Source organism: Stegostoma tigrinum, chromosome 8, assembly GCF_030684315.1.
Source record: "Stegostoma tigrinum isolate sSteTig4 chromosome 8, sSteTig4.hap1, whole genome shotgun sequence".
Lineage (NCBI taxonomy): Eukaryota > Metazoa > Chordata > Chondrichthyes > Orectolobiformes > Stegostomatidae > Stegostoma > Stegostoma tigrinum.
The window spans coordinates 711,060-783,148 of record NC_081361.1 but is presented as its reverse complement, the minus strand read 5'-3'; the positions used below and the strand labels follow the sequence as shown (position 1 = coordinate 783,148).

Here is a 72,089-nt window from a genome sequence, read left to right as displayed (position 1 = left end):
GCAGCCCCTGCCCCGTTTGCTTGTCATGTTGCAGCATCAGTTACCTCACTCTGTTTCCATGTAAGTGACTGTAGGGGCTGAATGGCCTCCTCCTGTTCATATGTCAGTGACTCAAGGGAGTGTACAGCAGGGCCAAGTGCCAAATGGGGCTTCCCTGGGATCCTGTGTAACAGCTCGATGTGAGAACTTGTGTGACAATGCCGGAACTGTAAGAAATTGTTTTGTCCTGGTTTCTTTCAAGAGCGAGATTCAAAGAGATGCACAAAGCTGACTAATTAATAAAACTTGAGGAAACAGCTTGAGAGGCTTCAGTTTTTTTTGCAAAATCTGTTAACTATTTTACTAATGTAGCTCTGAATAAATGTAAACAGAAAGGCACCACAGATTTCTGGGGAAGAGAATTTCCGGTTGAAATGCCCTTTTCGAATTTCTTCTCATCCATCTTATAGAATCAGAAACTCACACAGCGCAGAAACAAACACTTTGGTCCAACCTGTCCACACTGACCAGATACGTAATCTGATCTATTCCCATTTTCCAGTATTTGGTCGATATCCATCTAAACCCTTCCTAAACATTTACCAACCCAGGTTCCCGTTAACTGTGTAAATGCACCCGTCCCCACCACTTCTGGCTGCACTTTCTGTACACACACCACCCTCTGCATGAAAATGTTGCCCCACGTTCCCTTCTATATCTTTCCCCTCTCAGCTTCAACATATGCACTTTACTTTTTGACTCCAGGGAAACAGATCCGGGCTATTCAGGCTATTCATGCTCCTCGTGATTTTATAAACCTCTGTAATGTCACCCCTCAATCTCCATCACTGCAGAGGAAAAAACTTCAACCTATTCAGCATCTCCCTCTTGCTCAAACCCTCCAATCCAGGAGCATGCTTGTCAATCGTTTCTGCTCCTCTCAAGGTTAACAACATCCTTCCTTTAGCAGAGCCAACCGAAATGTGTGCAGTATTATTAAAGTGCCCTCATCAATGTCCTGTACAGGAGCAATATGCCATCCCAGCCCCTATACCCAATGCTCTGACTGATTAGGGTAACCGTGACAAATGTATCCTTCCCTACACTGTCTCACATGCTACTCCACTTTCAAGGAACTATGTGTGTGCCCCCAATGTCTCTTTATTCAGCAACAGTCCCCAGGGCTGTGTAAGTCCTGCCCAGCTTCACCTTACCAAATGCAAAACCTCTCATTTATCTAAAATAAACTCCATCAGCCACAGCTTGGCCCATTGGCCCATCTGATCAATGTCCCTTTGCACTCTGAGATAATCTTCACCACTGTCCACTGCACCACTTTTTGATGTCATCTGGAAACTTACTAACCATGCCTCTGATATTCACATCCAAACCCTTTATATTAATGATGGAAAGCAGTGAACTCAGCACTGATACTTGCCGCACACCGCTGGTCACTGGTCTCCAGTCTGGAAAACAATCATCTGCCGTCAAGCCAGTTTTGAATTCAATTGGCTATCTCCCCTGGATCCCATGTGTCCCACCATTATTAACCTGTCAAACATTTGGAAAATTACCAAACATCATTTTAAAGTCCATATCGACAACGTCTGCCACACTGCCTTCATCAACTTTCTTTATCACCTCTTCAATATAATCGAGCCAGTGAGACATGTTTTCCACCACACAAAGCCATGTTTACTATCGCTAATAAATGCTTGCCTTTCCAATTGCATGTACATCCTATCCCTCAGAATCCCCTCCAACAACTTACCCAGCTCTCATGTCAGGCTCACTGGCCTATGGTTCCCTGACTTGGCTGGTCATTTTTTCCTTTTCCAGTCCCATTACTCCACTGGTCACAGCAAATTTTAAATGTATCCAGGTTGGTGATGTGGCCAATGGTATAGGTCGCAGACTGGGTCAGGGTTGGTGTTAGGAACAAGTCAGGCAGTTTTCTTTAATCTGCTAAAAAGCACGTTTATGACCAAAATAAAGTTACTCACGCTATGATGGAACGAAGAATGTAAAACAGTCTGGATCTGCAAGTAGGTATATCACACACACACATACACGCACACGCACACGCACACATTAACATACAAATGTTAATTTGATATAACTTTGTTCACATAATAGTTGAACTCATGATAAAAGGAAAAATGTGAGATTTCCCCAGATGTTATTCTGCTTCCAAATGTGTTCTGTTCGCACATGTTGTTGGTGACTTCCTGGAACAGTTAGATTTGGCTGAATTCCCTTTGCTTCACACAGTGGGAGATTCCAGTGAATCCGAGTCATGAATCCTCCACAAGCGGTAAAGATGACTGGCCGGTGTTTAGCTTTCACGTTGCTGTCATGAGGAGGAAGGAAAGAGAGTGGGAGCAATAGGCTGTTGCAAAACAGAGACACTGCAATATGTATCCCTCTCTGAGTTGAATCGCACAGTAATGTTATTCGACTCCTAAACTGGAACATGTGAGGTCTCCTTGAACTTTGACCGAACTTTTTGTTTCCGCCACATTCCTGCTCCATGTCGGTGCATCATTGCTGCTGCCGTACACAGAGCCATTTCCTCAGCAACAAGTGGGCCTACTTGATTTAAATATATGTTTATATGTGCCTGCGTAATTTTTAAAAAATGTTTAATGTCTTCAGAGTATCTTTGTTAAGATGAATGTGTCTTATTCCGAAATTAACACAGAAATTACTAGAAAAGCTCACCAGGCCGAGAGCAGTTATGAAGAGAAATTAGAGTTAATGTTTCAGGCCCAGTGAACCTTCCTCAGAACCTGTTTTTTCAAATTACTTCCTCAGTTTTATTCTCCCATACACGAGGAAATATTCATCAGGCATTCACCAGGTACACTCCCTTCAATGTCTTATAATGTCCAAGAAGAACATTTCTTGTTCTCAGGTCTGAGCTGTGAATCTTCCATAACATAATGCCTTCATCCCAGGGCAGTGTATAGGCAGCCTTCTTTGAAAATTTTCAAGCACAGTTTTTTGTTTTCCGTTTAGGGCATCATAACTACACACAGAGCATCAAATGTGCTCTCAGCAATACCCTGTACAGATGCAGGGAAACATGCCTGAGATCATACCCAGCACCCTTTGCAAGAAACATCATCATTCAATTCACTTTCCAAATCACTTGCAACATCTTCAGAATAATATTACATGATTTGTGTGCCAGGACACACAAATCACTCTGGAGCACCAACCTCTGTGTTCCTTCTCCGGTCGTAAAATTCATTGTTGTTTTATCCTTTCCCCAAAACACAAACTTCCCATAACCCACACTGTACTGTTTTATTTGCAATGCCGGAAGTTTGCTCATTCTCATCCCCTGTCTACAGCCCGTTGTAGATGCTCTGCCTTCACTTGACATCTTATTGGATCACTATACTGGCAAACTAGCAATTGGAGCTTCAATCCTATCAGCCCTTGCTCCAAACTGGTAATCTAGTTTGTAAACTGTTGATGACCTCACACTGATCCCTGAGGAATTCCATGAATTCCAGCTTTCCAAACTGAAAATAAATAAAAATCTCTACTCTGCATTTCGTGTTAGCTAACTAAGTCTCGCTGTGTAGCAGCCCAGAAAGGTTGCAGGGCCTCTCCTGTGGTGTGTCGCTGGTTGTACAGGTGTTTCTGAGCTCAGCAACATACCATTAGGGCTAGTTGTTGTCAGATCATCAGGTAGAGGTTGTACTGTCAATGATTCTGATCCTTGAGTGTTCAAAAAACAAGCACAGAATATAGACTGACATGTGGGTAGAATGCTGTACGGTCGAAAATGCTGTCTTTTAGATGCAGCAATAAATCTAGTCTGCCCTCTCAATCAGGTGCCCAATTTTTCCCGGACAAATATAGAGCAGCAGGGGAGATTTCCTTTCAGCCTAGTTAACATTTGTCCCTTTAACAACACCACGTGTACAGGTAATCTTAATGATTCATTTCATTGTTGGCAGTGGGTGCTGTGTGGAAAAATGCCACAATTGGTACACAATAAAATAAAATAAAATGTCTTTGACAATTGACCTTACAGACGTTTGCAAAGTCATAAGGGACACAGGAGCGTAAACAGCCAAGGTCTTTTCCGCGGGGTGGGAGAGTCCAAAACGAGAGGGCACAGCTTTAAGGGGAGAGGGGAAAGGTTTAAAAGGACTTAAGGGGCCACATTTTCATGCAGAGGGTGATGTGTTTATGGAATGAGCTGCCAGAGGAAGTGGTGGAGGCTGGTACAATTACAGCATTTAAAAGGCATCAGGATGGTATATGTTTCAGATGTGTTTAGAGAGGAATGGACCAAATGCTGGCAAATGGGCCTAGATTTATTTAGGATATCTGGGCGGCATGGACGAGATGAAATGAAGGGTCTGTTTGCATGCTGTATATCTCTGTGTCTCTTTGACTCTATGTCTGAGTACTTCATTCTCGTCCTGTGTGACTCCTGAGAGAGGAAGAATGATCTCCTATCTCAATGTAAAAACCACAGCTAGTTGAATGGTGATTTTGTTTCCCTCTGTAGTAGCTTTGAGGGTTGGAGTGAGAGAACAACACACAGGATACGAGCTGCAGTTGGCCATTCAGACCCTCGAGCCTGCTGCTTAATTTAGAAAGATCGTGGCTGATCGGTTTGTGGCTGAACACCCCTTTCCTGCTTATTCCCAATAATGGACTCTCCTATCCATTAAAGGTCAGTTGAGCCCTGCCTTGAATATCTTCACTGACCCAGTCTTCACTGTTCCCTGGGGATGAGAACACCACAGACAGCATAATATTAAAGAGAAAGAAATATTCTTATCTCAATCTTAATTGCGACACTCCTTAAAGTGTGTTAACCTCACAGCAAGTTACCTCCTCTTTAAAGAGCACAACAAATAGGAGCAGATGTAGGCCATTCAATCCCTCAAAACTATTCCATATTCCAATAGACTCTGTTCAGTAAAGTATCAGTCAATCTCTGTCATCACTGCCCTCTTGGAAATATATTCCTGACAACTTCAGACCAGACAGTTTAAGAAATTGGAGCAGAATTAACTATTTGGCCCATCAAGTCTGGTCTGCTGTTCGATGATGCTTGACATGTTTCTCAAAACAATTCTCTTGTCTTCTCACCGTAACCCGCCATCTGCTTATTAATCAAAACGTATCTATCTCTGTCTTAAAGACATGGCTATGCCTGTGTCTCTATATGCTTGTGTGTGTGTGTGCGTGTGTGTGCGTGTGTGTGCGTGTGTGTGCGTGTGTGTGCGTGTGTGTGCGTGTGTGTGCGTGTGTGTGCGTGTGTGTGCGTGTGTGTGCGTGTGTGTGTGTGTGTTGGAGGATTGTCCATCAGACTGGAAGTCTGTGACCAGTGGTGATCCACGGGGATCGGTGCTGGATTTACTTTTGTTTGTCATTTAATAAATGATTTAATGAAAATTATAGAAGGCATAGTTAGCAAGTTTACAGAGGACACAGATTATTTGAACATAGACAAGGAAACGTATCTTAGATTACAAAGTGATTTTGAACAATTGAATGAATGAATCATAAAGCTGTACAGTCTGGGAACAAAGCCTTTGGTGCATCATGTCCATGCTGACCAGGTATCCGAAATTAATCTCATCCCATTTACTAGCATTTGGCCTATATTCCTCTGGACCCTTCCAATTCATATACCCGTCCAGTTACCTTTAAAATGTTGTTTTCACAAGCTTCCAGCACTTCGTCTGGCAGTTCATTCCATATGATTCTTTTTAAATCTTTTCCCTCACACCTTAAACCTGTGCCGTCTAACCTTTGACTCCCCATACACTGGGAAAAAGACCCTGATTATTCACACTATCCATGCCCTTCATGATTTTATAAACATATACAAAGTGCAAATTTGACTCCAATCAACACAAATGGCTGTGTTTTCTGTTATCCCGGGCTGACATTCTGAAATTCAACACTAATACCGCTTCCTTCTCGATCAAGTCACAATTTTGGAAAAATTTCAACCAACTTGTTCAAACATATTATGAATTTGAATCTCTAGCTTCATGCCCAGAGGTAAGGATATGACCACTGCACTGCAATAGTCCCTGATTCTGCAACATTATTCTTCTGTAAATTTGCTCATCAACCTGTTCTGACAGACTGTGACACACCTCTGCGACTGGCAGGACTTGAATCCAGAACTTTTGGTCCAGAGCTAGTGACATTACCACAGTTTCAGCGATGGGAATGGAAATCCAGAGCTCTGGCACAGAGGCATTAGCGTTACCATTACACAAGACCCAAATCATGCCCAGATTCTGAGTCACATTTTGCGCTCCAGCTATCAACTGAGTTTGGATTTATCAAATTCTGGTTAAATTTACTGAATTACACAGGGAAGATTTTTCAGTGTTGAACAAATGCAAGGTACTTGCCTCAACTACAGGATGTTGAGGGAATGTGCTGTGCCATTGAGATAAACTATGAACATCTTTCATAGCTTGGCCATGATTTTCAGCTTAAATAACGATTATCTGTAGACTGCATCATTATGGAAATAAAACCTGCAGGCATACTCTGCACTATGAAAAGTCTCAAATAGATCTTATTACTGAACACCAGAGATGACAAAAGACCATAAGTTCAGGCACCGAAAGACCGTACTGAAGGTCACTATTTCCCAGCTCAAACGTGCAACTGCCCTCCTCCTAAAACAATTAAATGTTACAAAGCAACAAATCATATTCCAGCGTCTCCTCACCACTGGCTGGTCTGCAATCTACCCCCACCCCTCCTCCTGCCCACACAAGGCAAAACAAGCACGGGGCCTTTGGGAAAGTAAAGGCCAGAGTTTGTAGGCCTTCTGGGGATGGGAGGGTCTTTCAAAACATGTCAAGGTTGTGTGGGGGGTGGGAATATCACTCATTGGGCTGTGGTGGGGCAGATTTTGTTTAATTTGCATGAATGTGAAACACTGTTTTTGGAAAACCAAACAAAGCAGGACTTATACAATTTAAATTAGTAGTGTTGCAGAACAGAGACTAGACTGTCAGGTACAGTTCTGTGAAGTCTGTGTCACATATGGGCAGGGTGGTTTAGAAGGTGTTTAGTTCGCGGCCTTCATCGCTCGGACCTGTGAGTTCAGGAGTTGGGATGTCATTTTCAGATTGTACAGGACGTTGGTGAGGCATTTTCTGAAATACTGTGTCCAGTTCTGGTCGCACTGTTATAGGAAGGATAATATTAATCTTGAGAGTGTTTAGCAGAGATTTACCGGGATGTCGGTGGGAATGGATGGTTTGAGTTATAAGGAGAGACTGGATAAGCTGGGCCTTTCCCCACTTTGCGAAGGAGTTTGAGGGGTGACCTGATCGAGGCTTATTAATCATGAAGGGTACAGATAACTTGAATATTAGGTACATTTTTCCAAAGGGGGAGAATTTAAAGACAATGGGGATATTTCAAAATTTTAGGAGCATCTTTTAAATAAAAGAGGGGCAATTACTTTACAGAGAATTGATCGTGTACTCAATGAACTTCCGACAAAATGGTGAAAGTAAGTATAGTAACAAAGTTTAAAAGACATTTCAATTAGTACATGAAGAAGAAGTCAGTTTGGATGGTGTTGTGAGCTGTTGCCCTCCCAGGCCCTCTCTGAATAAATTCCCTGATGGTTCCCATCCTCTGCTGCTGCCTGTGCAGTGGCGTGTGGAGGCCAGCAGAGGGTGGCATTGCATCACATCAAACAGCACAGAGACTGTCAGACCTGCCCCACACAGAAACACACAGAAACACACACAAATACACCGATACTTACACAAATAAGGGGAGCCTATCAGAATTTCTCTGGCTCTGTGGTTTGTCAATATTTCATTCATTCCATCTGGTGTGTGTCAGGATTTCTGTTATTCCGTGGACAGCATTTCATTATTTGAGTCACTCCATGCGATTACATCAGTATTTGCTCACTCCAGTGAGTGTGACAGTATTTCAGTTGTTCCATGGGGACTGTGACTCTCTGAGATTTTCAATGCTTGATTATTGAAGATGTAAGGACAAGTTGGGAGACTAGTAAATATGACAGGCTAGCTTCAGTATCTGAGCTGTCTGAAGGAGGAGGTGTAGGAGGGAGACTCCGTGCTCACTTCCTGGGAGCTGGTGGAGACGATGTGTTGTGAGCCCACCCTCCTGCCCACCGAGACCGTGGGGATTCCATTTGTACCAGCTCGATATAAAAGGGAGATGGCATCAGGGGCACGGTTTCTAAGCTGTGCCAGGTGGAAATGGAACTGACAGTGGGGTTAAAGTGAGAATTACCCTTCACTGAACATTGATCCTTACTCGGTCGGTGGGACGTGTATATTTTGAAATCTCCACAGGTGTCGTCCTGGTTCTCTCCGGCTCATTCCAGGGCCCTCCCCATGTGGCGGAGGAAGGTGGGTGAGGGAACTGATGTGGGGAACACCACCGTCCTGCTTGGCCTTTTCTGTCCTATTCCAGGCTGTTTCTCTTGGAATAAGAAAATGGAAGGGAGGGAATGAATGTGAGGTGTCCAGATTGAATCAGTCGACAGTGTTGGATCCATGCAGTGTTTTCAGTGTCGGGGAGTGTGTGTGTGTGTCTGTGTGTGTGTGTGTGTGTGTGTGTGAGAGAGAGAGAGAGAGAGAGATGGAGCAGAGACAATACGGTGATACTTATCCTGGCAGAGTGGGGAAGGTTATTGTTGCTTGTCCTGTGTTGCTGGACATTTCTTCAGACTGCAGATACTGCACTGAGCTGGGTGGTGAGCTCAGACCATGTTCGGTGTGGCTTCCTCTGCTAAAAGAATGCTCCTCCTCTGTACTAGGCCGTCCATCAGGACCTCTGTGTCCCTTTCGACAAATCTTGGTGCAATTGCCCCTTATCTGTCAGGCTCGGTGTAAACCGGACAGGGTGGGCCGAACTGAGAAAGTTCAAATGTGTGCCCATTGGCTTTTTAAAGTTGGCACCTGCGCCAGGGGTCATGGGATACCTGGGCCATCCAGGCGATGGGAACTATTACCAGCCATGATGGTTGGGACAATCAGACTGGCATTGAATAGAAGGAATGGCATGTGCTGGGGTAGGTAGATAATGAGGGGAATTTGATGAGATAACATCAGAAAACTAGCTCAGCCTCCTGCAGACTATCCCTCTGGCACAATCAATTAAAATATCACTGAGACAAATTATTGTTAGATTCAGCCCAATGAGCCAAAGACTGTGCTCACCACACTCTCAGCCACAAATGCAGAACAAATGCTCATTCAAAACTCTCCATTATCTGAACTCACAGCAATATCCTATTCACACATCATTCCTGAAAAACTGACCCATGTTGCAAGATGCTATCAAAATGTCTACATGTCAGCATTCTATAACTTGTGAACACATCCTTCCATGGCACTGTCTCTCACCTTCCTCTCTCTGTCTATATAGCAAACCCCTCCCATTTTTCATATTTAAACTGATGCCCCACCATCTCTCTCTGGCAGTGATTCTCACACCCATGGCACCCCTTGTCATGGCACATTGGAGATATGGAGCTGTAAATGGATGGGAGCCGCACATCCTGTCACTTCCTGCGTGGGCTGCAAGTTTCCCCAGGCTGGGCAGCGATTTAACGCAGCGTTACCGGGCACTGCACTGGGGTGGTCTGTACAGATCTACACGCTGGGAGGGTAACTGCTCCAGGTTTACAGATCAGTTCAGTGGTGTTCACTTCACAGCACCCCGTGCTGGAGAGATACCTGGTCCGGGTTTATAGAACAATGAACTGGTGTGGTCTGCACAGCTCCCCGTGCTGGACTGATATCTATTTGGCTGGAGAGGCCTGCACAGTGTCCCACTCTGGACAGATTGCCGGGTTGTATTGAGCAGGACACTAGCCTGGTCTGCACAGTGCTCCATGCTGAACAGGTATTTCATCTGGGTTTGTGGTGTCTGAACTGGTTCTGTGAGGTGGATTGAGAATGTGAGATAACTGACCACTTCAGCTGATCTGGCAATGCCTTTAATTTGTGTTTGCCAGTTGTGTTGAGTTTGTGGAGAGATTTCCACCGCCAGGCTGAGTGGGCCTCACCAAAACCGATGGGCAGAAGGGCCTTTGTGATGTGAGTCTTTATGACACTATCACATTCTGTAACCGATATTCACTGGAACATTCTGTATCAGACATTATTTGTGAACGGTTGGATGCCAGTTAATTGAACAAAAGATTCGATCCCGAGGGAAAAGATCCCGTTCCAGTGAGATGGAGACTCTGTTTCAAAATCCCCTCAGGCAGTTAATGGAGTGAATACATTTTCCCTGCGTTCATGTTTCTACACAACCAAAAATTGACCACAATTTAGACGAAGAGACACAAAATTCCAAAATTTCTTCTTGAATCCTTCAGGAAGGCAACGTCTTCAACCTTTATATCAGGAACTATAAAGAAGTAACCTGTGCCTGCTCTCAAGTGATTGAGTCCGTGGGAATGTTCTAGAAACCATCTGTTCCCTGGATATTTATCTGTGTGTTTGGGAAGGGAGTGTGTCTTGTGTTTTACGTTACGTTTCTTGTAAAAAAAATGAGACATTACTGTTTGTTATTTCAACTTCATCTTTTTTTTCAATAAATCAGTGATACATTTGAAAATGTCACTGAGTCCTCAATCAAAATGGTAACTTTGCTTCCAGACTGATGTATAATTTATTAGTTTTCCTTCCTCACAGTTAACGTGGTGACGATCTACGTCCTGGTTTATAAAGATTGTGGATTGTCTCCATGTGTCAGACGTTACCTGGGGGCCATGGCAGTGGCGGATCTACTGGTCATTATCCTCGACCTGATATTGAGACACATTCCCATTGTTTATCAGAAACAGTTTTATTTCCTGTGGTACATACCCGTGTGTAATATCCATGCTGTCCTGCTTTATGCAGCCACTGACTGTTCTGTCTGGTTCACCGTCACTTTCACCTTTGATCGATTTGTGGCCATTTGTTGCCAGAAGCTGAAAAGTAAATATTGCAGCGAGAAAACGGCGGCTGTGGTTCTGGGAACAGTGACTGTGCTGAGCTGTTTAAAGAACATTTTCTGGTATTTTATGCTCACAGCTCACTATTGGCTGGTGAACACCCCCTGGTTTTGTGATGTAACAGACGATGTTCAATCATCTCGTGTCTGGGTCACAATCGAGTTCCTCCACCACATTCTAACCCCGACTCTCCCATTTCTCCTGATTCTGCTGCTCAATGTTTTCACCGTCAGACACATTTTAGTGACCAGCAGAGCCCGCAGGAGACTCCGGGCTCACACCAATGGGGACGGTCAGTGTGACACAGAAATGAGAAATCGAAAAAAATCCATCATTTTACTGTTTGTGATCTCGGCCAATTTCATCCTGTTATGGTCAATGTTAATGGTATATTCTGTGTGGTCCCGGATGTGGTCTTTTGGGTATCAGTCTGTGTACCTCGATTACTTTGTGCAGGAATTGGGCTTCATGCTGCAGCTCCTCAGTTGCTGCACAAACACCGCGATTTATGCCGTGACCCAGACTAAGTTCAGGCAGCAGCTGAAGAATGTGCTGAAATATCCCTTTACCCAAATTCATCAATCAATCAAATTCACTCATTAATCAATCCATCCAGGATTTTCTCATTTCAGTTCAATGTTTCAGCAATGAAGCAGCCTGTCGCTATGGTAACAGGCTGAGGGTAGTGCTGGTTTATCCAACCTTATCCCACAGGGGGTTACAGGGAAACATGTCAATGTTTCTCTCAACTCACAGGCCAAAGAGAAAAGGCACCATTCCACTGACTGCATCCATAACTTCAATATGTAATTAACGTTCATTAAAAAGTGCCAAGCAGCACAGCAAACTATATTGTTGTTTGTCTCTGTGTTGAAGAAGCTCAGCTGGAGAGAGACAGACTCGGCCCCAAGGGAATGGGACAATTCTGGGACTGAGCTCAGGAGTTGGGTTTAACTCACTCTGTCCTTGCATTCACCTCTGGGATATCTCTGTCTCTTTCTCTCCAGTCCCTCCCCGCTCACTCCCTCTCCGGCCCACATTTCTCCCTACCCCCCTGGGTACCCCCCATCCCTCTCTCCATTCCCCTCCTTCTCTCTTTCCACCTACCCTCCCCAAAACAGCCTGTCTCCTTGAGTCCTGTCTCTCTCTCTCCCTCCTCCTCGAATGTTCGCGCCCACTTCTCCCACCCTCTGCAATGTGTGAGCCCCATCTCCCACTCTGTATTTTTCCCTCTGACCCCACCTCTCCTCATCCCCTATCACACTCTTTCCCTCTCTCTGTCCCCATCCCCCTCTGTACCCTTTATCTGTCTCCTCCCCCCTCGCTCTCACCTCTCACTCTCTATCTCTGACCCACTTTCTCTCTCTCTCTGCCCCCCTTCCTTGTTTTCCTCTTTCCCTTCAAGTCCCTCACTTATCTCTGTAACCCCCTGGTTCCACGCCCTGTATCTGACTCTCTGGGCCCCGTCTCCCTGTACCCTAGCCCCTTCCCCTGTTGCTCTCTCCCTCCGTCCCTGTCACTCCCTCCCTTCTTGTCGCTCACTCCATCGTTCCCACCCCATCGCTCCTTCATCGTCCTTTGCTCCAACCCCGTCCCTTGCTCTCTTGCCGTTCCTCACACCCTCGCTACCTCCCCATTGCTCCCTCGCCGTCTCTCACCCCCTCCCCGTCCCTCACTCCCACCATGTCCCTCGCTCCCTGTCCCTCCCAGTCCATATCCCTCGCTCCCTCATCCCTTTCACCATCCCTGTCCCACACGCTCTCTCCCAATCACATGCTCCCTCCTTATCCCTCACTCCGTCCATCTTTCCCTCACTCCCTCGCCATCCTTCTGTCCCACCCCACTCCCCTCCCTCAATTCCTCACTCCCCGTCCCTTGTTCCCTCTCTCCCGGTCCCTCCCTCCCTGTCCTTCTCTCCTTTGCTCCCTCCTCGCCAGTCCCTCCCCATCCCTCACTCCCTCCCTGTCCCTCGCTACCTTGCTTCCTCCACATCCCTGGCTGCCTCGTTCCCTCCCAGTTCCTCCCTGTCATTTGTTCCTTTCCTGTCCCCACCCATCTCGTTACCTTGCTCCCTCCCTGTCCCTTGCTCCCTCCCTGTGCCACCCAGTCCCTGTCCCTCACTTCCTCTCTGTGCCACCCTGTCCCTGTCCCTTGCTTCCTCCCTGTGCCACCCTGTCCCTTGCTCCCTCCCTGTGCCACCCTGTCCCTGTCCCTCGCTCCTTCCCTGTGCCACCCTGTCCCTTGCTCCCTCCCTGTGCCACCCTGTCCCTGTCCCTCGCTCCCTCCCTGTGCCACCCTGTCCCTGTCCCTCTCTCCCTCCCTGTGCCACACTGTCCCTGTCCCTCGCTCCCTCCCTGTGCCACCCTGTCCCTGGTCCTCGCTCCCCCCCTGTGCCACCCTGTCCCTGTCCCTTGCTCCCTCCCTGTGCCACCCTGTCCTGTCCCTTGCTCCCTCCCTGTGCCACCCTGTTCCTGTCCCTCGCTCCCTCCCTGTGCCCACCACCCTGTGCCTGTCCCTCGCTCCCTCCCTGTGCCACCCTGTCCCTGTCCCTCGCTCCCTCCCTGTGCCACCCTGTCCCTGTGCTTTGCTCCCTCCCTGTGCCACCCTGTCCCTCGCTCCCTCCCTGTGCCCACCACCCAGTTCCTGTCCCTCGCTCCCTCCCTGTGCCACCCTGTCCCACGCTCCCTCCCTGTGCCACCCTGTCCCTGTCCCTCGCTCCCTCCCTGTGCCACCCTATCCCTTGCTCCCTCCCTGTGTCACCCTGTCCCTGTCCCTCGCTCCCTCCCTGTGCCACCCTGTCCCTCGCTCCCTCCCTGTGCCCACCACCCTGTGCCTGTCCCTCACTCCCTCCCTGTGCCACCCTGTCCCTGTCCCTCGCTCCCTCCCTGTGCCACCCTGTCCCTGTCCCTCGCTCCCTCCCTGTGCCAGCCTGTCCCTGTCCCTCGCTCCCTCCCTGTGCCACCCTGTCCCTGTCCCTCGCTCCCTCCCTGTGCCACCCTGTCCCTGTCCCTCGCTCCCTCCCTGTGCCACCCTGTCCCTGTGCTTTGCTCCCTCCCTGCCGCTCGCTCCCTCTCTGTCTGTCCAACGTTGGCTACCTCCCTGTACCTCGCTCTCTCCCTGACTCTCCCGGTCCCCCTCCTTGTCACTCACTCCCTATCGCTCACACCCTCCCAGTCCATCCCTCCCTGTTCTTCGCTCCCTTCCTGTCCCTCCCCTGCCTCGACCATCCCTGTCCCAGTCCTTCACTCCCTCCCTGTATCCCTCCCTATCCCTGCTCAGCCTCTCTCCTACCCTGTCCCCTTCCCTCTCCCTCGATGTCCCTCAATCCCTCCCTGTCCCTCACTCCCACCTCATTCATTGCTCCCTTCCCTAGATTCCTCTCCGATTCCTCACTCCTGCCCCTCTCTCCCTCCCTCCCTGCCCTTGCTATGGTCCTTCCCTCCCTCACCCCACTCTCTCGCTCCCTCTATGTCCACCACTCCCTACCTCACTCATTCCCTGCACCTCATTCCCTCCCTCCCTCCCTGCCCCTTGCTCACTCCCCATCCCTTAGTCCCTCCCTCCCTGCCCCTTGCTCTCTCGGTCCATCTCTCACTCATTCACTTCCTCCACCCTCCCCGTCCCGCGCTTCCTTGTTGCTTCCCCATCCCTCACTCCCTCCCTGCCTCTCAATCCCTCTGTCTCTCTCTCTCTCTCATTCCCTCCCTCCCTCCCTCTCCATCCCTCGGTCCACCCCCACCCACTAACCATCCCTCACTCCCTCCCTTCCTCATCATCCCTTGCTCCCTGGCTCTGTCCCTCACTCAATCGCTCCCTCCCCATCCCTCATTCTGTCCCCATCCATCACTCCCTCACTGCTCCTTGCTCCCTCCCTGTCCCTTGATCCTTCCCTCCCCATCCTTAACAGCCCCTTGCTTACTCGCTTCCTCCAAGTCCCTCACTCCTTTGCTCCCTCCCTGCCCCTCGTTCCCACCCCATCCCTCACTCCCTTGCTCACTCAGTCCCTCACTCTCTCACCATCCCTTGTTCCCTCGCTCCCCATCGCTTGCTCTCCAACTGCCTGTCCTTCAAACTCTCTCTCCCTCACCGTCCCTCGCTCCCTTACTCTGTCCCTGACTCCATCCCTCTCTCTGTCCCTCATTCCCTCGCTCAGTCTCTCGCTCACTCAATCCATCCTATGCTCACACATTCCCTCACTCCCTCCCCATCCCTCACTCCCTCCCCGTCCCTTCCTGTCGGAACCTCACTCACTCACTCCCTGTCCCTCGCTCCGACCCATTGCTCCCTCCCTTGTTCCCCGTCCCTCGCTCCTTCTCTGTCCCTTGCTCCCTTTCTGTCCCTAACTCCCTCACTCCCTCAACGTCCCTTGCTCCCTCCCTTGCTTGGTCTCTGTCCGGCATTCCCTTCCTCAGTCCCCGTCCCTCACTCCATTGCTCCCTCCTGGTCCTTCACTCCCTGTCCCTCGCTCCCTCCCTCCCATCCCTTGCTCCTTCGCCATCCCTCTTTCACTCACTCTCTCCCTCCCTCCCTGTCCCTCCCTCTTCTCCCTGTATCCCTCCCTATCCCTAGCTCCATCCCTCTCCTTCCCTGTTCCCCTCCCTCTCCCTCTATGTCACTCGCTCCCTCCCTGTCCTTCGCTGCCTCACTGTCCCTCACTCCCTCCCCATCCCTTTCTCCCTTCCCTGGCTTCCTCCCTTGTCCCTCGTTCCTGTCCCTCTCTCCCTTGCTCCCAACCCTTGCTATGGCCCTTCCCGCCCTCACTCACTCTCTCGCTCTCTCAACATCCATTGCTCCCTACCGCACTCCTTCCCTAACCCTTGCTGCCTCCCTCCCCATCCCTTACTCCCTTGCTCCCTCCAACCATGTCCTTGCTCACTCCTCATCCCTCACTCTCTCCCTCTCTGTCCCTCGCTCTCTCGCACCATCCATTGCTCACTCACTTCCTCACTCCCTCCCTGTCCCTTGCTTCCTCTGTCCCTCTCTCTTGTTCCGTCCCTCCCTCTCCATCACTCGCTCCCTCCATCTCTGCCCCTCGCTCCCTTGCTCGGTCCCTCACTCAATTGCTCCCTCCCCATCCCTCGCTCTGTCCCCATCCCTCGTCCTCTTGCCAACACTCGCTCCCTCCCTGTCCCTTGATCCTTCTCTTCCCATCCTTAACAGGCCCTTGCTCACTCGCTCCCTCCCAGGCCCTCACTCCCTTGCTCCCTCCCCATCCCTCATTCCCACCCCATCCCTCGGTCCTTTGCTCCGTCCCTCGCTCTCTCCTAGTATTCCTTGCTCGCTAGCTCACTCAGTCCCTCGTTCCCTCACTCCCCATCCCTTGATCCCTCCCCCCCGACCTTCAGTCTCTCCTGCCCTCACCGTCCCTCACTTCCTCGCTCTGTTCCTCACACCATCCCTCACTCTGTCTGTCACTCCTTTGCTCAGTCTCTTGCTCACTCACTCCATCCCTCGCTCAGATGTCCCTCTCTCCCTCCCAATCCCTCACTCCCTCACTTCCTCCCTCCCTCCCCATCCCTCCCTCCCTCCCACCACCCCAACCCTCCCTTGGTCCTTCCCCGTCCCTCTTTTGCTCACTCGCTCCTTCTGTCCCTGTCCCTCCCTCAATTGTTTCCCATCCCTCGCTCCCTTTGCATCCCACACTGCCTTTATCACTCTGTCCCTGTCCCTTTCTCCCTCCCTTGCTCCCTCCCTCCCTGTCCCTCACACTATCCCTTGCTCCCTCCCCATCCCTCACTCCCATCCTGCCCCTCCCTTGTTCCCTCGCTTCCTCGCTCACTGTCTGTCCATCATGCTCTCTCTCACTCCCTCCTTGTCCCTCGCTCCCAACCTGTCCCTCACTCTCTCCCTCCGCTTCCATCCCTCCCTCCCACCTCCTCATCCCTCTGTTGCTCCTTTGCTCCTTCCCCGTCCCTTTTTTGATCACTCACACCCTTCCCCCTTGTCCCTTGCTCGATCCCTCCCCGTCCGTCGCTCCATCCCTTGCTCCATTCCTCCCTGTCCTTCGCTCCCTCCCCATCCCTCACTCGCTCCCTCACTGCCTCCCTTTACCTCACTCCTTCACCGTCCCTCAGTCCCTCCCTCACGCTCTCTCTCTGTCCCTATCTCCCTCCATTTCCGTCCCTTGCTCTCTCCCTTCCTGTCCATCCCTCCCTCCCTCCTGCCCCATCCCTCACTCCCTCCTTGCTCCCTCCCTCCCTGTCTCCCTTGCTTTTGCTCCCTCTCTGTCCCTATCTCCCTCCCTCTCTCCATCTCTGTCCCTCGCTCCCTGCCTCCACTTTCCTCATTCCCTTCCTTGCTCCCTCCCCATCCCTCGCTCATTTTCTCCTCTGTCCCTCGCTTCCCATCCCTCACTCCCTGTCTCTCCCTCCCCATTCCTTGATCCCCTGAGTCCATCCCTGACTGGCCCACTCCCTGCCCTTGCTCATTCACTCCCTGTCTGTTCCTCCCCATCCCTCACTCCCTCACTCTGTCCCTCACTCACTCACTCCCTCCCCATCCCTCACTCCATTGCCGTCCCTCAATCCATCCCCACCAATTGCTCCCACCCTGTAGCTCAGTCCATCCCAATCCATTGCTCCCTTGCTCACTCCCTCCCCATCCCTTGCACCCCATCCCTTGCCCCCCCCCATCCCTCGCCTCCTCGCTTCACGAAGAAGTAAAAAATAAACTTTTTTTGTAGTAAATGGTTGACATAAGTAAGATGCTGTTCTGTAATTTCGACTTCCTCAGAGCTTATCTGTGACACAGCACATGCTCTCAGCACATGCCTTTCCTTTTAGGAGTGACACTTATGTGACTATCCTAAATTATACAGATGATTTCTGAAGCCGAAGTGTCTGCTGACTGTTCACTGTTATGGATATAATATTAAATACCTGAGCTACAATAGTAATGTCCTTTGTATAGATATATTTCACTCAGCCCTACCCTGTGTGATTTGTCCATGTGTATTTACTCCTGTATGGTATGTACTACAGTGTCCCTCTCCATTACACTGATATTCCCCTTTTACACACTGCTGACTCCTTACCCTTCATCACCCTGACTGCATAATGCAGAAGTGGGAATGCTGGCTGATGATTTCATATCCCATTGACTTTATTTTCATTTATCTTCACTGAATTTCCCACTCTAACATCCTCGGGACGAGTGTTGGAGAGAAACAGAACTGGAACTGCCATGTAAATTTTGTTGCTACAAGTGAATTGAAGTTTTCTGATTAAATCAAATTTTGACTCCCGGAAACCTGTGTATCGCCTGCAAGGCACAAGGCAGGAGTATAATGGGATGCTGTCCATTTGCTTGGATGGGTTCAGCTCCAACAACACTCAAGAAACTTGACACAGTGCAGGAAAGGCAGTCCCCTTAACTGGCACCGCATTCAGTACTTTCAATATCAACTCCCTTCAACACCGAGGCACAGTGGCAACGGAATGCACCATCTACAAGATGCACTAGAGTAAGTCACACAGCCCGTGGTCTGTACCGCCTGAATGGGCAAGAGCAGACAGTGCATTAGAACAACCCCATCTGTAAGTTCCCCTGTAAGGAATATTCCAGCCTGAGTTGGAGCAGTATAAGGGATGATCTCACTGAGTGGTGGAGACGGCTTGATGGACCAAATGGCCTATTTCTGCCCTCCATCTTCTGCCTTATGATACTTTTTCCAGTTGTTTAGTGCAGTGACCAAACTTGTGTTCAGCCTCTAGATGGTCTCTAAAGAGCCAGTCCTCAAGCCCTCTCTCAAGCACCTGATCTTCCCATCCAACCACCTTCATGGATCTGTGATTGCCCACTCCAAGCTCTGTTCTTTACTCTAACCCACTCAGTGCCCTTACTGTTTTTGAGCACTCCCATAACTTACCCTTCCCAGTTTCATTATCAGCCACTTCCCTGGATTGAATTCCTCATTTTCTTCCTAATTATTTAATGTCCCCGTGCAGCCCACAGCTTCCTTCCTCATGGTTAACCATCTGACCAATTGTTGCATCATCTGCAAACATCGAAATCACAGCCACTACAGCTACATCTAAATCATTGATCTACACCAGAAACAACAGATAGAAGGCATGGATAGTAAGTTCACAAACGACACCAAAATTGGTGGCATAGTAGGCAGGAAAGAAGGTTCTCTATTTGTTCATTTCCAGCCCCGTTTCTGGTTCCACCTCCCCTGCTGCGCCACTGTTTTGGTCTGATTCTGGGCCTGGGAACTGAGATTATATGGCCATCTGCAGCAGTGGTCACTTCCTTGTGCGAGGGAACTGGTGAAGTATCCGATGTTAAACTGCATTGTTACTGAAATTACATTTCAATAATATCGTCTCAGTTAATGGATTCTGGAGGCATCGAAGTTAAAGATTCAGCTCGCTCTGAGTTCTCACATGTTAGTCCACTGGTCGCCAAGTATTCCCGTTGTATTTCTGGAGCTGTTCCTGACACATCCTCAGCCATTGTACTTGTCACACTTTTCCAGAGTGTCTCCCTGTGTGGCCCTGCTTGTACAGTGATGAGTACTCTGAGTGGTGGCCGGAGCAACCTCAGTTCTGATCTGAGCCGTAGCAATGGGTGTTCTTCCCATGTTGCTCCTTGTGAATCATCCTTCGATAAAGAATTAATTGATTCGCATGAAAATATTCTCCCAGTTGATGAACTTATTCCCTCAAACACCCGCTCTCTCCCATGTCTGTGTTTGATGTATCAGAATACAAACCCATCTCTTCCCGCAGATTTTTCTCCCTCCCACAATCACTAACTCTCCTTTACGTCCCTTCTCCCACTTCGCTGAGGCACTGCACAATCTATCACACACTGCCATATTCACACCATTTAGCCTCTGCTCTTGCGGTCATTGTTGCTGGGTGAGCGTGCCCCAGTCTCACCATGTGGACCTTCAAATCAGTCGATCCATTTAGTTGCCGCAGTTGGGAGTAGAATATCTTTTACAGACATGGAGCAGTGATTGTTGGGACATCAGGTTCAGGAAAAAGACACAGAATACGTTTGAGCAAAAGAGTCTTTATTGGAAAGGAACAGTTTCTGTAGCTGTTTGAATCATTTATTTCATTTGTTCATTCCTTTACAGCGACAGCATTGTGTGCAGTTCTGCAATTCTCCTCTTGGAGAGATGTGCTCCTATAGGGAACGGTGCACAAGCGGTTTACAAGGATATTGCCCGGGCTGAAGAGTTTCAGTTACGAAGAGAGATTGGACAGACTGGGGTTGTTTTCTTAGAGCAGGGGTGATTGCGAGGGAAGGTGATCGATTTATGCAAACTAATGAGGCATCCGAACAGGGGAGACTGAAGGTGCTGTTTCTCTTTGATCGATCACCATGGAGCCGTAGATTTAAGGTAAGAGGCAGGCAGGTTTGAACAGATACTCAGAAAGACTTGTTTCAGCCAGCAGATGCTTGGAATCTGGAACTCACTGTCTGTAAGGGCTGCAGAGGCAGAAACCTTGCTAACTTGAAGAAAGATTCCGATGTGATTTGTGATGCTGAAGTATACCACGCGATGAGCCAAGTGATGGTAAATAGGATTGGGATAGTTCAGTGCTTGTTTTGTCCAGTGCAGCCGCAATAGACTGAAGGGCCTTATGCTGTGTGGAAGACAGCAGTAGTGGACTGGTTCGTATCCCTGCGTCTCACGTGGGAGAGCAGCGTTAAACTCCCCACAGGAGACCATCCTCATATTCCAGGGTGGTTCAGCATTGCCTCGTGGTGGCGGGAACACAGTTTCGACTGTAGTTTTGTGAGACTCTCTGTATGGAGTTTGCGCATTCTCCCCAAAGTTGTGCAGTTTCGGTAAATTGTCCTGTCATGGTTCGTCGTAGTAAATGTGGGTTTGTGGGGTTAGGGTGGAGAAGTGGAAAGCTCGAGTGGTGTTAGGTGCAGAAGCAGTGGGCTGAAAGATCTCCATCTGCATTGTAGGGATTCTGTGATCTCTGACTCTGAGTTGTGTCTCTCTTAGGAATTTGAAATTGCCCGCTCCGTTTACAGGTGTGGGTTATTACTATCTGTCCTTCCATTCTCGATGGGACATGTCAGAGGAAGGACGGTGCTGTCTGACTCAGTGCTGGGCAGGACTACATCCGGGGGAGACAGAGTGTCAGTGAAAGTGCCAACACATGCCTTCTGCATGCTGCGCTTTTTGTCTGCGTTGAAATCAAAATGATTTGATAGATTTGTTCCGGAGTGAAGTGTTTACTGGAAGCAGAAATCTGAGGAAGGCACAGGGTAAGCCGATCCCGATTTGAGTGCAGTAACAGCCAATACCTTTCCTGCAGCGCTAATGAGATTGTACAGCACAGAGGAGAGTTTCGCTGCTCTGCATTTGGGTTCGTGGGTCCCGCGTGCTTTCACTAAACTGGGTTACCGGGAATAAAGATATCAGAAAGGGCACAGATGGTGCTTACTGGGGTTCACGGTTGTAAAGATATCAGATATGACACAGACAGGGTTTACTAGGATCGTACAGTGTCTCAGTGGTTACACTGCTGTTGGATGGGCAGGTTCGGTGTATTGGCCTTGCTAAATTGCTCTGTGCTGTCAGGGATGTGTAGGTTAAACCATAGTTAATGCAGAGATAGGGCGACCGCTAGGTCTGGGTGGGATGTTCTTTCAAGGGTCGGGGCAGACTCGATCGGCACTTTCCACACTCTAGTGATTCTATTATTTGAAAAGGAAGGGCATGATGGAGCTTACTTGGGTGTTAAAACATTCCAGAGAACACCAATGGGGTTTACCGCGACAGGATTTTATTCACGAGGGATGTTAGAAAAGTTGGAAATGCTCACACTAACGAAAGGAATACCTCATGGACATTTTGCAGATGATTTGAGTTGTGGAGAGAGGAAAAAGGGGGAAGTTCCCTCTTTCAAGTGAACCAATAACTGGAAGTCAGACATTCAAAACCATTGACGAAAAATAAAAGATAGGAGCTGAATTCCTGTCACACCGAAAAACCGTTTCCAAAATATTTTGAAAGACTCGTTTGCAGTCGCACAAGGAGTGCATTCTCAGGGAGAGAGAGAGTCTGTGGGTGGTTGAGGGATTAGGGGTAGGGTGTGGTCAGGGAAAACGTTGAGAAACAATCTCTGACTTGAAATGTAACGAAATTTCGTGAACGTGTGCCGCTGTATAAGATTGAGTAAAACAGAAGCTCATGGCTTTGGAAGATCTGGCATAAATTTCCATGTGATCAATTCTGACTGCAACTGACCAAACTTGATTTAAAATTGTACAGGAAAGATATTCCCGAATGAACAGTTGCTCGGAGATCCATTTCCAGCTTTAATCAAGTGCCTTAAAAATGCAACAGTAATCAATACCAAGATGTAGAATCCATTTAGTACTCAGTAATCTCCACCCAAGAAACACAGGAACAAGTCACATTGGTTTTGCAGTTTAACTCTCTTCTTATCAGCAGCGCTTTCTTTAAGCTGAAATAAATGCGGGACAATGTTAAAAATTAGATAACTCTCATTCATTTTCGACTATTGCAATGAACTGTATGTGTGGGTGCAAAGTATCATGAGCAAAACAGCTTTGCCCTGAATTTAACCACGTTCAGGGCCAGCCATACGAGAAAGGTCGTGGCGCTCAAACGCCATCTTCATTCTTACCTCCATAGATGCTTCTTCGCGAGTTGAATATTTGCAGGGTTTTCCTTGACCACTGGGACAGTTCCCCAGGACCAGACATTTCTCAAACCCAGAAACCAATCTTTATCAAAAGAGGCTATTATGCTGAAAAATGCTCTTTATCCTTGTCCTGCTGGTCCGTGTCACTGAAAGCTGGCCCGGGTGAGGTTGGAGCTCACAGCCTGGGCATTTCACGCGCCTCTGTACCGTCAGAGAAGGACCGCGCGCTCACCGATTGCATCACTGGAGGCACAGAGTAGCTCCGTGCCCTCATTCAGTGTTCCTTCATCACAGTTTACTGTTTGATGAGTATTCCTGTCGAGGGCCTGATGGTGCTCCTTACAAACCCTCTATCACTGTACTTATTTCCTGCTCCCGCTCGTTTCATTATGTGGCGCTGTGACAGTGTCGTGACCCGTTCTTTGTGGTGTGGCAGCATGAGCTTCGGCTCGAGAATGAGTCAAACCACTGACTGTTGTCCCCAATATTTCCTCTTAACATATCCTGAAGTGATACTGTAAGGGATCAGTTAATATTGCAATCAGACATGCAGAGACCGTGGTAGGAATTGCCGAGGTTGTGAGATGAAGTCTCATCCACACCATGTTTTGTTGACACAGATTATAAGTGTGAAGCTAGATGAACACAGCAGGCCAAGCAGCATCTCAGGAGCACAAAAGCTGACGTTTCGGGCCTAGACCCTTCATCAGAGAGGGGGATGGGTTGAGGGTTCTGGAATAAATAGGGAGAGAGGGGGAGGCGGACCGAAGCTGGAGAGAAAAGATAGGTGGAGAGGAGAGTACAGGTGGGGTGGTAGTGAGGGGACAGGTCAAGGAGGTGGGATGAGGTTAGTAGGTAGTAAATAGAGGTGTGGCTTGGGGTGGGAGGAAGGGATGGGTGAGAGGAAGAACAGGTTAGGGAGGCAGAGACAGGCTGGGCTGGTTTTGGGATGCAGAGGGTGGAGGGGAAGAGCTGGGCTGGTTGCATGGTGCAGTGGCGGGAGGGGTTGAACTGGGCTGGTTTTGGGATGCGGTGGGGGAAGGGGAGATTTTGAAACTGGTGATGTCCACATTGATACCATTGGGCTGCAGGGTTCCCAAGCGCAATATGAGTTGCTGTTCCTGCAACCTTCGTGTGGCATCATTGTGGCACTGCAGGAGGCCCATGATGGACATGTCATCTAAAGAATGGGAGGGGGAGTTGAAATGGTTCGCGACTGGGAGGTGCAGTTGTTTATTGCGAATCGAGCGGAGGTGTTCTGCAAAGTGGTCCTCAAGCCTCCGCTTGGTTTCCCCAATGTACGGGAAGCCACACCGGGTACAATGGATACAGTATACCACATTGGCAGATGTGCAGGTGAACATCTGCTTAATATGGAAAGTCATCTTGAGGCCTGGGATAGGGGTGAGGGAGGAGGTGTGGGGGCAAGTGTAGCATTTCCTGCAGTTGCAGGGGAAGGTGCCGGGTGTGGTGGGGTTGGAGGGCAGTGTGGAGCAAGCAAGGGAGTCACGGAGAGAGTGGTCTCTCCGGAAAGCAGACAAGGGTGGGGATGGAAAAATGTCTTGGGTGGTGGGGTCGGATTGTAGGTGGCAGACGTGTCGGAGGATGATGCGTTGTATCCAGACGTTGGTGGGGTGGTGTGTGAGAACGAGGGGGATCCTCTTGGGGCGGTTGTGGCGGGGGCGGGGTGTGAGGGATGTGTTGTGGGAAATGCGGGAGACGTGGTCAAGGGCGTTCTCGACCACTTTGGGGGGAAAGTTGCGGTCCTTGAAGAACTTGGACATCTGGGATGTGCGGGAGTGGAATGTCTTATCGTGGGAGCAGATGCGGCGGGGGCGGAGGAATTGGGAATAGGGGATGGAATTTTTGCAGGAAGGTGGGTGGGAGGAGGTGTATTCTAGGTAGCTGTGGGAGTCAGTAGGCTTGAAATGGACATCTGTTACTAGCTGGTTGCCTGAGATGGAGACTGAGAGGTCCAGGAAGGTGAGGGATGTGATTGAGATGGCCCAGGTGAACTGAAGGTTGGGGTGGAAGGTGTTGGTGAAGTGGATGAACTGTTCGAGCTCCTCTGGGGAGCAAGAGGCGGCGCCGATACAGTCATCAATGTACCGGATGAAGAGGTGAGGTTTGGGGCCTGTGTAGGTTCGGAAGAGGGACTGTTCCACGTAACCTACAAAGAAGCAGGCATAGCTGGGGCCCATGCGGGTGCCCATGGCCACCCACTTTGTCTGTAGGAAGTGGGAGGAATCGAAAGAGAAGTTGTTGAGGTTGAGGGCGAGTTTGGCTAGGCTGATGAAGGTGTCAGTCGAGGAGGACTGGTTGGGCCTGTGGGGCAGAAGAAGCGGAGGGCCTTGAGGCCATCTGCATGCGGAATGCAGGTGTATAGGGACTGGACGGCCATGCTGAAAATGAGGTGTTGGGGGCCAGGGAATTGGAAGTTCTGGAGGAGGTGGAGGGCGTGGGTGGTGTCACAGATGTAGGTAGGGAGTTCCTCGACCAAAGGGGAAAAAATGGAGTCCAGATAGGTGGAGATGAGTTCGGTGGGGCAGGAACACGTTGAGTCAATGGGTCGACCACGGCATACAACGCATCATCCTCCGACACGTCCGCCATCTGCAATCCAACCCCACCACCCAAGACATTTTTCCATCCCCACCCTTGTCTGCATTCTGGAGAGACCACTCTCTCCGTGACTCCCTTGTCCGCTCCACACGCCCCTCCAACCCCACCACACCCGGCACCTTCCGCTGCAACCACAGGAAATGCTACACTTGCCCCCACACCTCCTCCCTCACCCCTATCCCAGGCCCCAAGTTGACTTTCCATATTAAGCAGAGGTTCACCTGCACATCTGCCAATGTGGTATACTGCATCCACTGTACCCGGTGTGGCTTCCTCTACATTGGGGAAACCAAGTGGAGGCTTGGAGACCGCTTTGCAGATCACCTCTGCTCAGTTCGCAACAAACTACTGCACCTCCCAGTCGCAAACCATTTCCACTCCCCCTCCCATTCTCTAGATGACATGTCCATCATCGGCCTCCTGCAGTGCCACAATGATGCCACCCGAAGGTTGCAGGAACAGCAACTCATATTCTGCCTGGGAACCCTGCAGCCTAATGGTTTCAATGTGGACTTCACCAGTTTCAAAATCTCCCCTTCCCCAACTGCATCCCCAAACCAGCCCAGTTCGTCCCCTCCCCCCACTGCACCACACAACCAGCCCAGCTCTTTCCCTCCACCCACTGCATCCCAAAACCAGTTCAGCCTGTCTGCCTCCCTAACCTGTTCTTCCTCTCACCCATCCCTTCCTCCCACCCCAAGCCGCACCCCCATCTACCTACTAACCTCATCCCACCTCCTTGACTGTCCGTCTTCCCTGGACTGACTTATCCCCTCCCTACCTCCCCACCTATACTCTCTCCACCTATCTTCTTTTCTCTCCATCTTCGGCCCGCCTCCCCCTCTCTCCCTATTTATTCCAGAACCCTCTCCCCATCCCCCTCTCTGATGAAGGGTCTAGGCCCGAAACGTCAGCTTTTGTGCTCCTGAGATGCTGCTTGGCCTGCTGTGTTCATCCAGCCTCACATTTTATTATCTTGGATTCTCCATCACCTGCAGTTCCCATTATCTCCGGGTCAAAGGCCTGTAGATTCATTTTTAGTTTTCATTGCCTTCCAGAGGTGTTTAGAAACCCCTCTCAGGCCACAGTGGTTTCCATCGCTCCCTTCGCACTTTCAATCTTTACTGACTGCGAATGTGACAAACGAGCAGAGCATCTTCCCCCGTCGCCGTCACTCTCAGCGCAGACATTCCAAAGAACTCAACGGCACGACGCCTGCGCAGTGCTCGCCTATAATGTTAATCAGGGACCTTTACCAGCGCGGGGACTGCTGGGTAACGGCCGTGACATTGAAAACCCTCAATCAATACAAATTTTACTGTGATGCGGCAGTTGGAGAAGGGTGCAGTACAAAACAACAATACAGCACAGACGCAGGCACTTCAGCCCTCCAAGCTTGCGCTGACAGATTTTGCCCTTCCATATTAAAACTGTCTTCTCTACAAGATCTACATCCCTCTATTCCCTTCCTATTCATAGACAATGTATATATATTTACTTTTTCCATCTTTCAAGTCTGAATCTATAAATAAGACAATTTTGTTAACTTATTTTAAATAAGTCTCGAGCGGTACCCATCTAAAATTAAAATTGTAACTACATGGCAATGGGTAAATGGAAAGGAGGTGATGGGATAGTGCTAATGTGTAAGTGGTCAGTACTCCAGAACCCTCCCTCTGACACTTTCAGGCTGTGACTTACAGATAGTCACTCACCTCCTTTTGGAAGAATTTGTTTTCCCTCAAATCCACTTAAAACCTCCAACTACTTATTTTAAAAGTGTTTCCCCCGCCCCGGTTATTGATTTCTGTACTAGGGGGAGATGATTATCCCTATCTAAGCAATCTATGCCCTCCAGAGCTTTGTTCACTTCAATCAGGTCCCCATCCAGCCTCCTCTTCCACCAGGAAAACAACACAGCCTCTCTACTTTTTCTTCATAACCCCATCACTCCAGCTCAAGCAACATCCTGCTGGATCTCTGCACTTGTGCAGTCACATCATCCTTTGATGTCATTTATGTAAATGATTTGGATGTGAACATAGGAGGCATGGTTATTAAGTTTGTGGATGACACCAAAATTTCTGGTGCAGTGCGCAGTGAGAATGTTATCTCAGAGTACAGCAGGGCCTTTATCAGATTGGCCAACAGGCTGAGGAGTAACAGGTGGAGTTAAGTTTGGATAAATGTGAGGTGTTGCATTTTGGGAAGGCACACCAGGACAGGAGTCATGCACTTAATGGTAAGGTCCTGGAAAACATTGCTGAACAAAGACTTTGGGGTGCAGGTTCAAGAGTTCCTTTAAGGTGGAACCAGAGTTAGATAGGACAGTGAAGGAAGACTTTGGTATTCTTGCATTTGTTGGTCAATGCATTATAGGTGTTGAAGTGTCATATTGTGACTATACAGGATATTGGTTAGGCCAATTTTGGAATGTTGCTGTCAGTAAAGACACTTGAAGTGGTTCAGAAAAGATTTAAAAGGATTTCACTGGAGTTGGAGGGTTTGGGCTACAGGGAGAGGCTGAATAAGCTGGGGCTATTTTCCCTGAAATATTGGAGGCTGAGGGGTGGCCTTGTAAATGTTTATAAAATCGTGAGAGACGTGGCAAAGGTGAGTAGTCAACGTCATTTTCCCAGGCTAGAAGTCCAAAACTGGAGCACATAGCTTTAAGTTGATAGCAGAAAGATGTAAAAGGAACCTAAGGGGCATTTTCTTTTCATGTCGAGGGTGGTACATGTATGGAATGAGCTACCACAGGAAGTGGTAGAGGCTGGTACAATTACAACATTTAAAAGGTATCTAGATGGGTGCGTGAACAGGAAGAGTTTGCAGGGGTATGGGCCAAATGGTATTAAATGGGACCACATTAATTAGGATACCTGGTTAGCTTGGACGCATTGGACCAAAGATTCTGTTTCCATGCTGTACAACTCTGTGGCTCTAAGTTGGAGAGTGGCAGAGTTGCTTCTGAGACTAAGATCCTGAATTTAAAAAGAGGAAGCCGTGAATGGCATGGCACACAAGCTGGCCATAATAAATTGGGGAGCATAACTTAAGGGGATAGAATTGGATAGGCAAGTGAAAACACTTAAAGAAAATATTGGAGAACTGCAACAGTTGTTCATTCCTATCTGGCACAAAAATAAAATGAGAAATGGGGCCTATCCATGACTAGGAGGGAAATTAAGAATAGTGATCTAGAGTCTTAGAAAATAAGAACATGACGTGCTGGTGTTGGGCTAGGGTGGACAAGGTCAGAAATCACACAACACCAGCTTATTAGTCCAACAGGTTTATTTGAAAACACAAGCTTTCGGAGCCTCAGACCTTCTTCATGAACAGATTGCTCTTTCGCCCTTGAGACTGTTCTGCCATTCATGCTGATATTGCTGATCACCAACTCAGTACTTTCTCACTTTCAACACCCTTTGATCCCTTTATCCCTCTGAACAATAATCTAAACCTTCTTCACAACGTTCAATGTTTTGCTCAACCACTTTCTTTGGTAGTTGAAGTCCACAGATTTACTCCTCTCTGAATGAAGAAACCCCCTTCCCGGAATCAGTCTGGTATATCTCCATAGCACTGTGACTACAAAGACAGACTATCATTCCTTAGATAAGGAGAACAATACTGAACGGAATACTCCGGGTGCAGTTGCCCTGGTGTCATGCAGTGTTGTTCAGTTCACTGGGTGTATGATATGTCGTGTCCGCCCCGGAACTATGACGCTTGGTATGAGTTTCAGCCAATGAGCGAGAGCTACATATATTCTTGCCCGTCATTCACTCCGATTGGTTAGACAATCGCCCGTGTTTTGTTGGTCACTCATATCTGCACCCCCCCCCCCCCCCCGCCCCAACATTCACATTGACGGCAGCTCCAGGCCAATCACACAGGCCCAGTGCGCAGTGCAGGCATTGCAGCAGGCTGCAGGTGGTGCCAAGTTGGAGGAGGGGACTCAATTTGAGAAGCTCTCCAGGCTCAAGCAACAAAATCCCTGTCCTGCTCTCGAGGCAGGAGTTTGTGAGACGGGGTAGGAATGGAAACCGCGGGAGGTGATGGCCTGGGCAGTTTATAATCTCGTAGGGGAGGCCTGGGGCCCCCATGTATCAGGCCAAGGATTACTAACCGCCATCTTGGTTAGGTCGGGGACGGGAATTCTCCCCAGATACTTGGCCGCCATTTTCGGAAAGGGAAGCCGTGTCTCACTTGGGCAGAAATCGATGAGGCTGTAACTAAGAAGGAAATCCTAGAGGTGTATGGGGAGGATTCACCAAACAGCCACTGGAGACTCAAACCCCGAATCAGACTCACTGATTTGATTTTCAGTCAGCCGACTGGAGTTGGGAACTTGATCCAGAGAGAAGAGGACGGAGAAAGGGAGAAAACTGGAAGAGGAGGACAGAGATAGGGGGATAGATCTGGATTTTAGTTGAAAGAGGAAGGAGGGTAGCGCCAGGAGTTTACAGAATTGAGAAATAAGAGAGAAGAATAATGTTCCTTAGGATCTGGACATGTCTGTTCTGAATTTTTTCCTGCAATGACAGTAAATGACTTTTGTAAACTCCTTTTGCAGGATATTAGAAGAGAAGTATTTGCAGATATTAAACACAAATCAAATTTCCTGCTGTGAATGGTTGACTCATGCAATTTATGAGGAGCTGAGTCCCTTCAGCCTCTGAATGTGGAAGGAGAAATGTTTGACCTGTATGTAGGTGATACAGACAATATTCAGCTGACAATATTGCAGTGAGGAGACTGCATAAAAGATTTACCCTGTTACACATCCAATGTGGGAGCATTCCAGCATATTTCTTGTGGAGAGAAATTGAACCAATCAATCAAGAAGGTTGGGAAAACATTTACACCATTCGCAGTGGGGAGATACTCTGCTCGAGCAATGTGCTGTCAAGGCTTCAGTTGATCAACCATTCTGAAGTGATACAAAGGTGACAGTACTGTGCAGAAACCATGGAAATGTGAGAACTATAGTAAAAAGATTCAATTACCCATCCCAGCTGGAAATCCATCAATGAATTCACATCAGGAAGAAGCCACTTACCTGTTCTGTGTGTGGGAAGGAATTTAATCAAACAACCAAACTCATGTCACATCAGAGAATTCACACTGGGGAGAGACCGTTCACCTATTCAGAGCGCGGGAAGAGATTTACAGACATCCTGGCTCATGTGACATCAGTGGATTTGCACCGAGGAGGGGAGAAGCCATTCAATTGTTCGGTGCATGGGAAGAAATTCCCTCATTCATCCAGCCTTCAATCACACCAGCAAATTCATACTGAGCAGAAACTATTTGGCTGTACCTCCTATGGAATGAAGTTCAGACACGCATCTGCCCTCATTGGACACCAGCGAGTTCACGCCAAGGCGGGGGGGGGGAGAAAACCATTCGCCTGCTCTGTATGTGGGAAGGGCTGCAGTCAATCATCCAGTTTGCTGAGACACCAGCGAGTTTATCCCAGAGAAAAGCTGTTCAGCTGCACTTCCTGTGGGAGTAGTTTCAGGTGTTCATCTTCGCTCTGCTCATCAGCAAGTTCACACGAGAGAAGGCCATTCACCTGCTCCATTTGTGGGAAGCGATTCACTCAGTCCTTCAACTAGAGATAAATAAGTGAACCTGAATACGTTTATACTGCAGTAGTTCAAGGAGGAAACTCACCAGCATCTTCTCCAGGGTGACTAATGATGGCCCAGCAAGAGATTTCCGTATTTTAAGAAAGAATTGAATTCTGCTACCAAAATTAAGTCTGACAATATTAGATCTGTTTCAACTGATGTAAACACAACTATAATTGGCTGCAGTTTGGTAATCTGGATATATTGCTGATGGTTTGGACAAGTGTCCCTTTTTAAAACCACCAACGGTCATTCTGAATTCAAGATTTGTGTTTGGAGAAAGAAGCAGATGCCTTGTGAAAGGGAAAACATAAAAATCAATTTATAGAAAGAAAGCTGACAAAGGAGATGACCAAACAAGTTTTGTTCATCAATGCTTGCAGGGCCAACTGCTCCTTTCACTGCCCTGTATTGTACAGATTAACAGCGTCACATCTGATAGGGCCAGGGTAAAGAATGAAGTGAAACTGGGCTATTGTCATAACCTTAACTTTGTTTCACATTTTCTTCTTCTTTCTCTTGGCCTTGACATTCCCCTCTGAAATGAAGAAGTTTACCTGTATACCTGGTCAGGCAGCAAGCCTGACTCTCAATCCAGACCGAAAACAAAGACAAAAATAAAGCTTGTCTTTAAGCCTCTACCCTACACTGATGACAGTGCACTGGTGCACTCAACTTTCTTCTTTACCACCTTATCCAACTGTGTTCAGGGAGCTATCTGGAATTAGGCCCCAAGATCCCCCTTTATACCAATGATCCTAATGGCCCTGCCATTTACTGTATACTTTCCTCTTGCATTTAGCCTCCCAAACTGCATTACCTCGATTTTCTCTGAATTAAAGTCCGTCTGCCATTTCTCCATCCAACTTTCCGATTGATCTACATCCTGCTGTGTCCTTAGACACCCTAACTCACTATCCTCAGCTGCACCAATTTTCACAGCATTAGCAAACCAACTTAGATTTTCATCCAAATCTTTTATAAAAATAACAAACCTTGTGGAACACCCCTGGTTACAGATCTCCAGTCAAAAAACACCATCGCCACCCACCCTCTGTCCTCTAACCCAATCCAATTTACCAACGCACCATGGATCAATCTCATGTGACTTAATCTACTGGAACCACCTACAATGAGGGAGCTTGTCAAATATTTCCGTAGAGTACATGCAGACAACATCCACTGCGCTGCCTTCAATCAGCCTCTTGACTTCAAAAAAAACAAAAAAAAACACAAGCCAGTTTGTGAGACATGACCTCTTCTGCAGGAAGCCACGTTGCATGTTATCCACATGAACTTTAGCAAGGCCTTTGACAAGGTTCCTCGTGGCAGGCTGATACAGAAGTCGAAGTGACCTTGGTTACACCATGAGTTGGGTACAGAACTGGCTTTGTCATAGAAGATGAAGAGTAGCTATAGATCTGAAACCAGTGCTTTTCTGTAGGAATCAGACCGCTGTCGTTAACATATTTATTATAAAAAATATTTGGAGGAGAACATAGGTGATCAAATTAGTAAATATGTGAATAACAGATCTGTGGAGCTGTGAGTAGTGAGGAGGAATGCTAGACGATACAGCAGGATATAGATTGACTGGAGGCTTGTATGGAAAAATGGCAGGTGGCATTTAATCCAGACAAATGTGAGGTGATACATTTTGGAAGGTCTAATGAAGGAGGGAAGTGCACAGTAAATGGTAGAATTCTGAGAAGCACAATCATAGAGCAGTATCTAGGTCTACAGGTTCACAGTTCCCTGAAAATGACAAGTCTAGTGGAGAAGATGGTCAGGGCAAAGTGTATAAAAACTGGTCATGTTGCAGCTCGCGAGAACTTCAGTGAGGCTACATCTGCAATGTTGTGTACAATTCTGCTCACCAAACCACCACAAGGATGATCAGCTTTGCAAAGGGTACAGAAACAGGTTACCAGGATGTCACCTTGTTTGGAGGATATTAGTTATGAGGAGATGTTGGATAAAATTGGTTTATTTTCTTTTGAACATCAGAGGCTGAGGGGCAACCCGGTAGAAATTTACAAAACTGGGAGAGACATGGATAGTTGGAGTCTAGAGTAGAAATGACAGTTTGTGTAGGGGACATAAGTTTAAAGTAATAGGGAAAAATGTAAAGGAAGTGTGAAAAGTAAGTTTTTACACACAGGACAGTATGTGCCTAGAATGCATTGCCAGAGGAAGTGGGATAAGCAGGTACAATCACAATGCTTAAAAGACATCTTGATGGATTTGTGAATTGGCAGGGAATAGAGAGATACAAACTGTGCAGGGGAAAGAAAGAGATTTCATGATTAGAAAATCATGCGTTAATGGAGGCTTGTGGGCTAAAGGGACTATTCCTGTTCTGTAGTGTTATTTGAGACCTCAGTTTTTCAAATACAGACTGGAATATTGGTAGAGTAAGAGGCAGCAAGGGTAAGTTTTCCTGGATTGTATGCACGATAAATTTCCGAAAACAGTGCATTCAGTTCAAAAAGAAAGAGCGCTCGTTTGGTCCTACTTCTTGGGAATGATGGGAGCCAAGTAGATCAAGTGTCAGTGTCAGACCATTCAGGAGACCATGATCACGTGTAGGAAGGTACAGAATAATGTCAGATAATAACCAGCATTAATTCAGAATGAGAAAACTCAATTGATGGAAAGTTGTCTTCAAGGGCAAGGTCAAAGCTGGACAGCAATGACTGGAGTGACAGGTTGATGGGACAAAGTATAAATAATAATAAGGGCTACTTTCAAAGAGAAGATGGCTCAAGTACACTCAAAAAGGAAAGGAAGTGCAAACATTCAGGGCTGCTTGTATGACAATTAGAATTTAAGATAAGATTTAAAAAAAACACTTATGATAGGTGTCAAGGAGAAAAGTCCAAATTGACAGTCACAAGGAATACAGAAGGTCCAGAAGTTGGGGCAAGCAGATGAAAAAGCACACAAGGAAGGGAGACAGTTAGGAGAAAAGGTTGGCAGCCAGTTGAGAGGCGCTGGTAACACACTGGCTGTAACAATGTAGGAGAGAAACATGCAGATTCTGGGCTCAGACACAGGGCAAAATTTAGGAGCCCCTTGGCCTTATCGGAAGCAGCAGAGGCAGTGGATCGATTGCCACCATGAGTGAGACAATGAAGCTCTTTGAGCTCCTCAGTTGTTGTTGTAGGTGAGGATGGAGGATACATGGGGGAGGGGGAAGAAATGTTCAATGAGAACAAACTTGTATTAGAGATATCATTAAAAAATAAACATACTGCAGGTCACACAGAAAGCTGATTTGGCTCTTATGCTAAATATAAAGACTGAGAACTGGAGTTATAAACCAGTGGAAACAGATTCCATTGAAATGGTTCAGTACTGACTGTGATTGAAAGCAAAATCCAAACATCCAATAGCTACCTACAAACTCACTTCTGTGTCAGCAAATGAGATAAATGAGTGAATCCCTTCCCACCCTCAGAGCAGACGAATGGCCTCTCTCCAGCGTGAACTCGCTGGCGTATATTGAGGCTAGTTGATCACCTGAACATATGTCTGCAAAAAACACACAAATAGTCTCTCAGCAGTGTGAACATATTGATGATTCATCAGTTGCCCAGAACATTTAAAGCACTTCCCACAGTTTGGACATTTAAAAGGTCTCTCGTCAGTGTGAGCAGCTTGTATGCCAGGACTGTGGTTCACCAAGTGAATCCCTCCCCACAATCAAGGCTTGCATTGTGCCAGTCCTGGTAATTAACTAAAACCGTGTCCACACACACAATACGTGTATGCTTTCTCCTTACATGTTCAAAATCTGATAATGTTCTGTTTACAATAAACTGAGGTGTCCATAAGACCCTGGGATTATGCCTGATGTCAGTTTCCCTTTGAGTACACTGTGAAATCAATTTAAAACAGAACAATGCAATGAAGAGAGAGTCCACACAAACACCAGGCTGCCTATGCAATCAGCTCGTAATGAATCTGGTAGTTTGATTAGATTAGACTCCCTACAGTGTGGAAACAGGCCCTTTGGCCCAACAAGCCCACACTGCCCCTTGAAGCATCGGACCCAGACCCATCCCCCTATCACCCACACACCCCTGAACACTCCGGGCAAATTAGCATGGCTAATCCACCAATCCACCTAGCCTGCACATCTTTGGACTGTGGGAGGAAACCGGAACACCTGGAGTAAACCCACACAGCCATGGGGAGAATGTGCAAACTCCGCTCAGACAGTTGCCCGAAGCTGGAATCGAACCCGGGTCCCTGGCACTGTGAGGCTGCAGTGCTAACTACTGAGCCACCGTGCCACCCCGTAGGATTAATGACACACTATTTAAAAAAAAGTGACCACAAAAGCCAGTGATTCACTAATGTCGATCAGGGAACAGAAGCTGCCACCTGGTCTGGACTTATACAAGACTCTGGCGTCTTTGTGAGTGGACAGACAAAGAATGTTGAGAAAGAGGTGAAATACAGGTATTGACTAAATCCACATCTCAATCAGGACTTTGACATCATGTCACAAACCCTTAATCTTCACTGTTGTGAATGTCCAGTGTGGAAGATCTATGGAACACCATCACGGTGAGGACCCCCTCCAAGTCACACATCATCCTGACTTGTTTGAATCCAGTGCAGGATGAACAGCAATTTCCTCCAATTAAACACTGAGACAGCTTCTACACTGACTGCAACCTTCTGTCTAGTAACTGTGTGAAGCTGAACCAGACTGTTCACAACTCTGATGAAATACTTCACACTAAGATGAGCTTTCTCCTGCATCATCACCAAACTAACTGTTTCTATCTCAGTAACATCACCTGACTCCATCCACATCTCAGCTCATCTGCTGCTGAAACCCTATCCATTCTTTGTTACTTCTAGATTTAACTACTCTAACACAGACCGGTCCCCCACATTCAACCTTCCTGTAATGTTGGAGTGATTCAAATCTCTGCTGTCTCATTTCGAGTGTTATTGGCCCAAAGTGCATCACAGGTGCTAAAAAGATACATCAACAGATCTGTTAAAAGACTATCCAATTTAGCATCGTGATAGTACCATACAGCATGATAAGTTTTTCTCAAAGTTAGAATGGGACCTACTTTCCACAGGACTATGCAGTGGTTACTCTCACGGATTGCTGTTCTGGATGAATGCTGAGGATGAGACAACATAGGTTTTCCCCTCCCTCTCTCGCACTGTTCTTCCTCATCCCTGTTGTACCATTTTGTTTCTATGTCTCCTGTACACTCAAACATGTCTGTGTAGCTCCTTGAAAAGATAACTTTAATAAAACTTCAAGTATATTCTTTTTTGCTTCATGCAGCAAGTCATATGTGTATTGTCTCCTCTTTTCTTGCACTCGCAAAATCCTGCTGAGAAGAAAATGCCAGTTGCTGAAGGAACATTCGCAACAGTGGGATTCAAACCCACATCAATGAAAAGACTGGAGTCTTAATTCAGCACCTTAGACTGTTCAGCCACAGTAACTGACAAGTCGTGGTCATCCTTATTGTCTTCAATGATGATGTCGCTGCACCAAATTTTAGTCATGGAGCAGGAGAGGCCTCGAGACTGCATTACCATTTCTTAAATCTCTAACAACCTCAACCTCAACACCATTTTTGCCTCAAATCCCTGCAGAGTCTCCAATTTCTCTCAGGTTACCTCTCAAGCTTTTCTCTTCTCAAGAAAAGAACTTCTTGCTGTTTAACAGAAAGTGTGAAAGAAACATAGGAGGTCTGGCAATGAGACAAGTGAAATCATGTTAGTTTCAAGATATTTGCACTATTTCTTTCTCTCCGCAGGAATGGCTTCACTAACATCCTACATAATTGTTAAAAATTGTAACAACTATGTAGCAATTAAAGCTAAAATTCGATCTTCTCTCTTAATCATTTGCAGCACCCGCAGAGGACTTTAGACCCATTTCTGTCCTTTTCCATACCCATCCTGAATCGAAAAGAGCGAAAATAACAGACCTGCTGAATTTATCCAGCACATTTTCTGGACATTTTGGGTTTCTAAATTAATTCCCTCAATGTGTCAAATGTCTTAAATGCTTGCTCACAAGGTCTTGGTATCTGCTATTTAAATAGTGCACTGTGAACACTTCAATCATCCATTTTATATGAAACAAGCACACAGTAACTGAACCGTCTTCACGCAAAAATACAAAAATGTATTTCCTTTCTCATCTTTTAAGCCCGTTTGGTTTTTTGTACCATTTAATATGAAGTCTTACAACTGCACCAGAAACCTCTGGTTAAAAAGATTCTGAAAATGTAGTCCGTAACATGAGAATTGGCAAAAGTTGTTGACACACAGAAGAAAGAAAATGTTGTGTGAGATTCAGCAAATAAAGGAACATTTCTTAGACTGTAGCTGAAAAAAATTGGTTTATTGAAACAGACTTTTTCACCATTCGACCGAGTGACTGGAGTTATACAGGGCACTTAAAGATGAGGGCAACAACATCACGAAATTAATTTTGAATGTTAAATCCTGGAGCAAGTACTGAAAATGGATTGCAATGTGAATGAGAAGAATACATTGGAACCTTGGGATTTTCTAAAGCAGTTACCTTTTACTTCCTTGGACTGCAGCGGCGTCAGTGAAAAACCCATTTGTCACCTTATAAAGCAGGATTTGAACATGGACTGTGGAAGGCCAAGTTAACTCAGTTGTTGGAACATACGCTGTTTAAGTGCAGAGTTGTGAGTATGAGCCCAACACTGGGCACCACCTGTTTATTTAGTATTTTCCCTTTGCAAATTCCCTTCCTCCAGCTATTCTTGATGACCCTTACATCCCATGAATCAGCTTAGCGAATCTCTTTTGCACCGCATTCAACGCCAGCATATCCTTTCTTAAATACGAGTAGCTAAACCAATATGGCTTCACCAACATCCAAGACAGTTGTTACAAGATGTCCTGATCCTCAAAACACTAACACCTCGCAGTTAAGGCCAAAATTCCATTTACTTTCTTCATAACTTCAGCATCAGTTTAGGACTTTAGACCCATCCTTGTCCTTTTTCACACAAATCCTGAATCGAATAGTTATAATAACTACCTGCAAAATGCTATCCCACTGAAACTTCAACCACTTGCTCAACTTTGTAACCTAAAGTCAAGTCCAGGACCTTCCCCTTCCTTGTTGGGACTTCTACTTAGTGGCTGAAAAAATGCTCTCCTGGATGTATTTTAAAAATTCTGATAAATCCTTCACATTATGACGACTCCATTAATGTTGAGGAAGTTGAAAGTCTCTGCTACCATAATCCTGCTACTTCTACACTTTCTCAAAATCTGTCTCCTTATTTATTTAAAGGGGTTTTCAAAAATGTCACCTGTCCTTATTGCTATATAGATTCCTGAAGCAAAATAACAATATTTCCTCCTCCTTTACCACCTCCACTGCCTTGCATGAAGGCCCTGTATCCTGGAATACTGAGCTGCTAACCATGTCCAAGTGACAGCAATGGCTTTATGACCCCACTAATTTGTATCCTCAAATCATCTGCCTTATTCATCTGACTCCAAGCATTAAATACCATTCACCCGTGGCAAACTCGCTTATATCTTAATTGCCCAATGACAATGCCTTCCAGACTCTCTTGTTTCTTCTCTTTTTGGCCATTATTATTTTTGAACATTCTCTGGATTTCAGCCCACTGCTAAACTTTTTACATGACCCCCAACAGTACTGGAAACCCATCCCCAGCTCCCACAAGGATGCAGTTCCCATTCCAGTTTAGGTGTAACCGCTGTGTGTAATTCTACTCTTCCTGCTGAAGGACGGATGTTGTAAAACTTCAAAAGGTTCAGAAAAGAATTGTAATGGTTATTATTGTAATAGTGTACCATTAGTACACTAAGTTTCAAGCATTTTGGGATGACTCGGTTCCCAGTTGCTCATATGAAATGTACTGACTGTCATTGAGTGAAAAATAAAAACCACAGGTTCCTCGCACTTGTTGGAGGTGAGGATAGAGGAGATAGGCTCTCCATCTCCCCTTTCAAAATAAATTAGTCTGCTTTTGAGATAAAGATCCAATGCACAGTAGTTTTAATAAAATTTATATCATTTTTTCTCCCAACAAGGTAACCAGACATGTGGTGTTTTCAAACATCATGAGAAACAAGCCCAGATAACATGACTTGAATACAGATAATACGAGCAACAAAAATTCCTACAGATTCTTGGGAACTCATTGGTGTTTAACCACAGTGGCTCAGCGGTTAGCACTGCTGCCTCACAGTGCCAGGGACCTGGATTTGATTCCACCCTTGGGCAACCGAGTGTGTGGTTGTTGGCATATTCTCCCTGTGGCTGCGTGGGTTTCCTCTAGGTGCTCTGGTTTCCTCCCACGTGCTGGTTAGTGGATTCGCCAAGCTAAATTGCCCAGAGTGTTCAGTGATGCGTACATTAGGTGGGCTACGGGGAGATGTGTCTGGGTGGGATGCTCTGAGGTTTTGTGTGGAATTCTTGGGCCGAAGGGCCTGTTTCCATACTGTAGGAATACTCCGAATTCTATGAAAACCCGTCCTAATGAACTAGGGAATCCCTTTTCACACACTGCGGGTGGATTGTCTTTACCCAGTGTGAATGTGTTGATCTACAGCAATAAAACGTTATCATTTTCAAAACCTACTCTACAGTTACGTATTTGTTATTGAGATTAATGCGAAAGGACTAATAAATTAAACGCCATTTATTTCAATGCCAGAGGCCTAACAGCTAAGGCAGAGGAACTCAGGGCAAGATTGGAAACATGAAACTGGGTTATCATTGCAATTACAGAGGCAAGGCTCAGAGGTGGACAGGGCTGCCAGCTTAATGTTCTAAGATATAGTTCCGATAGAAAGGATAGAAAGTCGAAGGGGGAGGGGGAAGCAAAGCAAGAGAGGAGGGAAAAGTGGCATTTTTGAGCAAGGATAACATTACGGCGTTACTTAGGCAGGATATATCTGAGAATACATCCAGGGAAGTTATTTGGGTGGAACTGAGAAATAAGAAAGGGATGATCACCTTATTGGGATTATACTATAGCCACCCCCATTAGTCAGCAGGAATCTGACAAATAATTTTGAAAGAAGTTATCTGGAAGAATAACAGGGTGGTGATGGAAGGGATTTTAACTTTCCAAACAGACTGGGAATTCCATGGTCTAAAAGGCTTGGATGGAGCGGAGTTTGCTGAGAGTGTAGAGGAAAATGTTCTGATTCAGTATGTGATGTACCGACTACAGAAGGTGCAAAACTTGACCTGCTGTTGGCAAATAAAGCAGGACAGGTGACTAGGGTATCAGCAGGGGAGGACTTTGGGGCCAGTGACCATAATTCTATTAGTTTTAAAATAGTGATGGAAAAGAGTAGACCGGATCTGAAAGTTAAAGCTCTATATTGGAGGAAGGCCAATTTTAATGGTATTACACAAGAGCTTTCAAAAGTTGATTGGGGCAGATGTTCGCAGGTAAAACAGAAAGTTAGAAAGTGGGAAGCCTTCAAAAAAAAAAGAGATAACGAGAGTTCAGGGACAGTATACTCCTGTTCGGGTGAAGGACAATGCTGGTAGGTATAGGGAATTCTGGATGACGAGAGAAATCAAGGTTTTGGTCAAGAAAAACGAGGAAGGACATGTCAGGTATAGACAGCAGAGATCGAGTGAATGCTTACAAGAGTATAATGACAATAGTATACTTAAGAGGGAAATTAGTAGGGCAAAAAGGGAACATGAGGTAACTTAGGCAAATAGTATTAAGGAAAATCCAGTGGGATTCTACAAATAGATTAAGAACAAAAAGGATAACGATGGAGAGACAGGGCCCCTTAAAAAGCAGCAATGCCTCCTATGTGTGGAATTGCAAGAAATGGGGAATATAATAAAACAAGTATTATGCATCAGTATTTACTACAGAAAAGGATATGGAAGATATGGACTGTGGGGAAATAAATAGCAACATCTTGAAAATTATCCATATTACAGAGGTAGTGATGCTTAAAACGTATAAAAGTGGATAAGTTCCTGGGACCTGATCAGGTGTATCCGAGAACTCGGAGGGAAGCTAGGCAAGTGATTGCTGGGCCCCTTGCTGAGATATTTGTATCATCGATAGTCACAGGTGAGGGACCAGAAGTTGGCTAATGTGGTGCCACTATTTAAGAAAGGTGGTAAGGAAAAGCCAGGGAACTATAGGCCAGTGAGCCTGATATTAGTGGTGGGAAAGTCGTTCTAGGAATCCTGAGGGATAGTACTTGAAATATTTGGAAAGGGAAGGACTGATTAGGGATAATCAACATGGCTGTGTGTGTGGGAAATCATGTCTCACTGACTTGATTTTTTTTGATGCAGGAACAAAGAGGATTGAGTAGCGCAAAGAGGTGGATGTGTTCTATATGGATGTCACTAAGGCGTTTGACAAGGTTCCTCATAGTAGACTGATTAGCAAGGTCAGATCACATGGAATACAGAGAGAACCAGTCATTTGGAAACAGATCTGACTTGAAGGTAGAAGACGGAGTGCTGGTGGAGGGTTGCTTTGTCGACTGGAGGCCTGTGACCAGTGGTGTGTCATTTATAAAGATGATTTGGATGTGAATGTAGGAGTTATAGTTACTAAGTACCAATCCTTGCAGCATACTGCAGGTCAAAGGCCTTTCCAAATGGCCAGCTCTCCCTGGATTCCATGTGATCTAACCTTGTTAATCAGTCGACCATGAGGAATATCGAAAACATCCACCGGTCTGCCATCAATCTTGTTTCTAACTTCTTCAAAAAAACTCAATCAAGTTAGTAAGGCATAATTTCCTATGGACAAAGCCATGTCAACTATTCCCCATTCAGTCCACGCTTTCCAAATATATGTAAATCCTATCCCTCAGAATTCCCTCCAACAACTTACCCACAACTGACGTCAGGCTCACTAAAAGTTTATTGTTCCCTGGTTTTATGTTACCACCTTTCTTAAACAATGGCACCAGATTAGCCAACCTCCAGTGTAACAGCTCACCTATGACTGTCAATGGTGCAAATATCTGAGCAAGGGGCCCAATCGCAAGCTTAGCTTCCCGCAAAGTTCGAGAATACACCTGAAGAGGTCCTGGGGATTTATCCACCTTTATGCTCTGTATGGCATCCAGCACCACCTCCTCTACAACATGGAGCTTTTCAAGATACACATTCATTTCTCGAAGTTCTTTAGCTTTTGTATCCTTTATCACAGTAAATACTGATGTAAAATACTTTTTTGTATCTCACCCATCTCGTGCATTCCCACACATAGGCGGTCTTACTGTGCTTTTAAGAAGCATAGTAGTGTCAAAATTGGCCTCATTTAAAACTTTGACTCTTCGACCAAAGTCTATCCTTTTCCATAATTATTTTAAAACTAATAGAGATATAATCATAGGCCCCAAAATATTGTCCCCCCTGCTGACCCCTCAGTCACCTGCCCTACCTTATTTCCCAAGAGAAGATCAAGTTTTGAGCAGGGACTAATGACACCAGTACAAACAGCCCAAAGATCAAAGTTCATTCCTTGATTTAAGGGCAAAATCCTTCAAATGTGGTTGTGGTGAACTTGCTGGTGTGTTAACAGTTGGGATGATTGAGTGAATCCCTTTCCACACATAGAACAAGTGAATGGTCTGTCCCCAGAGTGAACTCGCTGGTGTCTCAGCAGGTTGGTTGAGTGAGCAAATCCCTTCCCATACTCGGAACATGTGAACAGTCTCTCCCCACTGTGAACTCGTTGGTGTTTCAGCAGGTTGCTTGACTGAGTGAATCCCAGCCCACAATCAGAGCAAATGAACAGTTTCTCCCCAGTGTGACTGCGTTGGTGCATTTCCAGCTGGGATGGGTAAATAAATCCCTTCCCACAATCCCCACATTTCCACAGTCTCTCCCCAGTGTGACCGTGCTGGTGTTTGGGCATTTCAGATGAATCTTCACAGAATCTTCGACACACAGACAATACGCATTTCTCCCTGGTGTGAACAGTGCTTCTTCCTTTAATGTTCAAAATCCTGAGATAATTAGGTTACGACAAACAGATTGAGTGTCAGATCTGGATGTGGTTTTGTTTGATTTCTCTGAATGCAATCACAATTTCAAACTGAAGAAAAAAAAAGTAGAGAGAGAGAGAGAAACCAGAAGAACACACACAAAGATTGTCAAACTCAGAAATTAATCTGATCAATTGTGGATGCAACACTGAGGGGCACTGCTGGATTATCAGTAAAACTGAACTGGTTCATTAAATGTCCTTCAAGGAAGGGAAACAGTCAGCGTTTGCCCAAAACTACAAAAAGAGATAGAGTTTGGACAGACATGAAGGGCAGGCATTTTATTCATCTGAAAATGAATCCAATTCCTGTTTTCTCTCCATACCCTCTGATCCTTCTGAAGGACTAAGATGCAGAAAAATACCTGAAATCTGAAATAAAAACAGAAAATGATAGAGATACTCAGCAGATCTGGCAGCATCTGAAATGGTGATAGATGCAGGAACCATTGCAATCTTGAAGAAGTGTTGAGATGATCATCCACTGCACCAAAATACACGTTACACACCGAGTGCCAGAAAACGGGCCTAGCTTCAATAGGTGCTTGGTGGCCAGCACCGATACAATGGGGACATTGTTGAACACAATGTTACCCGAGTGTCTGACCCCATTTAGTTCCGTGTTTCTCTCCTATTCTCTTTTCGGAAACAGGCAGCAGCAAGTAGTGAAGAATGCAAATGATATTTCGGCCTTCATTGTGAGAGGATTCGAGTACAGGAAGAGGGATATCTTTCTATAAGGGCCTTGGTGAGACCACACCTGGAGTCGTGTGCACCTTTGTTCTCCTTTCCAGAGGAAGGATGGCCTGGCTACTGAATGATCGGAAAGAAGGTTCACCAGGCCAATTCCTGGGATCACAGGACTGATGTATGAAAAGAGATTTGATCTTGATTAATCCTTCTTTCTTTTAATCTTTCAGCCACCGACAACATCATGAACTAATTTCAAATCCCATTTGCTGATTTGAGTCTTTTACTGCTAAAGCTATACTTGGGTTCCCATTCCCCTGTCATACGAGTTTAAATCCTCACCAGTGGAACTAGCAAAAGCATCAACAAGAATATCTGTCCCAGCTCTGCCCAGGACAATTGTTCAAGCTTGTGCATGTCCCACCTTCCCCAGAAACAAACAAACAGTCTCAATGCCTCAGGAATCCAAACCTTTTAAGTTATAGCTCCAGCCATGCACTCATCTCATCTGTCCTCTTATGCTTTTACTAGCACGTGCATTGTAGCAGCTCACACTGTTACGGGATTAGATCACAAAAGGTCCTGTGGGGGGTATAAAAGAGTCCTGTTGAGAAGGAACATTAGGGAATTTACTTGGGTTTCTGTAAACAGACAGTTCAAAACACATAAGCATTTTAACAAGAGGCAGTTTTTAAAGGCCTGGTTCAGCCACAATCACAAGTTTGTTACTTAATAAAAAGTAGAAGCAAAAGTCTGATCCTACAGCATTCTGAACTGTTTAGGTAATTGTAACCAGAAATGCAAACAACCAATTAACGTGAAAGGGTTAGCTGAATTCCTAGAGCAAATGTTTGTCAGCAATAAAAGCAGCTCACTGTATCATTATGGAAGGAAAAGCAATAAATGGTGTAAACACAACCTCGAAAAGACCAACAACATAGGAAGGGGCAAAGGAAGATTATAAAGAGAGAAGTCAGGGCTGCAGAGAGATAAAACAATTGAAATGTAGATACGGATAATTTGAATAAATTCTTACATCCAAAGATCAAGGGAAGAGTGACAAAGATAGATTACAAAATCCGAAATGAAGATATGGTTAGTGCCTTAGTTATTTGTGAAATCTGAACAAATTTTGTTTCATGGCTTGGTAAAGCTCTAAAGTGACTGAATTTCACACTCAGTGGAACTGGAATAGATGCTTTTTATTAAAACAAGAAAGTAATAATGGAAAGCGCTTAGAGTAGAAAATGAAACTTCAGTTTAAAAATCATTTACAGAATGCAAATCGTTGGGATTGTAAACTGCAGCAGCAAGTCAGAAACACTGTTTGATCTTTTAAGCTGAAGTAAGAGAGGGATTTTTCCACAATTTGTCAACTGTATTACAAATTGTAGTCACTTTATATCAGAGTTGAGTTTAAAAGACTTAATCACAATTCCTAACAATCCACACTACAGTTAGTAGAGAATTTGGAAAAGTTCTTAGTGATAAGATACCATTTTGGTTTTTGGCAAAAAAATGTGGTGCAGCTGGCAAATGTCTGAGGAGGAATATAACTGTCAAAAGCATTGTAAGGTCCCAAAGACAGACGAAGTAGTTTTCGAGCTAACCTCAGGAGATTATAGAAGGGTTTAGGACTGAACATAGTGTTGTCCACGATTGTTTGAACATACGACATAGAACATTACAGCACAGTACAGGCCCTTCGGCCCTTGATGTTGTGCCGACCTGTCATACCGATCTCAAGCCCGTCTAACCTACACTATTCCATGTACGTCCATATGCTTGTCCAATGACACCCTAAATGTACCTAAAGTTGGCAAATCTACTACCGTTGCAGGCAAAGCGTTCCATTCCCTTACTACTCTCTGAGTAAAGAAACTACCTCTGGCATCTGTCCTATATCTTTCACCCCTCAATTTAAAGCTATGCCCCCTCGTACTCGCCGTCACCATCCTAGGAAAATGGTTTGCTTACTGGATTGGGTATATTGATTTGGGGTGTGTGGCTAACAATGACAACAATATTGCATGTAAATAACACCTAGCGAATGGAATAAAAATATCACAATCAGCCAGGGAAAGTTTGAGTGTCACTGTCCACTCTTCCAATCTGAGCTGTATTTAAGAGGGGAATTAGGCCTCATGTGAAAGCCAGGTTTGGAGTGGACTCTGGCCTCTCCCACACATGCGGTAACAGAGCTCTGAATAAAGGTCACTTGTACAACTGAACACAACACAAACTTCTCCCGACAACAATGTGGCACTGGGTGTAAGCTTGACAATACTACATTTGAGATCTCGTATTTTAGTGTATCTCTTAACTTCCTATCTTCAGCTTTCAGGTCCTCCTCCCTTGGTTTTCCTATGTCACTGGTACAATCGGATGTTCACCCTCCCACTCCAGAATGTCCTGAAGCTGCTCCGTGTCATCGCTAATCCTGGCACCAGGGAGGCAACATACCATCCTGGATTCATGTCTCTCTCTATCCCTTACTATTGAATCCCCTGTCTCTACAGTCATATTTATCGTTTCCCTCCCCTTCTATGCAGCGGAGTTACTCCGAGTGCCATGAACCCGACTGATGCTGCTTCCCGAGTGGCCACCCCAACATCCCCCACCTCTCTCCCCCACCCCCGACCCCCCAACTGAACAGTACCCAAAACAGTATATCTATTTGAGGGAGATGACTCCAGCACTTCCTTTCTGAGCCTTTTACTTGTCTGATAGTCACCCATTCCCTTGCTGTCTGTGTAATCTTCACCTGCTGCGTGACCAGTCTGTTGAGAATGCGACCACAACCTTCTCAGTTACCATGGATGCTCCATACTGACTGCACCCACAGCTCAAGCTCTGAAAAGCAGTTAACCAGTAGCTGCAGATGGACACACTTCCTGCACAAATAGCCAATAGGGACACTGGTAATGTCCCAGAGTTTAATGCGGAAAACTGTGAGGTGATTCACATTGGAAGGAGTAACAGGAATACAGAGTACTGGGCTAATGGTAAGATTCTTGATAGTGTGGATGAGCAAAGAGATCTCGGTGTCCATGTACATAGATCCCTGAAAGTTTCCACAAGTTGATAGGGTTGTTAAGAAGGTGTACAATGTGTTCGTTTTTACTGATAGAGGGATTGCGTTTCAGAACCATGAGGTCATATTGCAGCGGTACGAAACTCTGGTGCGGCCGCACTCGGAGTTCTGGTCACCGCATTGCACGAAGGATGTGCAAGCATTGGAAAGGGTGCACAGGAGATTTACCAGAATGTTGCCTGGTATCGAGGGAAGGTCTTATGAGGAAAGGTTGAGGGACTTTAGGCTGTTTTCGTCAGAGAGAAGAAGGTTCAGAGGTGACCTAATAGAGACATACAAGATGATATGAGGATTAGATAGGGTGGACACTGAGGTCCTTTTTCCTCAGATGGAGCTGGCTAGCACGAGGGGATATAGCTTTAGATTGACGGGTCATAGATATCGGACAGATGTCAGAGGTAGGTTCTTTACTCAGGGTAATAAGGGCGTGCAATGCCCTGCCTGCAACAGTAGTAGACTCGCCAAGTTTAAGGGCATTTAAGTGGTCTTTGGATAAACATATGGATGATAATGGAATAGTGTGGGTTAAATGGGCTTCAGTGTGGTTTCACAGGTCGACACAACATCAAGAGCCTATGTTCTATTGTGCAAGAGGAGCACATCACAGGTGTGATGTCTTCTGTTTTGACTTCTCTCCAGATTAAGCCAGTTTCTGCCTTAAAAAGAATTTAATTAAGCTAGGTCCTCCCCCTTCATTTCAAACATTACTATTATAAACCTAAAGCCCCTAACTTTATTTAAGCTAATATATACTTTAAAAACTGTAAGAAAATTCTTTACAGTATCAAATATCAATTGGCTGTTTCCATTAGGACTGAGAGACTTTCTGAACTGCCCAAACTGAGACTGAGCATCACACTCAATCTTTCAGTTTCACTTTCTGTTTCACCCAACTCCAAAGCACTCTCATTTAGCCAAGCAGCACTCACAGTGCAGCCTTTTCATTTTCATTGTATGCTCACACCCACTCTGATCTCAGCCTCCCATACTGTTTCAATGCAGCTCAATGGAAGCTCAGGGAACAGCATCTTCACGTTAAATGCAGTAATTTATAAACCTCAGGAATCAACACAGACTTCAGCAGTTTCAGGATCAATGGAGTTGTCAGGAAATGGAAGATTCCACCTGGAGGGGTGCTGGAATTTGTGCCCATCAGGAATTTTAAAAGGAAGTTTGCAGGTATTCAAGAATGAAAAATGTATAGACTAAAATCATGAAGTGGGCGATTGGGACTAAATATGACAGTTCTTTCAAAGAGACGAGGTGTTGTTTGGACAAATCTACCCCTCTCAGGCCAATATCTCCTTTCTCAGCTGCAGGGTATAGAACTGAACACTTATCCCAGAGGTGATCAAACCAAAAATTTGAATATCCTGCTTTCAAGTTACAAACTTACCAGGAGTATTCTCCCATGCATAGAATGGTTAAACCTCTTTCCTTTCACTGTTAAGTGTCAATGATACTCAGATCCTGATCACTCCGCTTAATGGAGAACTTGCATTGGGATCCTGGTTTGCAAATTATTCTCAATAAATATCCTGTAAAGCAAATCCACAAGAGACAAATAACGGTCAGGCCTGGACAGAAATCCAGAAAACACAAGATTGTCTGGAAAAGGCAAACATTTCTCTTGGTTTCTGTTAGTTATGTATAAATCCTCCTCTTAAAAGCACCCTGCTCCCCCACACAGAAAGATGCAGAGGTAAAATACACCCATTATTACAGACTGAGGAAGTCAGACATTAATAAATTTGACGAGGGAGCACAAGGGGACTCAGAGCACTTTCAGTGATTTGATCCCAATCATATGAATACTGGGCAAACGGATATGCTTTAATAGATCATAATATTTAAAGCAGGACTTCCTACAGTGAGAGTGCAACAGGTAACATGAAGTTCTAAGCAAGGATTAGCGGATCCGAAACGTTATTTTTTTTCCTTTCACAGATGCTACCAAACCTACTGAGCTTTTCCAGCAACTTTGTTTTTGAACATGCAGTTCTGAACACGTTTTCGGCATTTCTCCTCCATTAAATATCTAACGGATAACTTGCAGCAATTTATACTGCCGGAAGCCAGTACTCCGCCAGCGTCAAAGGTCCTTCCCAGGAAATACACGCCGTGTCTCACAGTCTGGGAAAGAAGTCCAGAAAAACAAAAACAAAAACAAACATTTCTCTTGTCTTAATCTCCCCTCCCAAGCAAGAAAGGCTGCGCTTGCGTTCCACTGCAGGTTGCCACCTATAAATATGGCGATCCGGCATGAGTCCCGAAGATCACTGCCCCTAATAAAGATGGTGGCAATTACCTCTGCCTATCGCAGCCTCAGGTCCGTGGCAGTTTTTCCGTTTGCTGCAAAACACGGGACCGGCATGTTAAAATTTGTTTTCTGACATGCATCAACGGCTAATAAAGCCTCTCAGTCAATACCGAAAGTATTTCCCTCCCGTTTTTTTGCAGCTTTCCTTTTTATCCCGTGTACTGTACCTTCCGAAAGCAGCTAACCCTCATTCGCAGAGATATTGCGCCCGCGGACAGAGGCGATCACATGATTTTCACACAGACAAACATCTCACTCGCTCTGATTGGCTGGAGGGTAGGCCGCTTCCATTGGCCCCGCCCCGTGCTCCGATTGAACCAAAGCTGACATCGCTCACAGAGAGACAGCAATAGCTGCAGGTGTTGGAGTCACAGATGACACAGTGTGGAGCTGGAGGAACACAGCGAGCCAGGCACCATCAGAGGAGCAGGAAAGTTGATGGTTCAGGACCCTTCTTCAGAAATGGGGGAGGGGACGGGAACTGAAACATAAACAGAGTGGGGGCTGGGGAAGGTAGGTGGGAAGGTGATAGGTGAGTGCAGGTCGTCAGTGGTGAAGATTTTTCCTGCTGTTCATTAGCTCTGTGAGTGATGGTGAGGGTTCATCCCGAGATGGGGAAAAAAAGGGCCACTCCTGATTCTCCTAATGTACGGCAAAACAGCTTGTATTTTATGGAAACTTTTACTCTGTCATTTTCCTCGATGTTTTGGCTGTTTCAGAGACTTGGATAGAGCAGGGTCAGGAATGGATGTTGCAAGTTCCAGGGTTTAGATCTTTCATTAAGGTCAGGGAAGATGGTAAAAGAGGGTGAGGTGTGGCTTTGTTAGCCAAGGACAGTACAACGGTGGCTGAAAGAACTTTTGATGAGGTGGTATGGGCTGAGAGCAGAAACAGGAGAGGAGAGGTCGCACTGCTGGGAGTTTTTTATAGGCCCCTGCAAAGTTCCAGGGATGTGGAAGAGTGGATTGGCAAAATGATTCTGGGCAGGAGTGAAAAGAACAGGGTGGTCATTATGGCAGCTATTAACTTCCCTAACATTGAATGGAAATGCTATAACTCTAGTATGTCGGATGCATCAGTTTTTGTCCAATGTGTGCAGGAGGGTTTCCTGACTCGGTATGTCGAAGGGCCGACGAGAGGGGAGGCCACACTGGATCTGGTACTTGGTAATGAACCAGGCCAGGTGTTTGATTTAGTGGTAGGTGAGCACTTTGGACAGAGTGACCATAATTTGGTTATGTTTACTGTAGCAATGGAAAGGGTTAGGAATATGCCACAGGGCAAGAGTTATAGATGGGGGAAGGGCAATTATAATGTGATTAGGCAAGATTTAGGAGGCATAGAATGGGTTAGCAAAATGCAAGGGATGGGGACAATCAAAATGTGGAGCTGGTTTATGGAACAGATATTGCTGTCCTTAATAAGTATGTCCCTGTCAGGCAGGGAGGGAGCGATAAGGTAAGGGAACTGTGGTTTACAAAAGAAATTGTATCTCTTGTTAAGCAGAAGAGGGAGGCATATGTGACGATGAGACAAGATGATTCAGATGAGGCGATGGAGAGTTACAGATGAGCTAGTAAGGATTTAAAGAGAGAGTTAAGAAGAGCAAGGAAGGGACATGAGCAGACATTGGCAGGTAGAATAAAGGAGAACCCTAAAGCGTTCTATAGGTATGTGAAGAATAATACGATGTCTCGGGTAGGAATAGGGCCAGTCAAAGACAGAAGTGGGAAGTTGTGTGTGGACCCTGTGGAGATTGGAGAGGTGCTAAATGCTTATTTCTCATCTGTTTTCACTGAGGAACAGGAGAATATTGTAGAGGAGGTGACTGAGTTACGGGCTACTAGAATTGAAAGGATTAAGGTTAGTAAGGAGGAGGTGTGATCAATTCTAGAAGGTGTGAAGTTCGTAAATCCCCTGGGCCAGATGGGATTTTTCCGAGGATTGTCTGGGAAGCCAGATAGGAGGTGGCAGAGTCTTTGGCCTTGATCTTTGAGTCCTCATTATCTACAGGTTCAGTACCAGAGGTCTGGAGGATTGCAAATGTTGTGCCCTTGTTCAAGAAGGGCAGTGGGGCTGACCCAGGTAATTATAGACGTGTGAGCCTTACATCTGTTGTAGGAAACATTTTGGGAAGGATTATAAGAGATAGGATTTATTATCATCTAGCAAGCAACAATTTGATTGGAGATAGTCAGCATGGATTCGTCAAGGGCAGGTTGTGACTCCCAAAACTCATTGAGTTTTTTGAGAAGGTGACCAAGCATGTGGCTGAGGGAAGGGCAGTTGACGTGGTGTACATGGACTTCAGTAAAGCCTTTGATAAGGTTCCACATGGTAGGCTATTGAAGAGAATACAGAGACACGGGATTGAGGGAGAATTAGCAGTTTGGATTAGAAACTGGCGTTCCGTAAGAAGGCAACGAGTGGTGGTTGATGGAAAATATTCAGCCTGGAGTCCAGTTACTAGTGGTGTGCCTCAAGGATTTGTTTTGGGACCACTGCTGTTTGTCATTTTTATAGATGACTTGGACGCAGGCATAGGTGGATGGGTTAGTAAATTTGCAGATGACACTAAAGTCAGTGGAGTGGTGGACAGTGTGGAAGAATGTTGCAGGTTGCAGGGAGACTTGGATAAACTGCAGAATTGGGCTGGAAGGTGGCAAATGGAGTTTAAGATGGATTAAATGTTAGGTGATTCACTTTGGCAAGAATAATAGGAAGGCAGAATACCGGGTCAATGGAAAGATTCTTGGTAGTGTGGCTGTGCAGAAGGATCTTGGTGCCCATGTACTAAGATCCCTGAAAGTTGCCACCCAGGTTGATAGTGCTGTTAAGAAGGCTTACGGTGTGTTAGGTTTTATTGGTAGAGGGACTGAGGTCCGGAGCCATGATGTCATGCTGCAACTGTAGAAAATGCTAGTGTGGCCTCATTTTGAATATTGCGTGCAATTCTGGTCGCCCCATTACAGGAAGAATGTGGAAGCATTGGAAAAGGTGCAGAGGAGATTTACCAGGATGTTGCCTGGTCTGGAGCGTAGGCCCTATGAAGAAAGGCTGAGGGACTTGGGTCTGTTCTCTCATTGGAGAGAAGGAGGCTAAGAGGGGATTTAATAGAGACATACAAGATGTTCAGAGGATTAAATAGGGTGGACAGTGAGAGCCTTTTTCCAAGGATGATGACTTCAGCTTGTACAAGGGGACATAGCTACAAATTGAGGGGTGTTAGATTTAAGACAGATGTCAGAGGCAGGTTCTTTACTCAGAGAGTGGTAAGGGCATGGAACACCCTGCCTGCCAGTGTAGTTAACTCAGCCACATTAGGGACATTCAAACAGTCCTTGGATAAGCATATGGATAATGATGGGGTAGTATAGGGCAAGGGGCTTAGATTAGTTCACAAGTCGGCGCAACATCGAGGGCCGAAAGGTCTGTTCTGTGCTGCATTGTTCTACGTTCTATGTTCGAGGTGCTTCACAGATGAGCAAAACATCGATTAAAGATATCAATTTTACGATGTATCATAAAGAATAAGAGAGAGGTTCAGGGAGGAAATTCCATAGTTTGGGTTGTCAGCAGCTCTAACCCTGGAGTGTTGTAAGTGGGGTGGGTCAGAAAAATATCTGGAAAGGGGAATTGCAGGAGTGCAAAAAACACATATGGCCTTCATGACGGCAAAGGTTTCAGAGACTGTCATTAGAGAGTACGGATGTCGCATGGAGCTTAAGGCATTACTCTGCACTCAATCCATTACAAGTCATGACCACAAAGGTACAGAAGATTTCTGATGCCTTAATCAGGCTGATCAATATTTGTATCGATGGGCTTGCAAAATGTCAGTAATCGCCTCTACCTCAGAGTCATGGTATTGTTGGGATGCTGCTACAGAAGAGGAGACAGGGAGCAAGGAATGTCACATAAAACGCTCTCCTCTTCTCACTATTTTCACTGCAAAACCAAGGGAGCACCTAACATACCACCTCTATCTCCCATCACAACACTTTGCCCCACAATAACTCTGTCTGCCCCTGCACAAGGAGAAGTGGGATTCTTTTCCAGGACCATGTGGTGCCCTGAAACTCTGAGTGAAGACCAAAAGCATCTGAGCGATGAGAGCAAAGATTTGAGAAGACTGTCTGCACCTTTGCTGAAACTTACAGGAGCACCAGGTCAAAGCAATAGGCAGCATGTGGAGTACAAACTGGAATTGAGTAAGTGTGCGTCTGTACAAATTTGGACAGGCCGGGGGTTTGGGACACTTGACAAAATTTTCAGTTTCCTTTTTGAATAGTCACCTGAAATGCCTTTTTAGAACCACTTCTAACCCTTATCCATGCTCAGATCTGGAGGGCCAGGTCACTCTTGCACTGGTTTCATCCTGCAATTTTATGAAGTCAGCAACAAGATGAGTTTCAACATTGACTTTGAAGATTATTGAAAGCTATCATCGATTGCCATTAGAATGTTTTGATTTTGATTTATGTTGTCTCGTGTACTGAAGTACAGTGAAGTGTTTTTGAGAGTGGTGCAGGCAGATCATAGCAAACAATGATTTACAGATCAAAGTGTGTGCTTAGACAGAGCAAGGCATGCAAGGTTATGCCTGCATAGGAGGTGTGCAAAGCAAGATCAACACTATTTGGAGTTACAGAGTCCATTCATCAGTCGAATAATGGCAGAGAAGAAGCTGTTCTTGAACCCCTTGATGGGTGTGTTCAATCTTCTGCCCAATGGAAGAAGTTGGATGAGAGCATTACCGAGATGGGACGGGTCATTGATGATGTTGGCAGCCTTTCTGCGGCAAAGAGAAGTGTAAATGAAGTCCATGGATAGGAGGCTGTTGCCGTTGTGGCCTCCTCTACATTGGGGAAACCAAGCGGAGGCTTAGGGACTGTTTTGCAGAACACTTACGCTTGGTTCGCACTTTACAACTGCACCTTCCAGTTGCAAACCATTTTAACTCCCCCTCCCATTCCTCAGACGACATGTCCATCCTGGGCCTCCCGCAGTGCCACAACGATGCCACCCGAAGGTTGCAGGAACAGCAACTCATATTCCGCTTGGGAACCCTGCAGCCCAAAACGTATCAATGTGGACTTCACCAGCTTCAAAATCTCCCCACCCTCCACTGCATCCCAAAACCAGCCCAGCTCGTCCCTGCCTCCCTAACCTGTCCTTCCTCCCACCTATCCCCTCCTCCCACCTCAAGCCCCACCCCCATCTCCTCCATACTAACCTCATCCTGCCCCCTTGCCCTGTCCATCCTCCCTGGACTGACTTATCTCCTCCCTATCTCCCCACCTATACTCACCTTTACAGGCTCCATCCCCACCTCTTTGACCTGTCTCCTCTCCACCTATCATCTCCTCTATCCATCTTCAATCCGCCTCCCCCTCTCTCCCTATTTATTTCAGAACGCCCTTTCCCTCCCCCATTTCTGAAGAAGGGTCTAGACCCGAAATGTCAGCTTTCCTGCTCGTATGATGCTGCTTGGCCTGCTGTGTTCATCCAGCTCTACACCTTGTATTCTCTGGATAAGAGTTTGGCTTCTGTGATGATTCGTGCTGTGCACACAACTTTCTGCAGTTTCTTATGGCCTTGGGCTGAGCAGTCGTTGCACCAGGCCATTATGCACCCAGATAGGATGCTTTCTATGGTGCATCTGTAAAGGTTGGTGAGGTCTTCATGGACATGCAGTACAGTAGATAAACAAAACATAAAAAGTAAAAGTTCAAAAAGATGCCAAGTTAGACATGCTGAGACTTTGTCAGATTTGAAACTGTTTTGTGTAGGTAACAGTTAAAGAAAGCTCTTGCAGTTCTTTTGTCAGTGAGTACAGAAGTGCTGGTGAAATAAAGGATTATAGATGTAGCAGCCCTGAGTTAAGAGGAAAACAGCACAGGCATAAATATGCAGAAGATCACGAGGTTGACTAAGGTCAGTGTTGCTTATATGAACTGTGACTGGGCACAGTGGGGAGTTAATCAGATAAGAACAAGGATAAAATAGATCTGTGTCTGTGCAGTGGAGACCAACCAGAGTCAGAAGATGAAGGCCCAAGACAGACACTTTGAAGATCAAGGCTGCAAAAACTATCAGAAGTCCTTTTAACACTGTTGTTTAGCCACTGACAGGAACAGTACAACTGTTTGAGTGTAAGTTGTTGTCTGCATTTATCACTGCAGTTTGCCTGACAGCAGATCACCTTCTACTGACTCTGTCTCAATAAAGTTGATTGTTGCTTCACAGCCCAGCTCTGCTGCCAAGCCTGCTCCTGCCTGACAAGTGTAATCACAAAAGAAGATAATGCTTATTGCCAGTCCAGGCAGGCTGTGATTGTGGATGAGTGGGGAGGATGTTCGACAGAATGGGAAATGTTCATTCTGAAGAGATTGACCTGAAACAGTGACCATTAGTCTACTACTTTGCTGCTATGCCATTTCCCATTTTAATATGCCAATTCAAACTGTGCTGGTTTTGCTGAGTGTTCAGATCACAAGACCATAATGCATCCGAACAGAATTGTGCCATTCTGTCATGACTGAATGGTGTGCAGTTCTGGTCTCACTGCTATAGGAAGGATGTAGTGAAAGGGCTGAGGATTGACAAGGATGTTGCCAGAGTTGGAGGGTTAGTGACTCGCTTGTCAAATTGACTTTATTTCTGTGTATTACAATTGTTGTTCTGCTCCAGTTCTTATTTTAATCAGATGTTGATAATAATGCCCAGACATACAAGGCAGAAAATGATCTATCTCCATCAGCAGGGTATCAACCCCCTAATATTTTGAATAATTTTTTTATCTCATCTGCTGTCTGGTTGCATATCTCTTTCTGTTTTCTTTTTGTTTTCTTTTTCGCCACTTTGTCACTTTACAGCCTGGAGGAACATTGAAATCTATAACTAAACTGACCACATGATATCTGTTCTCCTTCTGTCTTCCACCTTCCACGCACCTTCCTTCCATTGATAATAAAATGTGAGGCTGGATGAACACAGCAGGCCAAGCAGCATCTCAGGAGCACAAAAGCTGATGTTTCGGGCCTAGACCCTTCATCAGAGAGGGGGATGGGGTGAGGGTTCTGGAATAAATAGGGAGAGAGGGGGAGGCGGACCAAAGATGGAAAGAAAAGAAGATAGGTGGAGAGGAGAGTATAGGTGGGGAGGTGGGGAGGGGATAGGTCAGTCCAGGGAAGACGGACAGGTCAAGGAGGTGGGATGAGGTTAGTAGGTAGAAAGGGGTGCGGCTTGGGGTGGGAGGAAGGGATGGGTGAGAGGAAGAACAGGTTAGGGAGGCAGAGACAGGTTGGACTGCTTTTGGGATGCAGTGGGTGGAGGGGAAGAGCTGGGCTGGTTGTGTGGTGCAGTGGGGGGAGGGGACGAACTGGGCTGGTTTAGGGATGCGGTGGGGGAAGGGGAGATTTTGAAACTGGTGAAGTCCACATTGATACCATTAGGGTTCCCAGGCGGAATATGAGTTGCTGTTCCTGCAATCTTCAGGTGGCATCATTGTGGCACTGCAGGAGGCCCATGATGGACATGTCATCTGAAGAATGGGAGGGGGAGTGGAAATGGTTTGCGACTGGGAGGTGCAGTTGTTTGTTGCGAACTGAGCGGAGGTATTCTGCAAAGCGGTCCCCAAGCCTCCGCTTGGTTTCCCCAATGTAGAGGTAGCCACACCGGGTACAGTGGATGCAGTATACCACATTGGCAGATGTACAGTGGATGCAGTCCTTCCATTGATGTTTTGTGAGGATTTCATCAGTGCCAGCAGCCGTGATCGAATCGGAGGAACAGGTTACATTGCAATTACATTTAAATCCTCCCCCAACTGAAAAATCCCTCGAAAATTGAACACAATTTCAAGGAAGCTATAAAACACATATGGAGCAATGAATTGAATTGTTAATAATGTTTAATCCGTGTGATAGGATTATAGAACGAAAAAACACTGCTGATGGTTCGAAGCTGAAAGACTAACAGTGAAATGCAAGAGACACTCAGCAAGGCGGGACACAGTCTGACACACACACTACAAGATAACCAGGGGAATGGGGAGGGAATTTGTTGGTTATCCCGGGATACAGGGTCAACAGCGAAAAGTGAGAGACACTGGATTGGGAATCGCGGGATAAAGACACGTAACTGGGTCAGAGAATGGGGACAGCACAGCGAGGCTCCCTGTGGTACTCGCCTTGGACCGCCCCGCTTTTGGGCAGGTCTGAGTTCAGTTTCCGGAAACTGCAAGTTCTGTGAAGTGGGCGGGACTAAATTTGTGATTGACAGGTAGGGGGTGTTTTTCAGTCCAGAAACAGCCTCTGCTCCGCCTTTTCTTGGTGAATGTTTCCCTGCAGTCGAGTTGGTGAGTGTTTAGAACTCTGTCGGTTTCCCGGTAATGTAGGTGAACTGGAGCTCACTGTGTGTTAGATCATATCGCCAACCCTCTCTCATCCCCTTTCTCCCAATCCCCAGTTACACGCTGCTGGCTCAGTGAGTTCTGGCGGATGCGGGGCTGTGGTCAATCTCGGCGCTGGTTTCGGTTCACAGAAGACGGTTTAGTATTTGAGGTAATGACAGATCATTCTGCCCAGCAGGACAGATTCTAATGTTGTCAGCAGGGACCATACAGCCCTCACAGACTGGGGTTACTTTCTTTCCAGCAGAACAGACCGAGGAAGGGTCATCGGACCCGAAACGCTATCTCTTCTTCCCAGATGCTGCCAGACCTGCTGAACTTTTCCAGCAACTTCCGTTTTGTTGTAGACGAAGGGGGGACATGATTGAAATGTATAAATTTATGAGGGAAATAGAGAAAACAAGAACAAATCTTTCTGCTTAGTGGTGGAATCAGTATCGGGCGACATGGATTGATGGTAAGCGGCGGGAAGTTTTGATGAGTTGAGCGGATTTTTTTCACTCAGATAATGGGGGGAAACTGAAACTCACTGCCTGGCAGCCTAGTCGAGCTACAAATGTTCATAACACTTCCGGAACTATTGAGATGTATAAAATAAACACGGAAAGAACTGGGATGCTGTAAATCAGAAACAAAAAAGAAATTGTTGACAACATTCTGCAGATCTGGCAGCATCTTGGAGAGAAATCAGAGCTCAAGTTTCGGATCGAGTTTTTGAAGCCAGGATGTAGAACCCCCCAATGAGGAAAGAGGGGACCTAACTTCAGACAACCAACGCGGACAAGTGCTTGAAGTATTAGCGGGGAGAATTTTGCAGGCAGTTATCAGAACTCTTTTGAAAAGATTTGGGATTGTTATGGAAAAGGACAAGGATGGACCTGTAATCAAAGTTCTAACTTGGTTGATTTTAATAAGATATGATTTGGCCATAGTGCACAGGAAGCAGATACTTTCAGGTACATGTGCAAGAGGGAACATAAATGGAGAGATAAGGAGAGCGCTAAGGGAAATATGAATTGATACTGCCAAGTGAAATGAAGCAAAATGCTCTGTTGATTTACAGGTAGACATATGGTTAAAGGATAAGGGGGAATGTGTAAGGCCCATTAAGGACCACAGAGGTATCTGTGCGTAGAACTAGAGAGTGTTGGCCTGGGTCGAAATGAATACTTTGTGTCAGTGCTCACTAGTGAAATAGATGCATCAGGGAGAAGGTCTGCGATAGAATGTAAAGAAACTATCACAGAGAGAGAAAGGAAGTACTAAGTAGTCTGGAAGGTTTAAATGCAGATCAGTATCCAAGGTCAAGTGAAATGTCTCCTGTGATGTTAGGATGAAATAGCAGGGTGCTTGCAAGGTTCTTAATTCCCCACTAACCACAAAGGGACCCTTCTGAAGGGCCACCGGACTCAAAACGTTAACTCTGTTTTCTCCTTCGCGGTTGCTGCCAGAAGTGCTGAGCTTTTCCAGCAACTTTGTTTTTGTTCCCAATACTTTTATTTAATCTCTTTGACATCAGCAAGACTTTTGGGAGACTGAAAGCAAAGCTAAGTGCGCATAGAATCCATTGAAATTTGGCAAATTGGATCCACAATTGGCTGAGGTTCAGGAAGCAGAGAGGTGGGTTTTGTTTTGTTTCTAACCGCAAATCTGTGCACATTGGTGTGGCAGAGTGGCCAATGTTGGGCCCTTATTTTTGTTTTAGGTAAATGCCTTAGATTTGAATGTATGAAGGTTGATCAGTTAGTTCAGATGATGCAAAAGTAATAGATGGTAAATAATGAGATGGATAGCCTTAGTTTACAGACCGGCTGATCAGTGGTAAATGGAATTTGATCTAGATTAGTGAATAGCAATACATGGACGAGTTATCCAGTCCTTGAATTCATTTGTTAATCAAACAGTTTGTGATTAGTTGACTAGCCAGGGGAGGAAGGCTATTTCCTTTTCCCATCAACATACACCATGACATAGTCCTGGATTGTAAATGGGGATTTTGGCTGTAAGACAATTTTGCTACATGTTGCTCACTCCATAGTCAGACCTCAAATGAGAGTCTCTAATGTATGGTGCTGCAAATTGTGAGGAACGAAAATCACATTTTGGCTTTTATTGCTAATCAATTTGCTGTCCCCTAAATCTTGATCATCTCTAACAGAAATCATGCAAACATGAACATGAGGAAAGAGGCCACCATTTTAGCAGGAAAACAAATGTGTAAAGCTAAGAGAGCAAATGATGACAGTAAATTTAAGAGACGTACCAGAACCAACATTTGCAGAGTAGGCACCCTCCCTGGATTCAATCCCTCTCCCTTCCTTTGCTGCAAGTGAACAGTTTCCCGACCCTACCACCCAGAAAGACTAAAGAAATGGAAAGGGAGGAGACATTGCTTTGCTCCCAGATGTTGCACAGAGGAGGAGGTTTCACTGGAAAGACAACATCTGCATTGTGAGCCCAGGACTGAAGCAGCCAATAGGAATTGCTGTGCTCCGTGGTGATGCCTCAGGTTTCAGGCACGTGGACACGGGAGCGCCGCCCCCACCTATTGTTCCCCTCCTGCTGCCAGGGTTGCCGGGGCAACCAGCGGGCGGCTCGAATCAGAGCGAGAAGCTGCTCGGGATCTGCCCCTCCCCCTCCCTCCGGCGGCAATTGCTGAATCAGAAGGTGACCATGATCAGCCTCTGACTGTTCTGTCTGTTTATGGTTTGCCTGTTCTGTCTGTGGGGAAAGGTATGGACCATGTGGAAACAAAAAGGAAAGACCATGGAGGAATTTGAAAGTAAGGATGGGTCTGAACAGCGGGCCTTAGATTGTTTGTTATGAAATGTTTGTTGGTGAGATGTGGCCAGTGCTGCCTGGAGCAGCATTTATTGCCCATCTCAGGTGCTGTGGAGAAAGAGCTGCCATGGGCCATGTCTATAATCTTTGACTGCCTATTATGCTGGGGACCAGGCAAGTCAGCGTTTCGACTGGACCTGAAGCCTGTCAATTTCGGATGGGTAAATCATGTTAGACAAATCTACAAAAGTTTTTTTTTGAAAATGTAACTGATAGAACCCGGTGGATGGGGTCATTTGGATTTTCTCAAAGCTGCTGATCAAGTTCCGCTTAAGAGGTTAGTGTGCAAAATCAAAGTTCATAAGATTGTTGGGAATTTACTGGTGTAGATTGTGAATTGGTTGGCAGACAGGAAACAGTAGAAATAAATGATCTTTTTTCAGTGTCTAAGGCTTTGACAATTGGGACGCCACAAAGACCCTTGGACCTCATGTGTTCAAAGTGTACATCAATGATTTGTATGTGCGAATCCAATGTACTATTTCTAGGTTTGTTGACACAAAAGAAGAGGGATTGTGAGTGAACGGGACATAAAGAGACTTCAGAGTAATTTAGATGATTTGAGTGAGTAGCAAATGCATAGCAGATGCAGTATCAGTGTGAAGTTATCCACTTTGGTACCAAATTCAGAATGGCAGAGTATAATTCAAGTGGTGGTCGATTTGGAAATGTTCATGTACAAAGGGACCTGGGTGTGCTTGTACACCAGTCATTCAATACAAGCTTGTAGGTGCAGCAAGCAGTTAGGAAGGCAAATGGAACTTTCTCCTTCATTTCAAAAAGGTTTGAGTATGGCAGCAAGGTGCTCTTACAGCAGCTGTGTTGGGTTTTGTGAGGCCGCATTGAAATCTATGAGCAAGTTTGGTCTCCAAAACAAAGAAACATTATTCTTGCTGCAGGCAAACAGCAATTTCTTGTGTTGCTGAGTGAGGGACAAAAGTTATCACTGACCATGAATCAAGAAGAAGCTCCAGTTGTTGTCTTGGTTTCAAGTCAGATTTGGAGATGATGTCACTTGTTGACAACACTTTAAAGCATTTCCCAAAGCGGGAAGTGGGTGATGTTCCCTCACTTTTGCTTCATTTCCCTCTTGCAAAACAAGACAGAGTCTGAGGCACTGTTTGGTTTAGGCATACCCACTGCAGGGCCCTGCTCCCCACACCACCACCTCCCCCTGCTACACACACTAAGAAAGGAATGATGTGGATAAAGTAATCCAAAAGGTGTGGTGGGAAATACAAGACAAAATAGAGAGAGGTAGTGTTAGAGGAGCTGGAATCATTGAAAGTGGATGAGTCACCAGGCCCAGATAGATAGTTCCCTGGCGTGTTGAAGGAAATAGCAGATGTTGTGAGGATTAATTTTCAATCTTCACTTGACTCAGGTGAGGTGCCAAGGGGCTGGAGGAATGCAAATGTGCTGTTGTTGTTTAAAACAAGTACAAAGGAAATGCCATACAACTATAGGCCAGTCAATCTTACTTTGGTGGTGGGCAAACTGTAAGAATCAATCCTGAGAGATCAGAGAAAATGTCAATTAGAAATGCATGAACTTGTCCGGGATAGTCAGCATTGCTTTGATGAGGGAAGGTCATACTTAAGCAATTTGACTGAATTCTTTGAGAAATTGGTAAGGAGTCTCAGTGTGGGTAGTGAAGTGGATATTGTTTTCATAGATTTTGTTAGGATATTTGACAAAATCCCACACGGCAAACTGGTCAAAAGTAAAAACCCATGGATAACAGGGTAATGTGTTGAATTAGATCCTCTGTTTACAGTGCTCTGACATATTTCCAGTCGCAAGTTCCAGCAGGAGACTGTAATATAGGAAGCAGTGAAATTGTTTCAGAGCTGAGCATTATGGACTATTCAGCAAATTTTGAGCTGGTACTGCTGTGTTCTGTTATCTGTGAGAGATTGCATGGTCCAGGGCTGATGTGACTCCTTTAATCTGGCTCTGAATTCATGTTCACCATTGCTGTATTTCATCTCTACCCTCCTAGATCTTCTCTCTGCGATTGTATAACTTCTGTCCCTGCATTTTAGCTCTGTTTTGTGTTTTACTGTTACATCTGCTAATTGTGCCTAAATTAGACTTCCACCACTGCCTATCCCCTGACCGTGTGCTTTTGCTTTACCAACTTGATATTCTCACAGAATTGTTAACAGTCAGAAATTGTTTTTAGTGCTCTGCTATCAACTTCTACTCTGCAAATTACAAGATTCATCCAGTTCACATTTTATAACCTACCATTTTGATTTTTTGGTTTCTGTCTCACTCTCCTTGTTTCGTCCAAATCAGCTGAACACGGTTTTCAGAAGAGGAGATTTTGCAGTTAACAAACTGAAACCAACCGTCACTCAGGATCTGAGAGAGTTACCAAACGTATCACAACCTGAATACAACAGAATATTGGACATGGAAGGAGAAAGCACTGTTCCCAGTGGGGAGAAACTGGTTCTGTTTTTGGGTAAGGCTTCAATCAATCAGCTGGCTTATCAGAATGTAAACACACTCATAATGATTAGAAGCCATGGAGATGAGGGGATTGTGGTAAAGACTTCTTTCATCCATCAATACTGAAAAATCATCAGTGTAGTTACACCAGGAAGAGGCCATTCACCTGTTCTGAGTGTGGAGAGAGACTCACTCAAATCATCCACCCTGCTGACACACCAGAGTGTGGCAAGAGGCTGTTCACCCCCACAGAGTGTGGAAAGAGATTTATCAATTCTTCAAACCTGGTGACACACCGGCAAGTTCACACTGATGAGTGACCTTTTAAATGCCCAGTCTGCAGGAAGTGCTATGAAAGGTCTGGGGAACTAATGCTCCATCAATGTGCTCACACTGAAAGAGACTGTTTGGGTGTTCTGACTGTGGGACAGCATTTCAGTGATCATCTCGGCTCACTGTATACCATTATGTTCACATTAGGGAGAAGCCCTTTACCTGCTCTGACCGTGGGAGGGAAGTCAGTCAGTCACCCCATCTGCTGAGGCACCAGCACATTCACACTGTGCAGTGACCATTCACCTGCCCCAGCTGTGGAAAGGGAATCACACAGGTGTCATATCTGCTGAGTGACCAGAGAGTTCACAAGAAACTGCAGTGATTGGGCTTTACTATTAACCGCGTTCAGGAATTAACCAGGTTCATTGTGATCTGTTTCTGCTGATATTAATAACCACCTGTTCAGGTATATGTTAATGTAGATACGTATCAAATAAACCAGTTTTGTGTAAAACACAGTGTTTCATCTTCTTATTGTCTCTAACACAGGGGATTCCCTTTCAATTGCTGTCCCACTCCCCTCCATCCTCACCTTTAACAAGAAGTATGAAAGCTCCATTGTCACTGAGATGAAGACCATCTGATCAGTTGCCTCTGCCCAGACTGGGAAAATTGCTCTGGAAAATGGGTCTGATTTTCGGCCAATGTATTTACTCACAGAGGAAAGACCATTCAGGTGCTCTTATTGCAGGACTGGCCTCAGGCAATCGTCTGTCTCACTGTGCATCAGTGTGTTCACAGAATAGGGAAGCTGTTCACTTGGTCTGAGCATGAGAAGATTCACTCAGACCTTCCACCTTCTGAGGCGCCAGTGAGTTCATTAGTGACTACAGGAGTTGGATTTCCTGTTAATCAGATGCTAGACACGTTCATTTTCTCATTTTGTCTTTTTTCTACTGGTGTTAATAAATTCCAGAAGTTTTAAATGCAAATATTCAGAATAAAAACACACATGAATTAGCTTAGTGTTAAACCCAGTGTGTTGAGTCTTTTTCGTAGCTCAAACACAAGTGAGTCCCTTTTGAAGGCTCTCCCTCTTTCTCCTCATGACGCGGGTAAGATGTTCAAGGAGCTGAGACCCCAGTACATTTGAGACAATCTGATTGCTGCCTCTGCTGCTCCCCTCCCTTCCACGAGCTCATTGGATCAAACTGCTTGTCGAGTGCTTCTAGCTTGACCCCGGATTCCCAGCTTTCTCCAGTTTCTCTCCTGTCAGAGCTTGTCTTGCCCACAAGGCCCATGTTTGTTCCACTGACCTATTCTCACTAAATATATTTGCTAATAATGTTAAAGTTCACTGTCCCTTAAAATTTCATCTTCCCAATTTTTTTTTTGAAAAGCCTGGATTTCATGGTATTTGCAAAGACTTGAACTTGGTGTTCACCAAAGAGCTGTTCTTGGTCCCTCCTATTTCTCACCTACACGCTGCTACTTTTTAACATCATCCAGAAGCATTTTGTTAGTTTTCACATGGTCACTGACAACTACCCGTTCTAACTCATCACCAGCCCTGTCCATTCCTCTATTGTTATTCAATGATCCCATACCTGATACTGGAAAAGCTGAAATGTCCTCCAGGGAAACATTTGGAAGAACAATCCATTGTCTTCAGTTACTGCTACACATTCCATTCTCAAACTCTGAACCTGTAACTCTTTCCTGAGAGTAAGGCTGAACTACACTGCTCATAGTCTCAGTCACAGATTTGACCTGAAGGTGAATTTTCAATCACAAAACCATCCTTTCACTCACACCAGATCTTCTAATTTCCATAAAGTCAGCCATCTCCACCTCAGCCCAGCTCATCTGATCCTGAAATCCTTGTCTGTGCCCATGTTAAACTTGATAATTGCAATGCATTCCTGATCACCTTCTCACGTTCACCCCAGACCCGTGTGGAAATGTGAGGTCTCCCAAAATCTGTGTTCTGCAATTCCTGTTGACATTCCCGCTAAACTGTGTGAGTGCAGTCACTCCAAGCTTAAGTGGTCTGACTGAGGCATTGACTTCCAGTTTTGGAAGTCATGAGCGTGCACCATCCCTGGAGGCCTGCACAACCAGAATAAAAATGAGAGGGAATTCTGGTCCTGTTCACCCAACGCCCTCTTTGTTCCCTGAGAGTGTTGCTGCTCATTTCCCTTGCTGTGTTGAACTCTCAGGTCTGCATGCAGCAGCAGCAGTGTTTGCTTGTGGGACCTTGGTGCTCTGCTGGATCTTTTTTAAACCTGTTCTTGTAGTGAATCTGTTAATCTTGGCCCTCGTTGGCTGAAATCTAAATATTAGAGCATTTATACAATTTCATTTCTCCACTCCAGTCTCTTCCTTCCCTCTCCCTTGTCTACTTTGAATTCTCCACACATTGTGTGCAGGAACAGACTGAAATCAATGAGATAATGTTTTTAGTGGGGTTATGGGAACTATGAAGAATGTCGAAGAATTAACTGAATTACTGTTCATTTTCAACCTATTTAAAATAACCTTTCTTCAGTTTAAATGTGTTGAATATGGAAGGAACGCTTTAAAGTTTCAAAATTTGTACATGTGAAGGAAGAAAAATTGAATAAGTCCTTTTGCACTCTTGAAATGTCAGAACTGTCTGTCTCCTTGTTTGTTTGTGGTGCTGTGTGACCAAGTTAATCCCATTCTACAATTATTTGGTGGATTTCCTCCCCTGGTTTAATTACACCCATAATAAATAAGAAGAACATAAGTAGATGCAGTAAATTTTACTTATTTTAAATAAAATAATTAGTTTTTAAAGCCCAATCAGGTGGTAGGGAAGGTGATGAGTTGTGACTTCAGGATGTGGGAACTCCTGGAGACTGGTGTGATCCCAGACTGATATATCTTCAATAAGTGTCTGTGGCTAGAGGAACCTCAGCCCATAATCATTGAATTAGATGTTATAATACAAACGCTGCAAAATATCAGGGAGAAAGTTACCTGGACAGTTTGTTCCAGGTGATAGTCACAGCTCATAGGTATTCTCATCTTATTTGGTCCATGGTTAGAGGCATGAAAATACATAAGGCAGGTTTGGGGATTTTCTTACATTTCTAAGAACAGCATTTGAAATCTAAATACAGGTAACTGTGACACTATGGAGAAACTGGGTTTGACTGTAGCAGTATACTGGCAGACCTTCAAGAAGACATTTACCAAATCTTAGCAACAATGTATCCCAGTCAGAAAGTGACTAAATAATGAAGTTAAGAATACTTCCAAATTTAAAGAAACACTGCACCCATTTACAAAGGTCAGTGGTAGGTCAGAAGATTGTACAAATTTGAGTGAACAAAGAATGATACTAAAGAACAGGAAGAAAGAGTGTTATTAAACTAGGGAGGGTTCAGAAGAGATTTACCAGGATGTTGCTAGCATGGAATGTCAGTTACAGAGGAAGACTGGATACGCTGGGACTGCTTTCTCTGGCGCATTGGATGTTGAGGGGTGACCTTATTGGCTTTATAAAATCAGGATTAATGGTAGGTGCCATTTTCCAAGGATGGGGGTTTCAAGACAAGCGGGCATATTTTTAAGGTGAGAGGAGACAAATTTTAAAAAAACACGTTTTCTAACATATGGAATGAACTTTCTGAGGAAGTAGTGGATGTCAGCACAGTTACACTGTTTAAAAGACACTTAGAAATGTATTTCCACAGGATGAGGGTGTCACTGACTAGGCAGCATTTATTGTCCATTCCGAAACAGTTCAGAGTCAACCACATTGCTGTGGGTTTGGAGTCATATGTAGGCCAGACCAGGAAGGATGGCAGTTTCCTTCCTAAAAGGACAGTAGTGAACCAGATGGGTTTTCCTGACAGTTGGCTATGGATTCACTGTCATCATTCGCTTTTTAATTTCAGATATTTATTGAATTCAAATTCCACCATGGGCCACAGTGGGAATCAAACCCAGGCCCCAGAACATTCTCAGAGTCACTGGGTTAACAGTCCAGCGATAATACCACTAGGCCATCACCTCCCCATTTGGGTGGTAGCGCACTGACTCTCAATCCCCAGGATTCCCTGGGTCACCACCGTCTAATCAGAGCACACAATATGCCTGATAGCAAAGTGTGGAGCTGGATGAACACAGCAGGCAAGCAGCATCTCAGGAGCACAAAAGCTGACATTTCGGGCCGAGACCCTTCATCAGACAATATGCCTGACTTTGCAGTCTGTTGAATGTAATTAACAGAAAATACAACCAAGTTCTGTCCTTAACAAGCTCTCCTGTATATTACAAATACGAGAACAGAGTTAGTTCTCATATCAGTTTTCTCACTATGCTCAAGCGAAGGTGAGATTTGAATTCCTGATATGTAGAAACAAGAATCCTTTCAATGTCTCAGATAAGTAAATATCATCAAGAATGCCAGAGTCAACGTCCCAGCAGCCTCAGAGAAAGGGAAGGTGAAATCAACTCATAAGCTGCTCATGTGCAACTTGCAATTCCCAACACCCAACTTCAGGACTCTGATGTTCTCAGTGGCATTTCCTGATGGGAAACCTGCAAACTGCACACAAGTCAGGTAGGTGTTGAACCTACAAACCTAAGATCTGCAGTCAGATGTGTTACTCATTACACCATTGACCTGCTAGTGTTCACATGCTGCAGAGTTGTGGTGTTAACAGGAACATCACCATCACTGCTGCTCTTCAGTGGCCCCCACTTTGAGATTAGGTGAATTTCACTGGCAAAAAAGAAACACATTTGTTCTCAGGTAGTTGCTTCAGTATGCCCTTCTATCTGTGCTGGAACTTTCTGTTATTTTACTCACGGTCAGCCACTCCAGTGAAATGTATTTTCAGGCTTTGAGTCATGGTTTACTCAAATAGATTATGGATGATCTGGTAATTCTCAACACCACTCTCCTGACTTTCCCCACTAGAGTCCCTTACTGATTAGAAATCTGACTTAATGTGCCAGTCTCGACAGCTCTCTGCAGTCAAGAATTCCACAGATTCATAACTCTCAGAGAGAAGAAATTCCTCCTCAGCTCTGTCTTAAGTGTGTGAACCTAGTTCTGAAATTCTATTTTCTGTTCTAAGATTGTCCCAGAAGGGGAAACAACTTTGACAAGAAGCTGTCAAGCTCCTAAGAGAAGCTTTCTAGTTATTAGTCTATTAGTCTTATTGTTTCAATAAGGAGCAGGGCTTATGTAGTCCTGTGGCCAGTATTTAGGAGCAGCTAAATACTCAGGAGTGGACAAATATGTGATTTGTTCCCGGTGTAGTGTGTTGATTTCATCTCTGAAGTAAAACCCGCAGTGATTCAGATAGAGTTACACTGTTTATGCTGTTGTCACTGTGAACAATTCCTGGGGTTTATCAGTTTGTACAAGAACAACAATTCTCTGAATGAGGACTGAGCCTGGGAAAGGCTGTGAGAGCACCAAATCCTAACCACTAGACGAGCAGGGAACACAACATTAATTCGCCTCTCAAGGCCATGGGGAATGGAATTGGGGCTGTGAAGGAAACAAAGAAACAAAATATGTGGCTGGGACAGGTATACAGCTGACAAAGAAACAAGTTGAAACAAACAAAGAGAACAGAATAGGGGGCAGCATTCACACACTGATTGTTAGTCTCGATGGTGAATCCAAAAAACTGTAAAGTGCTGAATTGAAAGGTGTGCTGCTTTCTTGGAGCTGACATTTAGCATCATTGGAAGAGTGCATTGAGCCGAAGACAGAAATATCAGTGTGACAGCAATATGGAGCATTAAAACGTAAAACTTTCTCCAACAGTTTATGGATACTAAGGACCAACTATACATTTTAAAACTGCAGTGTTAGATTTTTGTTAAAGTCTTCGAGCAATTTGGAATAAGCATCAGTCCTCTTTGCATTGAATGGTGGAGGGGTCGAAAGGGATTAAGTTCACTCTTTTTGCTGATGGAGATTCCAGTGAAAGGAAAGTTTAGGTAAGACTAATAACTAGAAAGCTTCTCTTGTAGATTTTTGTATCTTTTTCTATGAATATTTCAATAAAACTGCATTTGATAGCCTGGCCACTGCTTGAGGTATTGGGGCTAATAGGGGAAATAAGCAAATATCTTCAGATACCAATAAGATGGCTTGGGTAATGAATTTCAATCGAACTTGATCAAGAGCAGGGATGTGTTGTCACAGTTATACAGGCATTGGTGAGGCTACAGCTAGAATGTTCAGTGCAGTTTTGGTCTCCTTTTCTGAGGACGGGTGCTCTTGCTCTCAAGGGAGTGAAATGAAGGTTTACCAGGCCAATTCAAGTGATGGGAGGACTGACATATGAGGAGATATTGACTGGGTTAGGATTGTTTTCGCTGAAGCTTAGTTTGTTTGAGGGGCAATTTCATGGAGACTTATAAAATTCTAACAGGACGAGACAGGATAATTGCAGGGAGGGTGTTCCTGATGGTAGGTGTGTTCAATCAGGGGTCACAGCATGAGGATTCGGGGTAGACGATTTAGGATGGAGATGAGGAGACATTTCTGCACCCAAAGAGTGGTGAGTCTGCGGAATTCATTGCCACGGGAAGTAACTGATGCTAAAACAATGAATGTATTTAAGAGGCAGCTAGATATAGCACTTGGGGGAAATGAGATCAAAGGTTATGGGGAGAAAGCAAGTTTAGGCTATTGATTTGAATGATCAGCCATGATGTGATGAATGGTGGAGCAAGCTCAACGGGCCAAATGCCCTCCTGATCCTTCTATCTTCTCTGCTTCTATCTTCTGAACAGTTAAACTTATTTTGACTGAAGTAAGGTAATAAAATTAATTATGCACCTAACATTTAATTGAAGAGGACATCCTGCACTTCATCAAACATGTTAGTTACTCTCCAGTTAGAAACAGATGATTGAACAATGAGGCTTGCAAATTTGGCCTAAAACAGTCAAAGAACATGATGCATTTCCAAGTCAGGACAGTGTGTGGCTTGGAGGGGAAGTTGTAGACACCATTATTTCCCAAGTATCTGGTGCCCTTGACTTTCTGGGTGATCAAGTTATCATTTTGGAATGTGCTGTCTCAGGAGCCCTGGTCAGTTGCTTAAGCTGATAGTGTTTGTACTGCTGCTTCTGGGTACCAGGTGACAAAGTCATTCCTGCCAACCTGCAAATATACATACTGGGAAAAGTAGGCCATTCAGCCCCTTGAGCCTGCTCTGCCATTCAATCAGATCATGTCTGCTCCTGTATACTCCAAACAACCTTTGATTCCATTCACAAAAATCTCTGATCCCTGCATTTGACAATTCTAAGGTGACCTCAGATTACTTCTGCTTCACAGAGATGACAGTGATCAACATGGGATGATCAATGACATGGCTAAGGTTGTTTGTGGCCAGGAATGGAATCACACACTGTTGATCGCTGCATGGGTTTCACATACAGGACACATGATTACAGATTTCTTTAACCCAGTCTCTGAGTGTCTGATTAGTGTAGTTTGACCCCAGAAGGCTCTCACATTACTCACTGAGCCTGTGTCCTCAGACACGAACAGCCACTTACTCTGCCCACTCCAAGTTTGGTAGAAACTGTTTCCTCAATTGCAGTTTGAGCCATATCTCAGCCCTTTAATCAAGATGATTCTCCCAAACCTTCATTCCATTTTGTTTCTTGTGATACTGTCGACCCTATCAGTTCTGAGCTTCCACACATTCCCACCCAGTTCTTTCTGTATGCTCCATATTGAAGTGGTGAACTGTTCTCTAAGTGAACCAGGGATGTGCCAGGAGATGATGGGAGGCTCGTGCATTTCCAATGTCAACCTCAGAAGAAGGAAGATGCAGGAAATCACTGCACATGGAGCATGAACCCTGAAATGTTGGGGAACGCTGCCGAGATGGAGGATGCAGAAGCAGGCAAGAGTGACTGATTACCTGGTCAGACTTCCATGCTGGAAATCATCAGCACCAAGTTTCTCACTGCCACACGGGAGAATATCAAATTGCAAATAAATCAGGTGGGAATAGATAATAATGAGGTGTAAGTGCATGCAAACAGGAGTCTCACTACTTACCACCAAGCTCTTTGTCTCTGTTAAAATCTTGGGTGGAAAATTTGACTTTTCAGTCTTTGACATTGAGAATTTCATTTTTGAAGTCGCACCATATTTTCCCAACAGCTTTACATAATGTTTGCTGAGGGACACATATTAGATCTTGATGCTGAAAGTGACAGAAAGATTGGGTTTTGTTTTTAAGTGATCACAGGACCTTTGCTGGATACCAAGATGAAGGGAGACACTCTCTTGTCCATAGGAGTAACCGAAGTTTGGGAACAGAAAGAATCCCGAGTTAGAAAAGAGAAGGGCCCTAAACATGCAGCAGTCATCAACAGGACATCACTTATTCTCATCGTATCTTCCAGAAACTGAGGATACACTGTTTCAAATTACATTCATACATTTTGATTCAATAGAGTACGTAAGTTCCAGTCCAGATTTGGGATTAACAACATCAACAGAAATAAAACACAACTTTCAGCATGAACTCTGTTGTAATTAACAGCAGCAACAACACAATCCATCCCCTAAGGTCGCTTGTGAACTCACTGATATGTCTATAAGTGACATGACTGAGTGAGTTGCTTCCCACTCATGAAGCAAATGAACACTCTCTTCCCCGATGTGTCTTCACTGGTGTCTCAGCAGTGTCCTCTGCTTTTACATTCAGAATATATTCAGAACATTCAAAATGGCTGTTATCCATATGAACAGGCTGATAGGAATTTAGGTCAGATTGGCGAGTGAATGCTTTCGTACGCAGGGAGCATGGAAGCGGCCTCTCCCCGGTGTGAATCTAATGATATTTAATGAGGATCCATGAGTGTCTAAATGACCTTTAGCAGTGAGAGCATGAAGCTGTTCCTCAGTGTGAACAAGCTGGTGTTTGACCCAGCTTATCTTTTAAAGCTGTTCTCACAATCAGAGCAGTTAAACAGCCTCTCGTCTATGTGAGACCTAAACCCCATCTCTTCT

At 45.5% G+C, this 72,089-nt stretch overlaps 1 long non-coding RNA gene across 4 annotated transcripts; it reads right to left on the bottom strand.

The window, feature by feature from the left end:
* Positions 1-37,273: 37,273 nt before the first annotated feature.
* On the bottom strand, positions 37,274-49,335 carry LOC132209872 (uncharacterized). Of its 4 annotated transcripts, none has more exons than XR_009446007.1 (4): positions 49,230-49,335; positions 48,706-49,094; positions 48,139-48,280; positions 37,274-44,230 (listed from the first exon to the last, which is right to left on the bottom strand). It is a non-coding gene; the product is annotated as an uncharacterized LOC132209872 (long non-coding RNA). The 4 variants fall into 4 exon arrangements; XR_009446008.1 differs by having other exon boundaries at positions 49,051-49,094; positions 49,230-49,319; XR_009446006.1 differs by having other exon boundaries at positions 37,274-44,252; positions 48,139-49,094.
* Positions 49,336-72,089: the final 22,754 nt, after the last annotated feature.